The 72,089-nt window shown below is 39.5% G+C and overlaps 1 protein-coding gene and 1 pseudogene across 2 annotated transcripts; both read left to right on the plus strand.

Annotated features, from left to right (window-relative positions):
• Positions 1-8,913: 8,913 nt before the first annotated feature.
• Positions 8,914-33,967, plus strand: LOC116628633 (annotated as a pseudogene).
• A 10,156-nt stretch (positions 33,968-44,123) lies between these two features.
• On the plus strand, positions 44,124-45,901 carry LOC116628636 (spindlin-2). Of its 2 annotated transcripts, none has more exons than XM_032398992.1 (2): positions 44,124-44,396; positions 45,074-45,901. In XM_032398992.1, exon 2 carries the CDS (start codon positions 45,096-45,098, stop codon positions 45,870-45,872), a length of 777 nt encoding a protein of 258 aa, XP_032254883.1. In that variant the 5' UTR covers positions 44,124-44,396; positions 45,074-45,095; the 3' UTR covers positions 45,873-45,901. The 2 variants fall into 2 exon arrangements, with proteins under 2 accessions (XP_032254883.1, XP_032254884.1); XM_032398993.1 differs by having other exon boundaries at positions 44,124-44,349.
• Positions 45,902-72,089: the final 26,188 nt, after the last annotated feature.

Genomic DNA, 72,089 nt, shown 5'->3' on the forward strand with positions numbered 1-72,089 from the left:
ACTGATATGAGGAATTCTTAATCTCTGGAAACAAACTGAGGGTTGCTGGTGTGGTGGGGAGTGGGAGGGGTGGGGTGACTGGGTGATAGACATTGGGGAGGGTATGTGCTATGGTGAGCGCTGTGAATTGTGTAAGACTGATGAATCACAGACCTGTACCTCTGACACAAATAATACATTATATGTTAAAAAGTAAAAGAAGATTGTAGGAAGGGAAAAATGAAGGGGGGGAATCGGAGGGGGAGACGAACCATGAGAGACTATGGACTCTGAGAAACAAACTGAGGGTTCTAGAGAGGAAGGGGGTGGGGGGATGGATTAGCCTGGTGATGGGTATTAAAGAGGACATGTATTGAATGGAGCACTGGGTGTTATACACAAACAATGAATCACAGAACACTACATCAAAAACTAATGATGTGGGCGCCTGGGTGGCTCAGTTGTTAAGCGTCTGCCTTCAGCTCAGGTCATGATCCTGGGGTCCCGGTATCGAATCCCACATTGGGCTCCCTGCTCGGCGGGAGGCCTGCTTCTCCCTCTCCCACTCCCCCTGCTTGTGTTCCTGCTCTCGCTGTCTCTCTCTGTCAAATAAATAAAATCTTTTTTTTTTTTTTAAAGATTTTATTTATTTATTTGAGACAGAGAGAATGAGAGAGAGAGAGAGAGAGAGAGCACATGAGAGGGGGGAGGGTCAGAGGGAGAAGCAGGCTCCCTGCTGAGCAGGGAGCCCGATGCGGGACTCGATCCAGGGACTCCAGGATCATGACCTGAGCCGAAGGCAGTCGCTTAACCAACTGAGCCACCCAGGCGCCCCAAATAAATAAAATCTTTAAAAAAAAAAAAAAAACTAATGATGTAATGTATGGTGATTAACGTAACATAATAAAATAAAATTTTTAAAAAATCTTCAAAATATAAGGATGGGGGAATGTACCTCACCATCATAAAGGACATATATGAAAGAATCACAGATAATATGATCCTCAATGTGGAAATACTGAGAATTTTCCCCTTAAGGTCAGGAATACGACAAGGATGCCCACCTTCACCACTGTTTTTCAATGTAATACTGGAAGTCCTAGCCTCAACAATCAGACAACAAGAAGGAATAAAAGGCATTCAAATCGACAGAGAAGAAATCAAACTTTCACTCTTCGCAGAGGACATAATACTCTATGGAGAAAACCTGAAAGACTCCACTAAAAAATTGCTAGGACTGATACTGGAATTCACCAATGTCACAGGATATAAAATCAGTGCACAGAAGTCTGTTGCATTTCTATACACAAACAATGAAGCACCAGAAAGAAAAATGAAGGAATCAATCCCATTTACAATTACACCAAAAACCATAAGATACCTAGGAATAAACCTAACCAAAGAGGCTAAAGATCTGTACTCTGAAAACCGTAGAACACATATGAAAGAAAATGAGGAAGATACAAGAAATGGAAAAACATCCCATGCTCATGGAATGGAAGAACAAATGTTGTTAAAATATCTATACTCTGCAAAGCAATAGACACTTACAGTGCAAGCCCTATCAAACTAACACCAGTACTTTTCAAAGAGCTAGAATAAAGAAATCTAAAATTTATATGGAACAAGAAAAGATCACGAATAGCCAAAGTGATATTGAAAAAGAAAACCAAAGCTGGAGGCTTCACGATTCCAGAGATTAAGCTGTATTACACAGCTGTAATCATCAGGTCAGTATGCTACTGGCACAAAAACAGACACAGAGATCGATGGAATAGAATAGAGAACCCAGAAATGGACTCTCAACTCTTTGGTCAACTAATCTTGGAAGGTATGAAAGAATATATCCAATGGAAAAAGACAGTCTTACCATTTCACAAATGGTGCGGTGAAAACTGGACAGCCATATACAGAAAAACAAAACTGGATCACTTGCTTTAGCCATTTACTTAAATAAATTCAAAATGGATGAAAGACCTAACTATGAGACAGAAATCCATCAAAATGCTAGAGGAGAAAACAGTCAACAACCTCTTTTACCTTGGCCATTGCAAACATCTTGCTAGACACGTATGAAGAGGCAAGAGAGACAAAGGCAAAAATGAAATATTGGGACTTCATCAGGATAAAAACTCTTGCAAAGCAAAGGAAACAATCAACAAAATTAAAAGGCAACCTACAGAAAAGGAGAAGATAGTCATTAGTGATGTATCAGAAAAAGGGCTAGTATTCAAAATCTATAAAGAGCGTATTGAACTCAACAAGAAAAATAAACCCAAAAACTTCAGTCAAGAAATGGGCAGAAGATATGAACAGACATTTCTCCAAAGAAGACATACAAATGACTACCAGACAGATGAAAAAATGCTCAACATCACTCATTTCAGAAAAATACAAATCAAAACCAACATGAGATATCACATCACACTGGTTGGAATGGCTAAAATTAACAACTCAGGAAACTATAGATGTTGGAGAAGATACAGACAAAGGGGAACCCTCTTACACTGTTCGTGGTAAAGAAAATTGGTTCAGCCACTGTGCAAAATATTATGGAGATTCCTCAAAAATGTGAGAAGAGAACTACCCTAAGATCCAGCATTTGCACTACTAGGTTTTTACCCAAAGGATATAAAAATAGTGATTTGAAGAGGCATATGCACCACAATGTTTATAGTAACAGTGTTCAAAATAGTCAAAATATGGAAAGAGCCCAGATGTCCATGGACACATGAATGGATAAAGAAGATGTGGTGAGGAGGGATGCAAGATGGTGGAGGAGTAGGGGACACAGTTTCAACTAGTTCCCTGAATTTAGCTGGATATTTTTCAAACCATTTTGAACACCCACGAAATCACCCTGAGATGTAAGAATATATATCTGGATCTCTACAAGAAGGAAAACACTGCTTTTTGCAATGTAGTATGTGCAGTTGTGAATCTGTGGGGAGATATCAGAAGATAAACAGAAGGGGGAGGAAACCTCCATAAGCTGGCTCTTGGAAAGAAATATATCACTGGAATGCAAAATCAGAACCCTTAGAAATCTGCTCTAGTGAGACACATCCCACTCTGAATGGGGCTCTGGAAATGAAAAGGAAGAATTCTACGTAGGGCATTGTGGTCTTGGGATACAAGGAGCCACAGAGTGAAAGGGGGTGCCTGAATTGATAGAGTACCTGAGCAGTGGAGCCGGGAAGCAGGTTATGCTCAGTGAGCCCAAGAAGGAATGCTCAGCTTGGATGGCCATAAACTGCAAACCAGGCCAGTTGATCGTTGCTCTTTTCCTGAGCAGCCTGAAAAAGTCCAGAACCTGTGCCTGACCCAACAAAAACTCGCAGGGCCCTAGTGCCCTGGAAAGGACATTAGAGCAGCACACAGACTTGATTCAGGAGCTTCAGGTGCATGCGAGAGCCTGTGGCTGCTTGCGGTTTGAGAATCACAAAGGGCAGTGGCACTCCTGGGCCCCTGGGACTACCTCAAAGAGTTGCTTTGGGCCTGCACAACAGGAGGCTGCAGATTTTAGAGGGGCATACAGAAGTGGAGACTGTTTGTCTGGGAGGGCTTATTAAAGAGGGCAGAGTGTGATCTTTCCGCTCTGGGCTAGAGGTTTGGGTGTGCCCATTTTTGCTCTGATCCTCTGAGGAGGCGTCGAAAGCATCGAGGGAACAAAATCCACAAAGAATGCCAGTTTCCACTGAGCCCATCCTTTTGCCGGGGGGTGGGGCAACATCTCCCAAGCAGGTTTACCTGAGAAACAGTGTGGCAGGCCCCTCCCTCATAAGACAGTCTGGACAAACAGGTGGACAACAAGCGTATGGATTCCACAAGACTATAAAACTCCAACATCAGGGCAAAATAATGTATTGAGCTCCAGGTTTTGCCTCACGACGTATTTATTCTTCAGATAAAATTCTCCTTTACTTTTTTTTTCTTATGCTTTTTCTCTTTTTTACTTTTTACCATTTTCTCATTTCTACTAGGTGTTTATTATATCAACGTATATTTCATAGACGCTTTTTAACTTGTATATTTTCAAAATTATATTTTTTATCCTTTTATGCTTCATTTTAGTTCTTTTCTTACTCTCTTCAATTTTACTGTCTTCAATTTTTCTACATATATATAGATACAGATAGTTTTAAATTCATGGCAATTTTGAGATGCAGTGTCTTCTAACACAGAGACCAAAATACAGCCCAGAAGAATTGGAACAGCCTGCTTTGTCCACACTGAGAGATTATACTCCCTTTTCTCCTCACTCTTTTTTTTTCTCTTTTTTAAAATTTTTAAATTTTATTCTTGTGGTTCATTTTGGCTGTTTTTTGGTGGTGGCTTCCAAACACTCTGGATTTTGCTAGGGTGTATCCTGCTTGGGTCATGGCTGATATTGTGAACTCTGTTCATTAGCTCAACCATGCCTAGACAGAATGACTAAGAGAAGGAACCCTCAAAAATAAAAAGAACCAGGGACGCCTGGGTGGCTCAGTCAGTTAGGTGTCTGTCTTTAGATCGGGTCATGGTCCCAGGGTCCTGGGATCTAGCCCCAAATCAGGCTCCCCACTCAACGGGGAGCCTGCTTCCCCCTTTCCCACTCCCACAAAATACAGCATCCTTTCCTGATTAAAACTCTTCATAAGGATAGAGGGAACACGCCTCAACATCATAAAAACCATCTATGAAAAGCCCACAGAGAATATCATTCTCATTGGGGAAAAACTAAGAGCTTCTCCCTTAAGGTCAGGAACACAGCAAGGATGCCCACTCTCACCACTATTGTTCAACATAGGGATAGAAGTCCTAGTCTCAGCAATCAGACGACAACAAGAAATAAAAGGCATCCAAATTGGCAATGAAGAAGTCAAACTCTCTCTCTTTGCAGATGACATGATACCTTATGTGGAAAACCCAAAAGGCTCCACCCCCAAATGGCTAGAACTCATACAGGAATTCAACAACATGGTAGGATACAAAATCAGTGCACAGAAATTAGTTGCTTTTCCATACAGTAAAAATGTGACTGAATAAAGGGAAATTAAAGAATATATCCCATTTACAATAGCTCCAAAAACGATAAGATACCTAGGAATAAACCTAACCAAAGAGGTACAGTATCTATCCTCCAAAAACTACAGAACACTTATGAAAGAATTGGAGGAAGACACAAAGAGATGGAAAAACATTCCATGCTCATGGATTGGAAGAATAAATATTGTGAAAATGTCTATGCTGCCCAGAGCAATCTATACATTCAGTGCAATTGATTCCTATCAAAACACCATTGACATTTTTCACAGAGCTGGAAAAAATAATCCTAAAATTTGTATAGAATCAGAAAAGATCTCGAATTTCCATGGGACTGTTGAAAAAGAAAATCAGAGCTGGAGACATCACAATGTCTGACTTCAAGGTATATTACAAAGTTTTGATCATGAAGACAGCAGGGTTTTGGCACAAAAACAGACACATAGACCAATGGAACAGAATGTACACACCAGAAATGGACTTTCAACACTATGGTCAACTAAACATTGACAAATCAGGAAATAATATCCAATGGAAAAAAGACAGTCCCTTCAATAAATGGTGTTGGAAAAATTGGACAGCCACATACAGAAGAATGAAACTAGACCACTCCCTTAACACAATACACAAAGATAAACTCAAAATGGATGAAAGACCTCAATGTGAGATAGGAATCCATCAAAATCCTAGATGGAACATAGACAGTAAACTCTTTGACATTGGAAAGAGCGATCTCTTTCAAGATATGTCTATATAGGCAAGCGAAACAAAAGCAAAAATGAACTTTGGGACTTCATCAAGATAAAAACCTTTTGCACAGCAAAGGAAACAGTCAATAATACTAAGAGGCAGCCCAAGGAATGAGAGAAGATATTTCCAAATGACATTACAGGTAAAGGACTGATATCCAAGATTTATAAAGAACTTCTCAAATTTAACACCCAAAAAACAATTAATACAGTCAAAAAATGGGCAGAAAACATGAACAGACACTTCTCCAAAGAAGACATACAAATGGCTTACAAACACATGAAAAATATTCAACATCACTAGCCATCAAGGAAATACACATGAAAACCACAATGAGGTACCACTTTTCACCAGTTAGAATGGCCAAAATTAACAAGACAGGAAACAAGTGTTGGCGAGGATGTGGAAAAACGGGAACTCTCCTACACTGTTGGTGGGAAGGCAAGCTGGTACAGCCACTCTGGAAACAGTATGGAAGTCCCTTAAAAAGTTAAAAATAGAGCTACGCTATGACCCAGTGCTTGTACTACTAGATATTTACCCCCAAAGATACAGACCTAGTGAAAAGAAGGGATGCATGTGCCAATATGTGCATAATAGCCACTGTGATAGAAGCTGTGTTGCCCTTCAAAAGATGAATGGATAAGGACAATGTTCTTTATATATACAATGGAATATTACTCAGCCATCAGAAAGGATGAATACCCATTATTTGCATTTTCATGGATGGAACTGGAGGGGATTATGCTAACTGAAATAAGTCAAGCAGAGAAAGACAATTCTCATATGGTGTCATTCACATGTGGAACATAAGGAATAGCATGGAGGACCACAGGGGAAGGGAAGGAAAACTGAAGGGGAGATGTCAGAGAGGGAGACAAACTGAGAGAGACTCTGGACTCCAGGAAACAATCTGAGGGTTTCAGAGGGGAGAGGGTGGGGGATGCATTAGCTGGGTGATGGGTATTAAGGAGGGGACTGTTGTGATGAGCACGGGGTGTTATATGCAACCAATGAATCACTGAATACTACATAAAAACGAATGATGTACTATACAGTGGATAACTGACCACAATACTTAGGTAACTGTTTTTGTTTGTTTGTTTCATTGTTTGTTTGTTTCTTTCTTTTTAATTTTATTATGTTATGTTAGTCACCATATAATATATCATTAGTTTTTGATGTGGTGATCCACGATCCATTGTTTTCCGATAACACCCAGTACTCCATGAAGTACGTGCCCTCCTTAATACCCATCTCCAGGTTAACCCCCCCCCCCACATCCGCTCTAAAATCCTGTTTGTTTCTCAGGGTCCATAATCTCTAATGGTTCATTTCTCCCTCCGATTTCCCCTCCATTGATTTTTCCCTTCCTTTTCCTAATGTCCTCCATGCTATTCCTTATGTTCCACAAATAAGTGAAACCATTTGATAATTGACTTTCATTGTATATATGGACCACATCTTCTTTATCCATTCATCTGTTGAAGGGCATCTCTGCTCTTTCCTTTTATTTATTTTTTTATTTTTTCTTTAATTTTATTTTTTTTATTTTATTATGTTATGTTAGTCACCATACAATACATCATTAGTTTTGATGTAGTGATCCACGATCCATTGTTTTCATGTAACGTCCAGTACTCATGCAATACATGCCCACATTAACACCCATCACCGGGCTAACCAATCCCCCCACCCCACCCCTCAAAAACCCTGTTTGTTTCTCAGAATCCATAGTTTCTCATGGTTCATCTCTCCCTCGGATTTCCCTCCCTTCATTTTTCCCTTCCTTCTCCTAATGTCCTCCATGCTATTCCTTATGTTCGACAAATAAGTGAAACCGTATGATAATTGACTTTCTCTGCTTGACTTATTTCACTAAGCATAATCTCTTTCAGTCCCATCCATGTTGATGTAAAAGTTGGGTATTCATCTTTTCTGATGGCTGAGTAATAGTCCATTGTATATATGGACCACATCTTCTTTATCCATTCATCTGTTGAAGGGCATCTCGGCTCTTCCCACAGTTTGGCTATTGCAGACATTGCTGCTATGAACATTGGGATGCATATGGCTCTTCTTTTCACTACATCTGTGTCTTTGGGGTAAATACCCAGGAGTGCAATTGCTGGGTCCTAGGGTATCTCTATTTTTAATTTTTTGAGAAACCTCCACACTGTTTCCCAAAGTGGCTGTATCAACTTGGATTCCCACCAACAGTGTAAGAGGGTTCCCCATTCTCCACAACCTCTCCAACATTTGTTGTTTCTTGCCTTGTCCATTTTCACCATTCTAACTGGTGTAAGGTGGTATCTGAATGTGGTTTGAATTTGAATGTCCCTGATGGCTAATGATGATGAACATTTTTTCATGTGTCTGTTAGCCATTTGTATGTCTTCTTCAGAGAAGTGTCTGTTCATCTCTTCTGCCCACTTTTTGACTTGATTATTTGCTTTTTGGGTGTTGAGTTTGAGAAGTTCTTTATAGATTTTGGATACCAGCCCTTTATCTGTAGTGTCATTTGCAAATATCTTCTACCATTCTGTGGCTTGCCTCTTTGTTTTGTTGACTGTTTCCTTTGCTGTGCAGAAGCTTTTGATCTTGATGAAGTCCCAGAAGTTCATTTTTGCTTTTGTTTCACTAGCTTTTGGAGACGTTTCTTGAAAGAAGTTGCTGTGGGCGATGTCCAAGAGGTTACTGCCTATGTTCTTCTCTAGCATGTTGATGGATTCCTGCTTTATATTGAGGTCTTCCATCCATTTTTAGTTTATCTTTCTATATGGTGTTAGAAAATGGTCGAGTTTCATTCTTCTGCATGTGGCTTTCCAATTTTCCCAGCACCATTTATTGAAGAGACTGTCTTTTTTTCCATTGCATGGTTTTTCCTGCTGTGTTGAAGATTATTTGGCCATAGAGTTGATGGTCCATATCTGGGTTCTCTATTCTGTTCCATTGGACTATATGTCTGTTTTTATGCCAGTACCATGCTGTCTTGGTGATCACTGCTTTGTGATATAGAAATGGGGCAACGTGATGCCCCCAGCTTTGTTTCTCTTTTTCAACATTTCCTTGGCGATTCGGGGTCTTTTCTGATTCCATACAAACGTTAGGATTGTTTGTTCCAGCACTTTGAAAAATGTCATTGAAACTTTGATCGACATGGCGTTGAAGGTATAGATTGCTTTGGGCAGCATAGACATTTTAACAAAGTTTATTCTTCCAATCCATGAGCATGGAAAGTTTTCCATCTTTTTGTGTCTTCTTCCATTTCTTTCATGAGTGTTCTGTAGGTCCTAGAGTATAGATCCTTTACCTCTTTGGTTAGGTTTATTCCGAGGTATTTTATGGTTTTTGGTGCTATTATAAATGGAATCAATTCTCAAATTTTTCTTTCCACAGTTGCGTTGTTAGTGCATAAGAAAGCAACTGATTTCTGTGCATGGATTTTGTATCCTGCCACAACACTGAATTGCTGTATGAGTACTAGTAATTTGGGGGTGCAGTCTTTTGGGTTTTCCACATAAAGTATCCAGTCATCTGCAAAAAGAGAGATTTTGACTTCTTTGCCAGTTTGAATAAGTTTTATTTCTTTTTCTTGTCTGACTGCTGTTGCTAGGACTTCTAGTACTATGTGGCATAATAATGGTGAGAGTGGACATCTTTGACGTATTCCTGATCTTAAGGGAAATGCTCTCAGCTTTTCCCCATTGAAGATGATATTCACTGTGGGTTTTTCATAGATGGATTTTATGAACTTGAGGAATATCCCTCTATCCCTATACTCTGAAGATTTTTAATGAGAAAAGAATGATGTATTTTGTCAAATGCTTTTTCTGCATCAATTGAGAGGACCATATGGTTCTTCTCTCTCCTCCTATTTATGTGTTCTATCACATTGATGGATTTACGAATGTTGAACCACCCTTGCCTCCCGGGGATAAATCCCACTTGGTCATGAGGGATGATCCTTTGAATGTATTGTTGGATCCTATTAGCTCGGATTTTGTTGAGGATTTTGGAATCCATATTCATCAGGGATATTGGTCTGAAATTCTCCTTTTTGATGGGGTCTTTACCTGGTTTGGGGATTAAGGTAATGCTGGACTCATAGAATGAGGCTGGAAGCTTTCCTTCTGTTTCTATATTTTGAAACAGCTTCAGGAAAATAGGTATTATTTCTTCTTTGAATGTTTGGTAGAATTCCCCAGGGAATCCATCACGCTCTGTACTCTTGTTTTTTGGGAGGTTGTGGATCACTGCTTCAATCTTGTTACTGGTTATTGGCCTATTCAGGTTGTCAATTTCTTCCTGTTTCAGTCTTGGCAGCTTACAGGTTTCCAGGAAGGCCTCCATTTCATCCAGCTTACTCAGTTTATTGGCATACAGTTGTTGATAATAATTTCTAATAATTGTTTCTATTTCCTTGGTGTTAGTCATGATCTCCCCCTTTTCATTCATAATTTCATTAATTTGGGTCCTTTCTCTTTTCTTTTGGATAAGTCTGGCCAGTGGTTTATCCATTTTATTAATTCTTTCGGTGAACCACCTTCGAGTTTAGTTGATCTGATCTATTGTGTTTCTGGTTTCTAATTCATTGATCTCTGCTCTAATTTTAATTATTTATCTTCTAATGTGTGGCTTAGGCATTGTTTGTTGCTTTTTCTCTAGTGCTTTAAGGTGTGAAGTTAGTTGGTGAATTCGGGATCTTTCTATTTTTTTGAGTGAGGCTTTGATGGCTATGTATTTCCCCTTAGGACTGCCTTTGCAGTATCCCATAGGTCTGGAACAATGAGTTTTTATTCTCATTGATTTCCATGAATTGTTTTAGTTCTTCTCTGATTTCCTGTTTGACCCAAACATTCTTGAGCAGAGTGGTCCTTAGCTTTCAAGTGTTTAAAATTCTTCCAAATTTTTTCTTGTGATGAGTTCCACTTTTAAAACATTATGGTTTGAGAATATTCAGGGAATAATCTCAATATTTTGGTATCTGTTGAGACCTGATTTGTGGCCCAGTACGTGGTCTATTCTGGAGAAAGTTCCATGTGCCCTGGAGAAGAATGAGTATTCTGTTGTTTTAAGGTGTAATGTTCCACACACATCTAAAAGAGGTCCTACTGGTCCAGTGTGTCATTCAAAGCTCTTGTTTCTTTATTGATTTTCTGCTTAGATGATCTGTCTACCACTGAGAGTGGAGTATTGAGGTCTCCTACACTTAACGTATTACTATCAATATGACTCTTTATTTTGGTGAACAGTTGGCTTATGTAGTTGGCTGCTCCCATGTTGGGGGTGTAGATATTTACCATTGTTAGAACTTCTTGTTGGATAGACCCTTTAAGAATGATATCATGTCCTTCTCTGTCTCTAACTACAGTCCTTAGCTTAAAATCTAATTTGTCTGATATAAGAATTGCTACCACAGCTTACTTTTGAGGTCCGTTGGCATGGAAGATGGATCTCCATCCCTTCACTTTCAGTCTGGATGTATCTTTAGGTTCAAAATGGGTCTCTTGTAGACAGCATATGGATGGGTCCTGTCTTTTTATCCAATCTGCAACCTTCTGCTGTTTTATGGGAGCATTTAGGCCATTCACATTGAGATTGATTTTTGAGAGATATGAATTTATTGTCATCATGTTGCCTGTGAAGACCTTGTTTTTATACATTGTCCCTGTAAATTTCTTTTCTATATCACTCTTGGGGTCTTTCTCCTTTTATAAAACCCCCCTTAATATTTCTTCCCAGGTAGACTTAGTGGTCACATATTCTTTTAGTTTCTGCCAGTCTTGGAAGCTCTGCATTTCTCCATCCATTCTAAATGACAGCCTTGCCAGATAAAGTATAATTGGCTTCATGGTCTTCTCGTTTAGTTCGCTGAATATGTCTTGCCAGGCCTTTCTGGTTTGCCAGGTCTCTGTGGATAAGTCTGACGTTATTCTTTTGTTCCTCCCTCTGCACATAAAGAATCTCTTCCCCCTAACTACCCTTAAGATCGTTTCCTTGGTTCCAAGATTTGCAAGTTTTACTATTACATGCTGGGGCATTGGCCTGTTCTCCTTGATCTTGGGAGGGGTCCTCTCTGCCTCTAGGACACAAATATTTGTATCATTCCCCAGATTAGGGAAGTTCTCAGCTATGATTTCCTCAAATATACTTTCTAGACATGTCTCTCTCTCCACCCCTTCAGGGATCCCAATAATTCTGACATTGGAACGTTTCATGGTGTTACTTATTTCTCTGATTCCATTTTCATGGATTTTGAGTTGATTTTCCTTGGCCTCCTCTTTTTCCTTCGTTTCTATCATTTGGTCTTCTAGATTACTAATTCGTTATTCTCCCTCGCTTGCCCTGTTAGATTATCTGGATTAGATTGGATCTCATTGATAACATTTCTAAGTTTTGCCAGTTCAGCTTTCATTTCTGCCCCTAGAGACTCTATGTTTCCATTAATCGATTTCTCCATTCTAGCTATTGTCTCCCCAACTGCTATCCTGAATTCTATTTTCAATATCTTGGTTATATCTGTATCCATTTGTAAATCTGTGGCAGAAGTCACAGTCTCTGTGTCTGTCCTGTTTTGGGGGTTCCTCCTCCTAGTCATTCTGTTGAAGGGGAGTTGAGGGAATGTATAGAGTCAAAATTATTGACCACAACCCAAACATCATGCCCTGTTTTATAGGGACCTTAGGGTTGCTGGCCTCTTGCTTTCCTAACCTGTTTTCTAAGGGAGGGTCCTGCCGCCTGTTACTCAGGCAATCCTCTTTGGGTAGAGTTGCCTTGCCCCTGTGGCGGTGGATGGGCTCAGTAAAAACCATTTTTATGGGGCTTTTGTTCTCTGGCGGTTTTCCCTGGTGGCTTTCTGTGTCTCTTCTGAGACTCAGAGCAGAAGAGACCATTTCCAACCCTCTGCCTCAGAGCAGAAAAATTGCAGCCTGTTCCTCAGTGAGCTCTCCAAACCACACTATCTCAGTTTGTGTCTATGCTGCTATAAACTGCAGTCTCCTGGGTTGCGTGCCCCTCAGCAGCAGTTCCAGTCCTTCCCTCCATGTCGGGGCATGTCTCTGCCTTTTGTGCTTCTAAAACCACCGGCTGCCCACAGTTGGCATGCACGGCCCCACCGCTCTGGGTTTCCATCCAGGGACCTGACCTAAAGTCCTTTCCCCATCACTACTGGTCTGCGAGTCTGTGCTCCGTCCCCAGTGAAGGAGGCTATCACTCACTGGCAGTTGAGATTCCCCACGGCTCAGCTCCCTCCTCTGCCATTTATCTTCCAATATCTGCCCACAGAATCAAGGCTTCCTGCTTCATACCTCGAAACCAACCACCTGCAATATTCTGTTTGTAGAAATCCAGATATCTTTTTATATCTCAGGCTGATTTCATGGGTGTTCAGAGTGGTCTGGTAGATATCCAGCTCAATTGCCAGGACTGGTTGAAACAGGGTCCCTACTCCTCTGCCATTTTTTCCCCTCCTACAAAGGCTGTCCTAATGGGGAAATACATAGCCATCTAAGCCTCACTCAAAAAAAAAAAAATAGAAAAATCCCAAATACACTAATTAACTTTACACCATAAGAAACTGGAGAGAGAAGAACAAATAAAGCCTAAGCCACGCACGAGAGGGGAAATAATTAAGATTAGAGCAGAGCTAATGATTTAAAAACCAGAAATACAGTAAAGCAGATCAAGGAAACTAGAGGCAAGTTCTTTGAAAAAATTAGTAAGATCGATAAACCACTGGCCAGACTTATCCAAAAGAAAAGGGAAAGGACCCCTATTAATAATATTTTGAATGAAAGGGGAGAGATCACAACTAACACCACAGAAATAGAAAGAATTATTAGAAATTATTATCAACAACTATATGACAATGAATTAAGAACCTGGAAGAAATGGGTGCCTTCCTGGAAACCTATAACCTCAAAGACTGAAACAGGAACAAATTGACAACCTGAATAGACTAATAACCAGTAACGAGATTGAAGCACTGATCCAAAACCTCCCAAAAAACAAGAGTCTGGAGCCTGATGGATTCCCTGGGAATTCTACCAAACATTCAAAGAAGAAATAATACCTATTCTCTGGAAGCTATTTCAAAAAATAGAAACAGAGGGAAAGCTTCCAGACTCATTGTATGAAGCTAGCATTACCTTGATCCCCAAACCAGGCAAAGACCCCATCAAAAAGTAGAATTTCAGATCCATATCACTGATGAATATGGATTCTAAAATTCTCAACAAAATCATAGCTAATAGGATCCAACAATACATTCAAAGGATCATCCCTCACGACCAAGTGGGATTTATCCCCAAGATGCAAGGTTGGTTGAACATTCGCAAATCAATCAATGTGATAGATAGCCCAGTGATGGGTATTAAGGAGGGTATGTACTGCATGGACATTGGTTGTTATTCGAAAACAATGAATCTTGGATCACTACATCAATAAGGAAGGATGTATTGTATGGTGACTAACATAACATAATAAAAAATTAAAATTAAATGTATTATTCCCACAATCATGTTGGATTTATTCCTGAACTGAAGCGGTCATACAGTGTTTGTAAATCATTCAACAGGATACACCACATTAATAAAAAAAAAAAATGATAAGAACCATGTGATCCTATCAATAGATGCAAATTTAAAAAAAGCATTTGACAAAATACAGCCTCCATTCTTCATTAAAAAAAAACCCTAAACAAAATAGGTATAGATATAAAATACCTCATCATCATAAATGCCATATATGAAAGACTCACAGCTAATATCATCCTCAATGGGGAAAAACTTTTCCTCTAAGATCAGGGTTAAGATAGTGATATCCACCCTCTTCATTATTATTAACATAGTACTGCAAGACCTAGCCTCAATAATCAGAAAACATAAAGGAATAAAAGACATCCAAACTGGCAAGAAAAGAAGTCAAACTTTTTCAGTATTTGCAGATGACATGATACTGTATGTAGAAAACCCAAACGGGGACACCTGGGTGGCTCAGTCGGTTAAGCGTCTGCCTGCGGCTCAGGTCGTGATCCCAGGGTCCTGGGATCAAGTCCCACATTGGGCTCCCTGCTCAGTGGGGAGCCTGCTTCTCCCGCCCCCACTCCCCCTGCTTGTGTTTCCTTTCTCACTGTGTCTCTCTCTGTCAAATAAATAAATAAAATATTTAAAAAATAAAAATAAAAAATAAAATAAAATAAAATTTGTATGGAGCCACAAATATCCTAAATAGCCAAGACAATTCTGAAAAAGAAAAGCAAAGCTGGAGGCATCACAATTCCAGACTTCAAGCTATACTACAAAGCTTTAGACATCAAAACAGTATGGTACAGGCACAAAAACAGACACATAGATCAATGGAATAGAATAAAAAACCCAGAAATGAACCCAGAACTATATGGTCAACTAATCTCCAATAAAGTAGGAAAGAATAATTAATAATTAATTGAAAAAAGACAGTTTCTTCAACAAATGCTGTTCTGTTAATAGGACAGCAACATGTAGTAGAATGAAAGTGGACCACTTTCTTACACCACACAGAAAATAATGGATGAAACACCTAAAGTGAAACAGGAAACCATCAAAATCCTAGAGGAGAACACAGGCAGCAACCACTTTGATCTCAGCCATAAAAACTTACTAGACACATCTTTGGAGGCAAGGGAAACAAAAGCAAAAATGAAGTATTTAGACTTCATCAAGATAAAAATCTTGTGCTCAGTGAAGGAAATAATCAACAAAACTAAAAGGCAGCCTGTGAAATGAGAGAAGATAGTTACAAATGATGTATCAGATAAAGGGCTAGTATCCAAAATTTTTAAAGAACTTATCAAACTCAATACACAAATAAACAAATAATCCAGTTAAGAAATGTGCAGAAGACATTTTTCCAAAGAAGGCAATCAGATGGCTAACAGACAATTGAAAAGATGCTCAACATCACTCATCATCAGGAAAATATAAATCTAACCACAATGATATACACCTCACACCTTTCAGAATAGCTAAAATTAACAACAGAAGAAACAACAGATGTTGGCAAGGGTGTGGAGAAAATGGAACCCACTTACATTGTTGGTAAGAAAGCAAACTGGTGCAGCCATTCTGAAAAACAATATGGATGTTCCTCAAAAAGTAAAAAATAGAACTCCCCTATGACTCAGCAATTACATTAGTAGGTATTTACCCAAAGGATAAATAATACTGATTTGAATAATACTGATTTGAAGGGGCACATGCAAATCAATATTTATAGCAGTATTATCAATAATAGCCTAATTATGGAGAGAGTCCAGTGTGCATTAGATGAATGGATAAAGAGCATGTGGTACATATATGCAATGAAATATTATTCAGCCATCAAAAGGAATGAAATCTTGCCATTTGTTATAACATGGATGGACCTAGAGCATATTATGCTAAACAAAGTAAGTCAGTCAGAGAAAGACAAATACCATATGGTTTCACTCATATGTGGAATTTAAGAAGGAAAACAGATGGATATATGGGAAGGGGAAAAAAGAGATAGGGATGGGAACCATAAGAGACTCTAGTTTGTATTTCACTTGGGTTGTGGTTGATATTTTGGTTTACCTTTCTCATTCATCCATTCTTCTCTGGGCATAATGACTATAAGGAAGACTTCACAACAAAAGAAAGAAAGAGAGGTAATACTCTTTGACACAGATCTACTCAATATGGATATAAGTAAAATATCACAGCGGGAATTCAGGATAATGATTATAAATTTACTAGCTTGGTTTGAAAAAAAGCATAAAAGACACTAGAGAATCTCTTAGTGAAGAAAAAAAATCTAATCAGTCCAAAATTAAAAATGCTTTAACTGAGCTGCAGTCTAAATTGGATGCTCTAAGAGCTAGGGTAAATGAGGCAGAAGAGAAAGTGACATAGAAGACAAGATGATGGAAAGGAAGGAAGCTGAGGAAAAGAGAAAAACAACTAATGGACCATGAAGGGAGGCTTTCAGAAATCTGTGATACCATAAAGATAAACAATATTAGAATTATTGGGGTGCCAGAGGGAGAAGAAAGAGAGATGACAGAAGATATATTTGGTTTTTTTTTTTTTTTAAGGTTGTATTTATTTGCGAGAGAGAGAATGAGAGGGAGGAGCGGACTCCCTGCTGAGCAGGGAGCCCGATGCGGGACTCGATCCCAGGACCCCAGGATCATGACCTGAGCCGAAGGCAGTCGCCCAACCAACTGAGCCACCCAGGCGCCCATATATTTGGGTTTTTTTTTATATTATGTTATGTTAGTCACCATACAGTACATCATTAGTTTTTGATGTAGTGTTCCATGATTCACTGTTTGTGTATACCATCCAGTGCTCCATGCAATATGTGCCTTCCTTAATATTTGACCAAATCATAACTGAGAGCTTCCTTAATCTGGGGAAGAAAACAGGCATACAAGTCTAAAGATAGAGAGGACACCTCTCAAAATCAATAAAAATAGATTGACCCTCCAACGTATAATAATGAAGCTTGGAAATTTCAGAGATTAAGAGAAAATCCTGAAGGCAGCTCGAGACAAGAGGTTCTTACAGATGTAGGAATATAAGATTGGCAACAGACCTATCCACAAAGATCTGGAAGGTCAGAAATGGCTTCCATGATATATTCAGGGTACTAAATGAGAAAAACATACAGCCAAGAATACTTTATCCAGCAAGACTGTCAATCAGAAGGGAAGGAGAGATTATGAGCTTCCAAGAAAAACAGAAACTACAAGAATCTGTGACACTAAATTAGCCCTGCAAGAAATATTAAAGGGGATCCTCTAAGAGGAGAGACCAAAAGTAACATAGACCAGAAAGAAACAGACCATCTACAAAAACATGAACTTTACAGGTAATAGAATGGAATTAAATTAATATCTTCCGTTTTTTTTTTTTAAAGATTTTATTTATTTGACAGAGAGAGACCCACAGCGAGAGAGGGAACACAAGCGGGGTAGTGGGAGAGGGAGAAGCAGGCTTCCCGCGGAGCAGAGAGCCCGATGTGGGGCTCGATCCCAGGACCCTGAGATCATGATCTGAGCCGAAGGCAGACGCTTAACGACTGAGCCACCCAGGCGCCCAAATTCATATCTTTCAATAGTTATTCTGAATGAAAATTGGCTAAATGCTCCAATCAAAAGAACACAGGGTATCAGAGTAGATAAAAAAGCAAGACCCATCATATGCTGTCTACAAGAGATGCATTTTAGACCTAAAGACACATCCAGATTGAAAGTGAGGAGGTGGAGAACCATTTATCATGCCAACAGACCTCAAAAGAAAGCTGGGGTAGCAATCCTCATATCAGACAAATTAGATTTTAACCAAAAACTGTAGTAAGGGATGAAGAGGGACACTATATCATACTTAAAGAGTCTATCCAAAAAGAAGATATAAAACTTATAAGTATTTATGCTCCTAACATATGAGCAGCCAATTATATAAACCAATTAACAACCAAATTAAAGAAACACAATTATAATAATACAATATTAATAGGGGACATCAACACCCCACTCATATCTAAGACCATCTAGACCATCTAAGCAGAAGATCAACAAGGAAACAAAGGCCTTGAATGACACACTGGACCAGATGGACTTCACAGATACATACAAAGCATTCCATCCTTTTTTTTTTTTTTAAATTCATTATGCTATGTTAGTCACCATACAATACATTATTGGTTTTTGATGTGGTGATCCATGATCTATTGTTTTCGTATAACACCCAGTGTTCCATGCAGTACGTGCCCACCTTAATACCCATCACCGGGCTAACCAATACCCCCTCCTCCCTCCCCTCTAAAACCCTGTTTGTTTCTCAGAGTCCAGAGTTTTTCTCATGGTTCATCTCTCCCTCCAATTCCCGCTCCCCATTTTTCCCTTCCATCTCCTAATGTCCTCCATGTTATTCCTTATGTTCCACAAATAAGTGAAACCATATGATAATTGACTTTCTCTGCTTGACTTATTTCACTTAGCATAATCTCCTCCAGTCCCAACCATGTTGATGTAAAAGTTGGGTATTCATCTTTTTTGATGGCTGAGTAATATTCCATTGTATATACAGACCACCTCTTCTTTATCCATTCATCTGTTGAAGGGCATCTCAGCTCTTTCCACAGTTTGGCTATTGCGGACATTGCTGCTATGAACATTGGGGTGCATATGGCCCTTCTTTTCACTACATCTGTATCTTTGGGGTAAATACCCAGGAGTGCAATTGCTGGGTCATAGGGTAGCTCTATTTTTAAATTTTTGAGGAACCTCCACACTGTTTTCCAAAGTGGCTCTACCAACTTGCATTCCCACCAACAGTGTAAGAGGGTTCCCCTTTCTCCACAACCTCTCCAACATTTGTTGTTTCTTTCCCTGTCCATTTTCACCATTCTAACTGGTGTAAGATGGTATCTCAATGTGGTTGTAATTTGGATTTCCCTGATGGCTAATGATGATGAACCTTTTTTCATGTGTCTATTAGCCATTTGTATGTCTTCTTCAGAGAAGTGTCTGTTCATACCTTCTGCCCACTTTTTGACTTGATTATTTGTTTTTTGGGTGTTGAGTTTGAGAAGTTCTTTATAGATCTTGGATACCAGCCCTTTATCTGTAGTGTCATTGCAAATATCTTCTCCCATTCTGTGGGTTGCCTCTTTGTTTTGTTGACTGTTTCCTTTGCTGTGCAGAAGATTTGGATCTTGATGAAGTCCCAGAAGTTCATTTTTGCTTTTGTTTCACAAGCTTTTGGAGATGTATCTTGAAAGAAGTTGCTGTGGCCAATGTCAAAGAGGTTACTGCCTATGTTCTCCTCTAGGATTTGGATGGATTCCTGTCTCACACTGAGGTCTTTCACCCACTTTGAGTTTATCTTTGTGAATGGTGTTAGAGAATGGTCGAGTTTCATTCTTCTGCATGTGGCTGTCCAGTTTTCCCAGCACCATTTATTGAAGAGACTCTTTTTCCCATTGCATGTTTTTTCCTGCTTTGTCAAAGATTATTTGACCATAGAGTTGAGGGTCCATACCTGGGTTCTTTATTCTGTTCCATTGGTCTGTATGTCTGTTTTTGTGCCAGTACCATGCTGTCTTGGTGATCACAGCTTTGTGGTCTGTATGTCTGTTTTTGTGCCAGTACCATGCTGTCTTGGTGATCACAGCTTTGTAATATAGCTTGAGATCGGGCAACGTCATGCCCCCAGCTTTGTTTTTCTTTTTCAACATTTCCTTGGTGATTCGGGGTCCTTACTGATTCCATACAAATTTTACGATTGTTTGGTCCAGCACTTTGAAAAATGTCATTGGAATTTTGATCGGGATGGCATTGAAGGTAGAGATTGCTCTGGGTAGCATAGACATTTTAACAATGTTTCTTCTTCCAATCCATGAGCATGGAATATTTTTCCATCTTTTTGTGTCTTCTTCCATTTCTTTCATGAGTGTTCTGTAGTTCCTAGAGTATAGATCCTTTACATCTTTGGTTAGGTTTATTCTGAGGTATCTTATGGTTTTTGGTGCCATTTTAAATGGAATCATTTCTCTAATTTCGCTTTCTACAGTTGCATTGTTAGTGAATAAGAAAGCAACTGATTTCTGTGCATTGATTTTGTATCCTGCCACATTACTGTATTGCTGGATGAGTTCTAGTAATTTCGGGGTGGAGTCTTTTGGGTTTTCCACATAAAGCATCTTGTCGTCTGCGAAAAGAGAGAGTTTGACATCTTCTTTCCCAAATTGAATACACTTTATTTCTTTTTGTTGCTGATTGCTGTTGCTAGGAATTCTCAAACTATGTTGAACAATAGTGGTAAGAGTGAGCATCCTTGACGTGATCCTGTTCTTAAGGGAAAGGCTCTCAGCTTTTCCCCATTGAGGATGATATTCGCTGTGGGTTTTTCATAGATGGATTTTATGAACTTGACGAATGTTCCCTCTATCCCTATACTCTGGAGAGTTTTAATCAGGAAAGGACATTGTATTTTGTCAAATGCTTTTTCTGCATCAGTTGAGAGGACCATATGGATCTTCTCCCTCCTCTTATTAATGTGTTCTGTCACTTTGATTGATTTTCAAATGTTGAACCACCCTTGCATCCGGGGATAAATCCCACTTGGTCATGGTGGATGATCCTTTGAATGTATTGTTGGATCCTATTAGCTAGGATTTTGTTGAGGATTTTGGAATCCATATTCATCAGGGATATCGGTCTGAAATTCTCCTTTTGGATGGGGTCTTTGCCTGGTATGAGGATTAAGGTAATGTTGGCCTTATAAAATGAGTTTAGAAGTTTTCCTTCTTTTTCTATTTTTTGAAACAGCTTCAGTAGAATAGGTATTATTTCTTCTTTGAATGTTTGGTAGAATTCTCCAGGGAATCCATCAGGCCCTGGACTCTTGTTTTTTGGGAGGTTTTTGATCACTGCTTCAACCTCGTTACTGGTTATTGGCCTATTCAGGTTGTCAATTTCTTCCTGTTTCAGTCTTGGCAGCTTATAAGTTTCCAGGAAGGCCTCCATTTCATCCAGATTGCTCAGTTTATTGGCATACAGTTGTTGATAATAATTTCTAATAATTGTTTCTATTTCCTTGGTGTTAGTCATGATCTCTCCCCTTTCATTCATAATTTTATTAATTTGGGTCCTTTTCTTTTCTTTCGGATAAGTCTGGCCAGTGGTTTATCGATCTTATTAATTCTTTCAAAGAACCAACTTCTAGTTTCGTTGATCTGATCTACCATGTTTCTGATTTCTAATTCATTGATTTCTGCTCTAATTTTAATTATATCTCTTCTAGTGCGTGGCTTAGGCGTTGTTTGTTCCTTTTTCTCCAGTTCTTTAAGGTGTAGAGTTAGTTGGTGAATTTGGGAGTTTTCTATTTTTTTGAGTGAGGCTTGGATGGCTATGGATTTCCCCCTTAGGACCGCCTTTGGAGTATCCCATAGGTTTTGGACCAATGTGTTTTCATTCTCATTGATTTCCATGAATTCTTTAAGTTCTTCTTTGGTTTCCTGGTTGACCCAAAAATTCCTGAGCAGAGTGGTCTTTAGCTTCCAAGTGTTTGAATTTCAGCCCAATTTTTTCTTGTGATTGAATTCCAGTTTTAAAGCATTGTGGTCTGAGAATATGCAGGGAATAATCTCAATCTTTTGGTATCGGTTGAGACCTGATTTGTGACCCAGTATGTGGTCTGCTCTGGAGAAAGTTCCATGTGCGCTCGAGAAGAATGAGTATTCTGTTGTTTGAGGGTGGAATGTTCTGTAAATATCTATGAGGTCCATGTGGTCCAATGTATCATTCAAAGCTCTTGTTGCCTTGCTGATTTTCTCCTTAGATGATCTGTCCATTGCTGAGAGTGGAGTATTGAGGTCTCCTACAATTAACGTATTGTTCTCAATATGACTCTTTGTTTTGGTTAACAGTTGGCTTATATAGATGGCTGCTCCCATGTTGGGGGCATAGATATTTACAATTATTAGATCCTCTTGTTGGATAGACCCTTTAAGAATGATATAGTGTCCTTCTGTGTCTCTTATTACAGAGTTTAGTTTAAAATCTAATTTGTCTGATATAAGAATTGCTACCCCAGCTTTCTTTTGAGGTCTGCTGGCATGGAAGATGGATCTCCATCCCTTCCCTTTCAGTCTGGATGTATCTTTAGGTTCAAAATGAGTCTCTTGTAGACAGCATATGGATGGGTCCTGTCTTTTTATCCAATCTGTAACCCTGTGCCGTTTTATGGGAGTGTTTAGGCCATTCACGTTGAGAGTGATTTTGGAAGATATGAATTAATTGTCATCATGTTGCCTGTGAAGACTTTGTTTTTATAGATTGTCCCTGTAAATTTCTGTTGTAGATCACTCTTGGGGTCTTTCTCCTTTTATAGAACCCTCCTTAATATTTCTTGCAGGGCCAGCTTAGTGGTCACATATTCTTTTACCGTCTGCTGGTCGTGGAAGCTCTGCATCTCTCCATCCATTCTAAATGAAAGCCTTGCCGGATAAAGTATTCTTGGCTGCATGTTCTTCTCATCTAGTACCCTGAATATGTCTTGCCAGGCCTTTCTGGCTTGCCAGGTCTGTGTGGATAGGTCTGACGTTATTCTGATGTTCCTCCCTCTGTACGTAAGGACTCTCTTCCCCCTAACTGCCCTTAAGATGGTTTCCTTCGTTCTAAGATTTGCAAGTTTTACTATTACATGCCAGGGTGTTGGCCTGTTTTCCTTGATCTTGGGAGGGGTCCTCTTTGCCTCTAGGACTCGAATGTTTGTTTCATTCCCCAGATTAGGGAAGTTCTCAGCTACGATTTGCTCAAATACATCTTCTAATCCTCTCTCTCTCTCCACTCCCTCCGGAATTCCAAATATTCTGACATTGGAACGCTTCATGGTGTCACTTATTTCTCTGATTCTATTTTCATGGATTCTGAGTTGTTTTTCCCTGGCCTCCTCTTTGCCCTTTTTATCTATTATATTGCCTTCCAGGTCGCTTATTTGTTCTTCTGCCTCAGTTACCCTAGCTGTTAGATTATCTAGATTGGATTGGATCTCATTGAGAGCATTTTTAAGTTCTGCCAGTTCAGCTTTCATTTCTCCCCTTAGAGACTCTATGTTGCCATTAATTGATTTCTCCATTCTAGCCATTGTCTTCACAATTGTTAGCTTGAATTCCGTCTCCGACATCTTGTTTATATCTGCATCCATTTGTAAATCTGCAGCATAAGTCATAATCTCTGAGTCTTTTCTATTTTGGGGGCTCCTCCTAGTCATTCTGTGGATGGGTGTTTGAGGGAATGTATAGAGTCCAAATTATTGACCAGAACCCAAGCAAGATGCACCTGTTTTCTTGGGACCTTAGGGTTGCTGGCCTCTTGTTTTCCCAGCCTGTCTTCTGGGGGAGGGACCTGCCATGCTGTTACTCAGGTAACCCTGTTTGGGTGGAATTGCCCTGCGGGGGCATGGGGTGGGGGATGGACTCAATCAGTATCAGTTTTGGGGGCTTTTGTTGTCTGGTGGCTTTCCCTGGTGGCTTTCCGCGTCTCTTCCACGAGTCAGAGCAGAAGAGACCATTTCCAACCCTCTGCCTCAGAGCAGAGAGATCGCAGTCTGTTCTTTAGTTAGCTCTCCAGGCCACACCATCTCCGTTTCTGTCCACGCTGCTATAAACTGCAGCGTCCTGGGTTGTGGGCCCCTCCCCAGCGCTCCCAGTCCTGCCTCCAGGTCAGGGCATCTCTCTACCCTTTGTGCTTCTAAAACCGCCAGCCGCTCCCAGTTCACGCGTGAGTGACACCGCCACTCCAGGATTCTGACCCGGGGGTTGCAGTTCGCAGGTGCCACCCCACCGCTCCGGGTTTCCCTCTGTGGGCTGCAGTTCGCCTGCTCTGCCCCGCCGCTCCGGGTTTCCGCCCCCGGGGCTGCAGTTCGCAGGCGCAATCCCGCTGCTCCGGGTTTGTGTCCCGGGGGCTGCAATTCGCCAGTGCGACCCCGCCGCTCCAGGTTTCTGCCCCAGGGGTGCCCTAGATTCCTTTCCCACCACTACCGGTCTGTGAGTCTGTGTCTGTCCACAGTACGCGAGGCTGTCGCTCATCAGCAGTGTTGGATCCCCACGGCCAGGCACCCTCCCGCTGCTGTTTATCCTCCGATATCTGCCCGCAGAATCATGGCTCCCCACTTCGTACCTGAAACCTAACCACCTGCAATATTCTGTTTGTAGAGATCCAGATCTTCTTACATCTCAGGCTGGTTTCATGGGTGCTCAGAGTGGTCTGGTGGCTATCCAGCTCAATTCCGGGGACCAGTTGAAATAGGGTCCCCTACTCCTCCACCACCTTTCCCCCTCTCCAGAGCATTCCATCCTAAAGCAACAGAATACACATTCTCCTCAAGGGCACATGGAACATTCTCCAAAATAGATCACATACTGGGTCATAAATGAGGTCTTGACCAATAGCAAAAGACTGAGATTATTCCCTGCATATTTTTGGATGACAATGCTTTGAAATCTGAACCCATTCACAGGAGGACTTTTGGAAGGAAGTCAAACACTTGGAGGCTAAAGAGCATCCTACTAAAGAAAGAATGGGTGAACCAGGAAATTAAAGAATTAAAACAATTCATAGAAAAGAATGAAAATGAAAACACAGCTGTTCAAAGCCTTTGGGATACAGCAAAGGCATCTTAAGAGGGAAGTACATAGCAATACAACCCTTTCTCAAAAAATTAGAGAAGTCTCAAATACACAGGTAAACATATACCTAAAGGAGCTGGAGAAAGAAGAGCAAATAAAGCCTAATCTGAATAGAAAAGAAATTACAAATACTAGAGCAGTAATCAATGAAATAAAAACCAGTAGAACAGTAGAACAGATCAATGAAACTAGAAGTTGGTTCTTTGAAAAAATTTAATAAGATCAATAAATCTGTAGTCAGAATTATCAAAAAGAAAAGAGAAAGGACCCAAATTAATAAAATCATGAATAAAAGTGGAGACATCACGACCAACACCAAGGAAATAAAAACAATCTTAAAAAGATATTATGAGCAACTACATGCCAACAAATTATTCAATCTGGAAGAAATTGATGCATTCCTGGAAATTTATAAACTACCAAAACTGAAACAGGAAGAAATAAAAAACCTGAGTTGACCCATAACCTGCAAGGAAATTGAAGTATTAATCAAAAATCCCCCAACACACAAGAGTCCAGGGTCCGATAGCTTCCCAGGGGAATTGTACCAAACATTTAAATAAGAACTAATATCTATTCTTCTGAAGCTGTTTCAGAAAATAGAAATGGAAGGAAAACTTCCAAGCTTGTTCTATGAGGCCAGAATTACCTTGATACCAAAAACAGACAAAGACCCCAATCAAAAACAATAACAGACCTATATCCCTGATGAATATGGATGCCAAAATTCTAACAAAGATACTAGCCAAGAGGATCCAAGAGTACATTAAAGGGATTGTTCTCCATGACCAACTGGGATTTATTCCTGGCAGGCAAGGGTGGTTCAACATTCACAAATCAATCAATGTGATACAATACATGAATAAAAGAAAGGATAAGAACCATAGGATCTTCTCAACTGATGCAGAAAAAGCATTTGACAAAATACACCATCCTTTCTTGATTAAAACTCTCCACAATGTAGGGACAAAAGGAACATACTTCAGTATCATAAAAGCCATCTAAAAAATGCCCACAGTGAATATCATTCTCAATGGGGAAAAGCAGATTTTTTCCCCTAAGGCCAAGACCATGACAGGGATACCCACTCTCACCACTGTTGTTCAGCAGAGTACTAGAAGTCCTAGCCTCAGTAATCAGAAAACCAAAAGTAAAAGGCATTCAAATTGGCAAAGAAGAAGTCAAACTCTCACTCTTCGCAGCTGACATGATACTTTATGTGAAAACCCAATAGACCCCACCTCCAAAATTGCTAGAACTCATACAGTAATTCAGCAACGTGGCAGAATATAAAATCAATGAAGAGAAATGAGTTGCATTTCTATACACTAGCAATGAAACAGAAGAAAGAGAAATTAAGGAATTGATCCTATTTACAATTGCACCAAAAACCATAAGATACCTAGGAATAAACTTAACCAAAGAGATAAAGGATCTGTACTCTGAACACTACAGAACACTTATGAAAGAAGTGGAGAAAGACACAAAGAAATTGAGTAACATTCCATGCTCATTGATGGGAAGAATAAATATTGTTAAAATGTCTATGCTACCCAGAGCAATCTCCACATTCAACGCAATACCTAGCAAAATACCATCAACATTTTTCACAGAACTGGAACAAATAATCTTAAAATTTGTATAGAACCAGAAAAGACCCCGAATACCCAGTAGAATGTTGAAAGAGAAAACCAGAGCTGTTGAAATCACAATTCCAGATTTCAAGCTATATTACAAAGTTGTAATCATCAAGAAAGTATGGTATTGGCACAAAAACAGACACATAGATCAATGGAACAGAATGGAAAACCCAGAAATGGACCTTAAACTCTATGGTCAACTATTCTTTGACAAAGCAGGAAAGAATATCCAATGGAAAAAGGACAGTCTCTTCAATAAATAGTGCTGGAAAATTGGACAGCCACATGTAGAAGAATGAATCTGGACCATTTCCTTACACCATACACAAAGATAAACTCAAAATGGATGAAAGACCTAAATGTGAGAGAGGAATCCATCAAAATCCTAGAGGAGAAAACAGGCAGCAATCTGTTCGACCTCGGCCACTGCAACTTCTTGCAAGACACGTCTCTAAAGGCAAGGGAAACAAAAGCAAAAATGAACTATTGGGACTGCATTAAGATAAAAAAGCTTCTGTACAGCAAAGGAAAACAGTAAAGAAAACTAAAAGGCAACCTACAGAATGGGAGATATTTTCAAATGACATAGCAGATAAAGGGCTAGTATCCACAATCTATAAAAAACTTATTAAACTCAACACCCCAAAAACATCCAGTCAACAAATGGGCAGAAGACATGAACAGACATTTCTCCAAAGAAGGCATACAAAAGGCAAACAGACACATGATAAAATGCTCCATATCACTTGGCATCAGGGAAATACAAATGAAAACCACATAGAGATACCACATTACACCAGTCAGAATGGCTAAAATTAACAAGACAGGAAACAAGAAATGTTGGCGAGAATGCAGAGAAAGGGGAAGAGTCTTACACTGTTTTAGGAATGCAGGCTGGTACAGCCACTCTGGAAAATGGTATGTAGGTTCCTCAAGAAGTTAAAAATAGAGCTACCCTATGACCCAGCAATTGTACTACTAGGTATTTACCCCAACGATACAAATGTTACAAATGTTGAGATCTGAAGAGCACCTGCACCCCAATGTTCATAGCAGCAATGTCCACAATAGCCAAACTGTGGAAAGAGCCAAGGTGTCCATCAATAGATGAATGGATAAGGAAGATGTGGTATATATATATACAATGGGATATTACTCAGCCCCCAGAAAGGATGAATACACTGCATTTACATTGATGTGGATGGAACTGGAGGTTATTATGCTGAGCAAAATAAGCCAAGCAGAGAAAGACAATTATCATATGGTTTCACTCATATGTGGAACATAAGAAACAGGGCAGAGGATCATAGGGGAATGAATGGAAAACAGAATGGGAAGTCATCAAAGTTGGCAAAAAACCATGGGAGATTCTTAACTATAGGAAACAAAATGAGGGTTGCTAGAGGGGAGGTGGTTGGGAGGAGGGGGTATTTGGGTGATGGGCATTAAGGAGGGCATGTCATGTGATGAGCACTGGATGTTATAAGAAACTGAGAAATTTCTGAATACTACATCTAATGTAGAAACTAATGATGTACTGTAAATTGGCTAATTGAATTTAAATGAAATTTAAAAAAAGAAAGTGAAGATGATACAAATAAATGTAAAGATTTAATGTGTTCATGCATCAGAAGATTTAATATTGTTAGAAAGTCCATACTACACAAGGCTATCTACAGACTTGATGCAATGTTTACCAAAATTCTGATGTTGATTTTTCACAGAAATTTTTTAAAAATCCTAAAATTTATTTGGAACAACAAAATACCCTGTATAGCTATAGCTATGTGATGGAAGAACAGAGCTGGAGGCATCAAACTTATTGATTTCAAAATATATTACAAAGCTACAGTAAACATATCAGTATGCCCCTGACATAACAACAGACATATAAACCAATTGAACTGAATATAAAGCCCAGAATTTTAAAAAAAAGTTATTTATGAAAAGTGATATTTAACAACAGTTCTAAGAGCACACAATGAGGAAATGGTAGTCTCTTGAATAAATGCTGTTAGGAAAAGCAGATATCCACCTACAGAATAATAAAACTTGACACTAATCTCAAATTATATTAAAAAATCAACCAATTTCAAGCCTAAAGCATAATTATTCAACCCATAAAACTTCAGCAAAAAAATAAATAAATAAGGAAAAGCTTATTGACATTGGTTTAAGCAATGATTTTTTGGATATGCCATCAAAAGCACAGACAACAGAAGCAAAAGTAGGTAACTGTGATTTTATAAAACTAAAATGCTTCTACAAAATAAAGAAAACAATCAGCAGAGTTAAGAGACAACCTAAAGAATGAGAGAAAACATTCGCAAACAATACATCTGGTAAGTGGCTTATATTAAAAGTATTTAAGGAACTCAACTCCTTAGCATAAAATGTAAATATCTGGATTAAAAAAAAAAATAGGCAAATTATCCGGACAGACATTTCCCTAAAGAAGATATATGAATGGCCAACAGATATATGAAAGGGTGCTCAACATTTCTAATCATCTGGGAAATGCAAATCAAGACCACAATGAGATCTCTCACAGATCTTTGAATGGCTATTACCAAAAGACAAGACACTACAGCAGAGAACTACAAGAAGGCTTTAGGATCTAGGGTTACTTCCAGCTGACACCCAGTAAAAACAAAAACTCTTAGTCATAGAGCCTAAAGAATATTAGTTCTGCCAAATTCTAAATGAATTTGCAAGAACATTCTTCCTCAGCCAAGCACTAAGGTGACAAAAGAGAAAAGAGCCTAACACCGTGGATTTTATGAGATATTACATGTGTCTTATTGTAAGCCGTTAATTTGTGATAATGTGTTATGCAGCAATACAAAGCTAATACAAGTACCAAAACTGACTCAAGAATAAATAGAAAACAAATAGATCTGTTCCTACTGAAGTAATTTAATTTATAATCAACAACTCTCCCACAAAGAAAATAGCAACAAATGGTTTCCCTGGCAAGCTTACCACATTTTTAATTTTTTTTTTATTTTAAGATTTAAAAATTTTTTATTTTATTTATTTAAGAGAGTGTGAGCCAGTGAGAGAGACAGAGAGCACAGGCAAGGGGAAGGAGCAGAGGGATAAGCAGACTCCCCATCGAGCAGGGACCCCAAGGTGTGACTCTATCCCAGAACCCTGGGATCATAACCCAAGTGGAAGGCAGACACCTAACCAACTGAGCCACCCAGGAGCCCCATGTTTACCACATTTATAAGGTACCAGTCTATACAATGGTCTAGAAAATTGATTGAAAAACCCACTTGAGGCCAGCTTTACCATGATACCATAAGCAAACAAAAACATTAAAAGAAAACTACAAAAATTTTTCATTAACATAGATTCAGCTATTTAAAAATATTAACAAATTGAACTCACCAACACTTAAAATGAAGATAGTTTATCCCCAAAATACCAAGAGTGAGTTAACATTCAAAAGTCAAATAATTTAATTTACCATAGTAGAATACAGTTTTAATCTCAATAAATATAAATACTACAAATTGTTGACAAACTAAAAATAGAAGATAACATTCTCAACTTGATAAAGTAAATCTAAAAAACCCTACTAAAATAAATATGTCCATAATGGGGAAGGAGTGAAAAATTTCCCCCCAGATCAGAAATAGAGTAAGCATGTCCCCATCACTATTTCCATTCAGCATTGTACTGGATTTCTTATATAATGCAATTAGGCAAGAAAAATAAATAAAAGACATAAACATTTGAAGGAAATAAGTAAAATTAAATTTATTCAGAGATAACATGGCTGTTTACATGGAAAATCCCAAAGAATCTATACAAAAGTGAGAGGGGGGAAAGATGGCGGAGGAGTAGGGGACCCTATTTCACTGGTCCCCGGAATTGAGCTGGATATCTACCAGACCACTCTGAGCACCCACGAAACTAGCCTGAGATGTAAGAAGATCTGGATCTCTACAAACAGAATATCGCAGGTGGTTGGTTTTGAGGTACGAATTGGAGAGCCGTGATTCTGTGGGCAGATATTGGAAGATAAACGGCAGCGGGAGGGTGCCTGACCGTGGGGATCCTACACCGCCGGTGAGTAACAGCCTCACGTGCTGTGGAGGGGCACAGACTGGAAGACCAGCAGCGTCAGAGAAAGGACTTTAGGGCAGCCCCCAGAACTGAAACCCAGAGCGGTGGGGTTGCGCGCACACGAACTGCAGCCCCCAGACGGAAACCCGGACAGGCGGAGTCGCGCACACGCGTACTGCACCCGCCGGGGCGGAAACCCAGAGCGCCAGGGTCTCGCCGGTGAACTGCAGGTCCCGGGGTGGAAACTCGGAGAGCCGGGGTCGCGCGCACGCGAACTGCGGCTCCCGAGTCGGAAACCGAAGCGGTGGAGTCCCGCGCGAACTGGGAGCGGCTCCGGTTTTAGAAGCACAAAGGGCAGAGATGCGCCCCGACCTGGAGGCAGGACTGTGAGCACTGTGGAGGGGCGCACAACCCAGGACGCTGCAGTTTAAAACAGCACCGACAGAAACGGATATGGTGTGGCCTGGAGGGCTCACTGAAGAACAGACTGCAGTCTCTCTGCTCTGAGGCAGAGGGTTGGAAACGGTCTCTTCTGCTCTGACTCGCGGAAGAGATGTGGAAAGCCACCAGGGAAAGGCACCAGAGAACAAAAGCCCCAAAAATCAACCACCTGGGATATTCTGGTTGTAGAGATCCAGATATATCTTCTTACTGATTCTTACTTGGCTGATTTTGTGGGTGTTCCGAGTGGTCTGGTAGATATCCAGCTCAATTCAGGGGACCGGTTGGAATAGGGTCCCCTACTCCCCCACCATCTTTTCCTCCCCTTTTTTCCCAATGCCTGCTTTTCATGGCCTATGTGCTAAGAATTGTGTTTACAATTTTAAGTCATTAAAAAGAAAATTTCAAAACACATGAAAATTAATATGAGATTCTGTGTCCATAAATAAATGAAGTTTTATTGGAACACAGTTATACTTACTTTTTTATTCATGGTTTATGGTTGCTTTTGTGCAACAGTGACAGTTGAGTAGTTGTTTCAGAGACTGTACCCTGCAATGCCTAAAATATTTACCATCCAACCCCTTACAAAGTAAGTTTGTCAGCCTATGGTCTATAGTACAGATTAGTGTGACTAGTGTTCTAATGTATAAATGTGTTGGGGTATTTATTTAAAACTCTTTCAGAGGCTCTTGTTTTAGAATCTTAAGAGAAAAGAACTCAGATCTCTGTAAAAGCTAAACAAACTTGCTCCAGTGTTAGCAAGGAAAATTATCTTTAGTTTCAAATTATGTTGCAGTATAATAAAAAAGGTCCATATAGTGTGAAAAAAGAAAAGGAGCTGGCTGACACCAATGTCTTCCCTCACCCCCCAGGATAAACACAGAGCCACTCGTGGGAAGCACGAAGCCCAACAGTACCTACAATGACTGCCTAAATTGCATACACTAAGTCACAGCCCCTTGCACTCTGGTGGGCCTACCCTTTTCAGTCTAGCTTACCTCAGTCCCAAAGCAAAGGGCTCCTGCTCCAGAAGACCAGGACAAAACCCTGCCCACACCACGTCAACCAACCAGAGTTCTCCAGACCTCAGTTCCAGTGGAGCTGGTGTCAAGTTTCATTACACAGGAAAACCAGAACCCACCTGGATAAAAGTTTCCACATTCAGGCCAGGAACCAAATACTACCCACAGTAAGCAAGAATATGTATGCAAACTATTGGCCTGATGGATACAAGCCAAAACACAACAGCAGAGTTCACAGCACACACCACAGACACTCCCTGAAGTGCCAGAACCTAGGCACTACATGACCTCTTGTTCATAAGGCCTTTACTTTCAGGGTCAAGAGACATAACTGAGTTTCACCAGAGGGAGGGGGATTTTGTTTTAGGGCTTCCATTTTTCTCTAGTGAATTAAGTTAGAGAAAACTCATTTCAAAAAAGCACAAGCACCAAAAGAAAAAAGATTAGAATTCCTCAGAATTTGGGTGCCTGGGTGTCTCAGTTGGTTAAAGTGTCTGCCTTCTGCTCAGGTCATGATACCAGGGTCCTGGGATTTAGTCCCATGGTGGGCTCCATGCTCAGTAGGGAGTCTGCTTCTCCTTCTCTCTCTGCCCACCCCCCACCCTGCTCATGCTCTCTCCCTCTCAAATAAATAAAATCTTTAAAAAAAATTCCTCAGAATTTAAAAATTTTGTGCTTCAAAATATCCTATCAAGAAAGAAAAAAAAAAAGAGGGAACATTTGTAAATCATGTATCTGATAAGGGATTTATAGAGAATTTATAGAATACTTGCAACCCAATAAGAAAAAGAAAAATATAGGTGCAAGAAATGACAGCGCATCAGGGTGGGGCACAGTTTTGGCTCCCCTTTCCCCCTTGCTGGGCATGAGGTGTTTATGGGGCACCCGCTGCTGCTGCTGCTACTGCCACCACCACCACAACTGGTTGCTATCTCTATAGCAAGGAGGAGGAGTACTAGTTCAGCGACACAACTACAAAAATAAAGGATAAAGTATTTTATGAAACAAATCTTCAATCGAGTATAACATTTTGATGCTTGGCATCTAGATTCCTTGTGCCCTCACTGTGCCAGCAGCACCTGTAGATCATAGCCAAAGAATTTGTGTAGTTTGGGCTTGCCAACTGGATGAAGAGATGAAGAAAATTCATCCAATTATTTGAAAATATAATTACGTTGCTATGGACACAGAGTTTCCAGGTGTGGTTGCAAGACCTATTGGAGAATTCAGGAGCAATACCAGCTATCAATACCAAATATTGTGATGCAATGTAGACTTGTTAAAGATAATTCAACTGGGACTGACATTTATGAATGAGCAAAAAGAATATCCTCCAAGAACTTCAACTTGGCAGTTTCATTTTAAATTTAATTTGCCAGAGGACATGTATGCCCAGAACTCTATAGAGCTACTAACAATATCTGGCATCCAGTTTAAAAAAACATGAGGAGGAAGGAATTGAGACCCAGTACTTTGCAGAACTTCTTATGACATTGGGAGTGGTCCTGTGCAAAGGAGTCAAATGGTTATCATTTCACAGTGATTATGACTTTGGCTATTTAATCAAAATCCTGACAAATTCTAACTTGCCTGAAGAAGAACATGACTTCTTTGAGATCCTTTGATTATTTTTTCCTGTCATTTAAAAGTGAATTACTTCAGGAAGAGCTGCAAAAATCTCAAAGGTGGTTTACAAGAAGTTGGTGAACAGTTAGAGCTAAAACCAGTAAAACCACAACATCAAGCAGGATCTAATTCATTGCTCACAAGAATGACCTTTTTCAACATGAGAGAAGTATGACAACATCAGTGCCTTTTTCTCAATTGGTTCTCAGGTTGAGAACATTAAAAATCTTATGGCAAAAAAAGAAAGGAAAACATAACTAAAAATGAGCATATTATCTGAATAGACATTTCTCCAAAGATGATATACAAATAGTCATTAAGTGCAGGAAAAGATACTCAACATCATTAGTCATTAAGGAAATGCAAATCAAAACCACAATAAGATGCTACTTTATATCTATGAGGATGGCTATAATAAAAAGGCTAAATAATGACAAGTTTTAGTGAAGATGTAGAGAAATTGGAACCCTCACACACTCCTGATGGGAACGAAAAATAGTTCAGCCTCTTTAGAAAACAGTCTGGCAGTTCCTTAAAATGTAAAACACTAGGGGAGGGGGGAAAGATGGCGGAGGAGTAGGGGACCCTATTTCAACTGGTCCCTGGAACTGAGCTGGATAACTACCAGACCACTCTGAGCACAGACGAAACCAGCCTGAGATGTAAGAAGATCTGGATCTCTACAAACAGAATATCGCAGGCGGTTGGTTTTGAGGTACGAAGTGGAGAGCCGTGATCCTGTGGGCAGATATCGGAGGATAAACGGCAGCGGTAGGGTGCCTGGCTGGGGGGATCCTACACCGCCGGTGAGTGACAGCCTCGCGCGCTGCGGACGGGCACAGACTCGCAGACTGGAAGCATCGGGAAAGGACTTTAGGGCAGCCCCCGGGGTGGAAAACCAGACCGACAGGGTCACGCGCACGGGAACCGCAGGCCCCCTGGACAGAAACCAGAGCGACGGTCGCGTGCACGCGAACTGCAGCCTCCCAGATGGAAACCCGGTGCGCCAGGGTCCCGCCAGTGAACTGCAACCTCCGGGGTGGAAACCCCGAGGGGCGGAGTCGCGCCCACGTGAGCTGCAGTCCCCGGGACAAGACCCCAAGCGGCGGAGTCTCGCGCCTGCGCGCGAACTGGGAGCGGCTGGTGGTTTTAGAAGCACAAAGGGCAGACAGGTGCCCTGACCTGGAGGCAGGACTGGGGGGCACTGCGGAGGGGCGCACAAACGAGGACGCTGCAGTTTATAGCAGCACAGACAGAAATGGAGACAGTGTGGCCTGGAGAGCTCACTGAAGAACAGACTGCAGTCTCTCTGCTCTAAGGCAGAGGGTTGGAAACGGTATCTTCTTCTCTGCCTCGCAGAAGAGACACGGACAGCCACCAGGGAAAGGCACCAGAGAACAAAAGCCGCAAAGACTGATTCCCACTGAGCCCAACCCCCACCACAGGGGCGCAGGACAACTCCGCCCAAACAGGGTTGCCTGAGTAACAGCGCGGCAGGACCCTCCCGCAGAAGACAGGCTGGGAAAACAAGAGGCCAGCAACCCTAAGGTCCCAAGAAAACAGGTGCATCTTGCTTGGGTTCTGGTCAATAATTTGGACTCTAAACATTCCCTCAAACACCCATCAACAGAATGACTAGAGGGAGGAGCCCCCAAAACAGAAAAGACTCAGAGATTATGACTTATGCTGCAGATTTACAAATGGATGCAGATATAACCAAGATGTCAGAGATGGAATTCAGGCTAGCAATTGTGAAGACAATGGCTAGAATGGAGAAATCAATTAATGGCAACATAGAGTCCCTAAGGGCAGAAATAAAAGGGGAATTGGCAGAACTGAAAAATGCTATCGATGAGATCCAATCCAATCTAGATAATCTAACAGCTAGGGTAACTGAGACAGAACAGAGAATAAGCGATCTGGAAGACAGTATAATAGATAAAAAGGGAAAAGAGGAGGCCAGGGAAAAACAACTCAGAATCCATGAAAATAGAATCAGAGAAATAAGTGACACCATGAGGCGTTCCAATGTCAGAATCATTGGAATCCCAGAGGGAATGGAGAGAGAGAGAGGACTAGAGATGTATTTGAACAAATTGTAGCTGAGAAATTCCCTAATCTGGAGAATGAAACACACATTCAAGTCCTAGAGGCAGAGAGGACCCCCCTAAGATCAAGAAAAACAGGCCAACACCCCGGCATGTAATAGTAAAACTTGCAAATCTTAGAACGAAGGAAACCATCTTAAGGGCAGTTAGGAGGAAGAGAGTCCTTACGTACAGAGGGAGGAACATCAGAATAACGTCAGACCTATCCACAGAGACCTGGCAAGCCAGAAAGGCCTGGCAAGACATATTCAGGGTACTAAATGAGAAGAACATGCAGCCAAGAATACTTTATCTGGCAAGGCTTTCATTTAGAATGGATGGAGAGATGCAGAGCTTCCACGACCAGCAGACGGTAAAAGAATATGTGACCACTAAGCCGGCCCTGCAAGAAATATTAAGGAGGGTTCTATAAAAGGAGAAAGACCCCATGAGTGATCTACAACAGAAATTTACAGGGGCAATCTATAAAAACAACATCTTCACAGGCAACATGATGACAATTAATTGATATATTTCAATAATCACTCTCAACGTGAATGGCCTAAACGCTCCCATAAAATGGCACAGGGTTGCAGATTGGATAAAAAGATAGGACCCATCCATATGCTGTCTACAAGAGACTCATTTTGAACCTAAAGATCCATCCAGACTGAAAGTGAAGGGATCGAGATCTATCTTCCATGCTAACGGACCTCAAAAGAAAGCTGGGGTGGCAATTCTTATATCAGACAAATTAGAATTTAAACTAAAGTCTGTAATAAGAGACACAGAAGGACACTATATCATTCTTAAAGGGTCTATCCAACAAGAAGATCTAACAATTGTAAATATCTATGCCCCCAACATGGGAACAGCCATCTACATAAGCCAACTGTTAACCAAAACAAAGAGTCATATTGAGAACAATACGTTAATTGTAGGAGACCTCAATACTCCACTCTCAGCAATGGACAGATCATCTAAGCAGAAAATCAACAAGGAAACAAGAGCTTTGAATGATACACTGGACCAGATGGACCTCAAAGATATTTACAGAACATTCCACCCTAAAACAACAGAATACTCATTCTTCTCGAGTGCACATGGAACTTTCTCCAGAATAGACCATATACTGGGTCACAAATCAGGTCTCAACCGATACCAAAAGATTGAGATTATTCCCTGCATATTCTCAGACCATAATGCTCTAAAACTGGAACTCAATCACAAGAAAAAATTGGGCAGAAATTCAAACACTTGGAAGTTAAAGACCACTCTGCTCAAGAATGTTTGGGCCAACCAAGAAATCAAAGAAGAACTTAAACAACTCATGGAAATCAATGAGAATGAAAACACATCGGTCCAAAACCTATGGGATACTGCAAAGGCGGTCCTAAGGGGGAAATACATAGCCATCCAAGCCTCACTCAAAAAAATAGAAAAATCCCGAATTCACCAACTAACTCTACACCTTAAAGAACTAAAAAAAAGCAACAAACGACGCCTAAGCCACGCATTAGAAGAGAAATAATTAAAATTAGAGCAGAAATCAATGAATTAGAAACCAGAAACACAGTAGATCAGATCAATGAAACTAGAAGTTGGTTCTTTGAAAGAATTAATAAGATTGATAAACCACTGGCCAGACTTATCCAAAAAAAAAAAGGACCCAAATTAATAAAATTATGAATGAAAAGGGAGAGATCACGACCAACACCAAGGAAATAGAAACAATTATTAGAAATTATTATCAACAACTCTATGCCAATAAACTGAGCAATCTGGATGAAATGGAGGCCTTCCTGGAAACCTATAAGCTGCCAAGACTGAAACAGGAAGAAATTGACAACCTGAATAGGCCAATAACCAGTAACGAGATTGAAGCAGTGATCAAAAACCTCCCAAAAAACAAGAATCCAGGGCCTGATGGATTCCCTGGGGAATTCTACCACACATTCAAAGAAGAAATAATACCTATTCTCCTGAAGCTGTTTCAAAAAATAGAAACAGAAGGAAAACTTCCAAACTCATTCTATGAGGCCAGCATTACCTTAATCCCCAAACCAGGCAAGACCCCATCAAAAAGGAGAATTTCAGACCAATATCCCTGATGAATATGGATTCCAAAATCCTCAACAAAATCCTAGCTAATAGGATCCAACAGTTCTTTAAAAGGATCATCCACCACGACCAAGTGGGATTTATCCCCGGGATGCAAGGGTGGTTCAACATTGGCAAATCAATCAACGTGATAGAACACATTAATAAGAGGAGGGAGAAGAACCGTATGGTCCTCTCAGTTGATGCAGAAAAAGCATTTGACAAAATACAACATCCTTTCCTGATTAAAACTCTCCAGAGTATAGGGATAGAGGGAACATTCCTCAAGCTCATAAAATCCATCTATGAAAAACCCACAGCAAATATCATCCTCAATGGGGAAAAGCTGAGAGCCTTTCCCTTAAGATCAGGAACACATCAAGGGTGCCCACTCTCACCACTGTTGTTCAACATAGTACTAGAAGTCCTAGCAACAACAATCAGACAACAAAAAGAAATAAAAGGTATTCACATTGGCAAAGAAGTTAAACTCTGTCTTGTCACAGACGACATGATACTTTATGTGGAAAACCCAAAAGACTCCACCCCCAAATTACTAGAACTCATCCAGCAATTCAGTAATGTGGCAGGATACAAAATCAATACACAAAAATCAGTTGCTTTTTTATACACTAACAACGCAACTGTAGAAAGAGAAATTAAAGAAACGATTCCATTTACAATAGCACCAAAAACCATAAGATACCTCGGAATAAACCCAACCAAAGAGGTAAAGGATCTATACTCTAGGAACTACAAAACACTCATGAAAGAAATGGAAGAAGACACAAAAAGATGGAAAAATATTCCATGCTCATGGATCGGAAGAATAAACATTGTTAAAATGTCTATGCTACCCAGAGCAATCTCTACCTTCAATGCCATCCCGATCAAAATTCCAATGACATTTTTCAAAGTGCTGGAACAAACAATCCTAAAATTTGTATGGAATCAGAAAAAGTGGATGAAAGACCTCAATGTGAGACAGGATTCCATCAAAATCCTCGAGGAGAACATAGGCAGTAACCTCTTTGACATCGGCCACAGCAACTTCTTTCAAGATACATCTCCAAAAGCTAGTGAGACAAAAGCAAAAATGAACTTTTGGGACTTCATCAAGATCAAAAGCTTCTGCACAGCAAAGGAAACAGTCAACAAAACAAAGAGGCAACCCACAGAATGGGAGAAGATATTTGCAAATGACACTACAGATAAAGGGCTGGTATCCAAGATCTATGAAGAACTTCTCAAACTCAACACCCAAAAAACAAATAATCAAGTCAAAAAGTGGGCAGAAGAGATGAACAGACACTTCTCTGAAGAAGACATACAAATGGCTAACTGACACATGAAAAAATGTTCATCATCATTAGCCATCAGGGAAATCCAAATCAAAACCACACTGAGATACCACCTTACACCAGTTAGAATGGCAAAAATGGACAGGGAAAGAAACAACAAATGTTGGAGAGGTTGTGGAGAAAGGGGAACCCTCTTACACTGTTGGTGGGAATGCAAGTTGGTAGAGCCACTTTGGAAAACAGTGTGGAGGTTCCTCAAAAATTTAAAAATAGAGCTACCCTATGACCCAGCAATTGCACTCCTGGGTATTGACCCCAAAGACACAAATGTAGTGAAAAGAAGGGCCATATGCACCCCAATGTTCATAGCAGCAATATCCGCAATAGCCAAACTGTGGAAATAGCTGAGATGCCCTTCAACAGATGAATGGATAAAGAAGATGTGGTCCATAAAAAAATGGAATATTACTCAGCCATCAGAAAAGATGAATACCCAACTTTTACATCAACATGGTTGGGACTGGAGGAGATTATGCTAAGTGAAATAAGTTAAGCAGAGAAAGTCAATTATCATATGGTAACACTTATTTGTGGAACATAAGGGATAACATGGAGGACATTAGGAGAAGGAAGGGAAAAATGGGGGTGGGAATTGGAGGGAGAGATGAACCATGAGAGACTATGGACCTGAGAAACAAACAGGGTTTTAGAGGGGAGGGGGGAGGGGGGATTGGTTAGCCCAGTGATGGGTATTAAGGAGGGCACGTACTACATGGAGCACTGGGTGTTATACGAATACAATGGATCGTGGATCACTACATCAAAAACTAATGATGTATTGTATGGTGACTAACATAACATAATAAAATTAAAAACTACAAAAATAAAAATTAAAAAAAATAAAATGTTAAACACTAGGTTACTATATGACTTTCCTAGATGTATACTCAAGAGAAATGAAAACATTGTGTCTACATAAATACTTGTATGTGAATGTTCATAACAATGCTATTCACAATAGCCAAAAAGTAGAGACAACCCAAGAGTCCATCAACTGATGAATAAGTAAATAATATGGTATATCTGTAGAATGGATGTTTCTTTGGAAATAAAATTAGTGATACATGCTACAAAATGGATGAGCCTTGAAAAACATTTTGCTAAGTGAAGGAAGCCAGACACAAAATATCACATATTTTATGATTCATCTATATAAAATGACTATAATAGACAAATCTATAGAGAGAGAAAGTAAATTTGTGGTTGCCTATTCCTTTGGGTTCTGCTGAGAAATGGTCAGTGACTGCAAATGGGTGCAAAGTTTCTTTCTGGGGTAATGGAAATTTTCTTAAACTAAGTGTGGTTATGGTTGCCCAATCCTTTAAATACTAAAGCCACTGAATTACATAATTTTAAAAGGTGAATTTTATAGTATATGTATTATATCTCAATAAAGCTGTTATAAGAATCAATGAAATCAATTCTCCTTACAACCAAGGAAATAAAAAGTGTATTAGTATCTCAATTAATGGAGGAAAAGCATTTGACAAAATTCAACATATATTTGCAATAAAACCTTTCAGCAAACAACAAATAGAATGGCACTTCCTTAACATGATAAAAGACATCCATAAATAATCTATAACATCATATTTAATCATGAAAGACTGAATATTTAAAAATAGTAAGAATGACCTCTCTCACCACCACATTTCAGCATCATACTGGAAATACAAGCCAGGTTAATGGGAGGGAGGAAAAAAGGAAAGAAAAATCTAAAGTGCAAAGAGAGAGAGAAGTTGGGATAAGAAATAAAGACACTAATGATGGCAGAGATGAGGAAAATGATGATGATGTGAAGAAAAGCAGAGAGAAATCTGGGGCAAGAGGTGCTGCATGACAGCTCTTGTATTCCCCACTTTATTGCCTTGCTTCTTGCAGCAGGTCCTGGAATGACAGCTGGATCCTATAACTTTGTCTCATGGCAGTTCTGCTAAGTGACAGTGGTAAGAGGAAATAGCCCAAGAGAGGTCAAATTCTTATGGTAAACAGGGGTAGGTTGGGCCTCAATGGGGACCTTGTACCTCCTAAGTCAGGTGGTTTTGCCCTGAAGGAAGGAAAAGTTCCAACTTATCCATTGTCATCAGCTCCAACTGTAACTGAACATAGCTAGAAAGTGGCTAAAAATGGAGGTAACAACACAGGCAGAAGTGCGGCTTGACAATTTGACCTCTGAAATTCTGTCCAATCCCATGATTCTCATGTATATAATGTACGTTTCATAAAATGCTATCTTAAAACTCATAATTTTATTAAGTCTCCGTTTAAGGTGTTTTATACTCACATAAATAATAGCAATAAAATCAAAAGAGAAAAAAGGGAAATTGATTATAGAAGACTCCTCAAAAAGGCCTACATATTTGTAAGTAAAAAATAAAACTCTCAAAAAAAAAATCCCTCTCTGTTTACAGACCATATGATTGTCTATGTAGAAAATCCCACAGTATCTGCAAAAAAAACCTCCTAAAGCTAATAAATGAGTTCAACAATTTTGCAGGGTATAGAGCCAATATACAACAGCTGGTGACATTTCTATATACTAATACTAAACAATTGAATATAAGATTATTAAAAATTACATTCATATTAGCACCAAAAATGTGGTACTTAAGAATAAATCTAATAAAATATGTGCAGGATCTGTGTGCAGAAAAATATAAAACACTGATGAAAGAAATCAAAAGCCTAAGTAAATGGAGAGATATAACTTGATGATTAGTTAGAATACTAATAGTGTTGGGACATCAGTTCTTCCCAGTCTGATCTAGAGACTGAACAAAATCCATCAAGAGTTTTGTAGATATCAACAAGCTCATTCTAAAATATGTACATAAAGTCAGGGTAAAATAGAAGAGCCAAACAAGTATATTAAAGGAGCAGAGAAGAGAATAACATTGGAAAAGTCACACTATCAATTTCTAGACTTATTCTAAAGCTCTGTAATTGAGAGAGTCGGTTATTACAAAAAAAGGGGGGGGGGATTTATGTGAGATGATGAATGTGTTAATTGACTTGATTGCAGTAATTCTTTCACAAAATATACATATATTAAAATACCACATTGCATGCCTTTTAAAAATCATGTTATACAACCCAAATATGTATCATGTTTTTGTCAACCATGTATCAATAAAGCTGGGGAAAAAAAGAGGGTTTTGGTGAAAAGATAGACCACTTGTTCAGTGGAACAACATAGAAAGGGCCAAAATAGATGTACACAAATGTAGTCAACTGATTTTGGACAAAAGGGCAAAGGCAATTCAAAGAAGAAAGGATAGACTTTTTAGCAAATAGTATCAGAAAACTAGACAACTATTTGCAGAGAAACGAATTTCAATACAACCTCATACCTTAAACAAAAGTTAATTCAAAATGGGCCATAGACCTAAATGTAAAGTGTAAAATTCTAAAATTTACAGAAGAAAGCACTAGAGAAAATCTACATTGGTTTGGCAAAGAGCTTTAGACATAGAACCCACAGCAGAATCCATAAAATAAAAAAAATAATGGCACTTCATCACAATTAAAAACTTCTGCTTTGTGAAGAATACAGTTAAAGGTCTAAAAGTACAAGCCACAGAAAGGGAGAAAAATATTTACAAATCACATAGATGAAACCCTCAAAACTCTAGAATAAGAAAACATGGACCCAGGTTTTTTTTAAAGGCAAATATTCAGAAAAGACACTTTAACAAAGAAAATATACAGATGACAAATATGTTTATGAAAAGATGTTCAGCATCATTAATCATTAAGGAGATACAAATTAAGACCACAATGCAACTGGTTAGTGTACACCAATGAGTGTGGCTAATAAAAAATAAAATCGTGACAATACCAAATGCTGAGGAGGATCCAGAGCAAATCAATCTCTTGTACATGCTGGTACACTTTGCAAACTGATCCCAGATTTCTTTCTTTTTTAAAAAAGTTTTTTTTTTTTTAAAGATTTAATTTATTTATTTGACAGAGAAAAACACAGCAAGAGAGGGAACACAAGCGGGGGGGTGGGAGAGGGAGAAGCAGGCTTCCTGCTGAGCAGAGAGCCCTACACGGGGCTGGATCCCAGGACCCGGGGACCATGACCTGAGCAGAAGGCAGACGCTTAACGACTGAGCCACCCAGGCGCCCCCCAGATTTCTAAGAGATTAGAAAAAAGATGAAGGAAATAAAGAGTGCTAATATTTTGCTGCAAAACTTGGAGAATGAGAAGTGGATTTAAGGTGGATTGTTTTATTCAAATGAATTCTCTGAATTTTACACGATTTCCACACTGTGCATGCAATTCTTTTGTAATCAGTGGAAGAATTTAAAAAGAGAGGAAAAAAGAAAAATATCCTCAAGATGTAAAGTCTGGTAATGACCAGATACTAAAAATTATATAAATATTGGGTCAGGATGGCAGATTGAGGCGCGTTTCTCTCGTCCTACTTCAAATCCTTTTTAATGACAGGAAAGGCAGGTTTCGGTATATAAAGAATAACTCCAGAAGGGCACGGGGAAAAGAAAGGGCAGATTCTTGGAGGATGGAAAGCAGATGGGGCAAGGGCACTGAGGTGGGGGCTGTGGTGAGAAGACTGGGGGCCCTGAACTGAAGAGGGGGCGCCGGGGGCGGGGGATTGTGGGCCCAGAGGCTCCCTACTTTGGAAAGGGGCGGAGCTGGGAGCCAAGGAGAGCCTCCCAGGTCCAAGGCAGTGGTGGGTGTGAGTCTTGGGGATGGGGTGGGGGAGTGCGGTGTTTGGCAGGAAGGGGAGGCCTCTCTCCTGGCAGGAAGCTGCGCTACGGGAAGAGGGAGGAGACTGCGGCGGCGGCAGAGGCTGGTGGGAGCCAGATGTGGCAGAGCAGCTGCCGCCAACAGTGAGGCTGAGGGCCCGTGAGCCGAGTGCTGGGGACACCGCATCAATCCGCTTCACCTTCCTCACTGCCTTCCAATACACGCTTCCCGTCTACGGATCCTCCCGTCTCAGCTCGTGCAAGCACTCAGCTCATCGCCTGCTGATCCTCTTTCACCACTGGCTCACAGCGGAGGCAGCGCTGCAAGGTGTCCCATTTGGGCACGTGAGGGCCGCGATCCCCGGACTTGGGGAGGTGGGCCCTGGACTAGAAAACTGGAGGATGGGGGTTGGTGGGTGCCCGGCGGGAAAATTGGGGTCGGTGCTCCGATGAGTGATGAGGGAGACTAAGAAGGGTAATTTGGGAACTGTGGTATGTGTGTTGGGGGGAGCTGAAGAGCACCTGAATGATGTACAAAGGTAGCCAGGCATGAAAATACATTTGTTGTAGGCGCTCAACAGGAATATGGGGATGACCAGGAAGAAACATGAAGGAGAGATGAACACCAGGCATGGGGATGGGAGGCAAAAGGGATGAAGAATAGATGGCAATAGGAAGGAGACAAGGGGAGTGACAACATTAGTAGAAATGGAGTAATGGAGTGGGGGCTAAGAAATGGTAAATATTTGTGTTTGGGATGGGGGCTCTAGGATGGCAACAGAGGATCAGGCATTATGCAAAAGAGTCTACTCCCTCTATCTGGGGCCTCAAACCACTATAACCACCACAACCACCTCCTCTCTAATCCTGCAGCACAGCCAAAGAAGCCTGGAGGGAGGGCACTGAAGGCAAATATGCAATAGCATCTTGATATCCAGTATTCCTGCTGGACACATCTGAATAACTTGGGCAGAATGTACGTGGTGCCCGGGGAATTTGCAATACAGAGGGAAAAAAGCTCACACTATAATACACCAAATATTTCTCCCTAGCCTCTTTCCACCTCCTGCAGGTATGAAGACCCTTCACAAAAAGGCAGCTGCAGGGCAGCAAAGCAGGGAAACTGTTGATCATCACATCAGATCTGCAAATATGAGGAAGAAAAAGACCTGTCAAAAGAAACAGAGGGGCAGACCTTCATCCCAGCCTCGAAGGAACATAGTGGGCTGCAGAATTTCACATGGATGGAAGGAAGGTGATGAGCCCATCACCCAGTGGAAAGGAACCGTTCTGGATCAGGTGCCTATCAATCCCTCTCTTTATCTGGTCAAATATGATGGAATTGACTGTGTCTATGGACTGGAACTTCACAGAGATGAAAGGATTTTAAAGCTTAAAATCCTTCCTGATAAGGTGCCATTTTCTCGAGTCAGAGATGTGCACCTTGCAAATACCATAATTGGTAAAGCTGTGGAACATATGTTTGAGGGTGAGCATGGTTCTAAGGATGAATGGAGGGGAATGGTCTTAGCCCAAGCACCTATCATGAAAGCCTGGTTTTATATTACCTATGAGAAGGATCCTGTTTTATACATGTACCAGCTTCTAGATGATTACAGAGAAGGAGACCTCCGTATCATGCCAGAGTCCAGTGAGTCTCCTCCAGCAGAGAGGGAGCCAGAAGGAGTTATAGATGGCCTCATAGGTAAACATGTGGAATATACCAAAGAAGATGGCTCCAAAAGGACAGGCAAGGTCATTCACCAAGTCAAAGCCAAACCCTCTGTGTATTTCATCAAGTTTGATGATGATTTCCATATCTATGTCTATGATTTGGTGAAAAAGTCCTAACTGTTAGGGTAAACTTTGCCACATTTGTGGAGGCAAAAATATGTTTTGGATACACACAAAAATGTTACTTTTCAGTGCATTTAAACTTAAGGATCCCTTTTAACCCAAAATCTTAACCAGCATAACTGTTATTTGTTCTGAAAAATACAATTGTATATGGACATGACATACTGTGTAAGGAATTTGTCTTGTTGAAAAGATTGGGTGTGTTTGGTGGATGGAGCATGAAAGGAAGGGACAGCTGTAAATGCAGGCTATGGATAAACTTAGGCTACTATCATAATTAGTCATCTAAAAAAGGAATAAGAATTAGCTGGTCTGGTCTAGAGAGGGAGGAGGAGAAGGAACTAGAGATGGCCTCTGGGGGGAGGGAGAAGGGGAGGTGACTGCTTAGGAAGAGGTGGGGCAGAGCCAGAAATGGAGAGGCTCTCTGGAGGAGAGATGACCTAAGAGAGAGGCACCCAACTGGGAGGGGGTGGAGAATTAACAGAGAGAGAGTGAGATCTTGGGGCTTAGAGGAAAACAATACCTTGAGAAGAAAGGGAGACAAAGAAGCTTTGAAGAGGTCCAGAGCAAGGGGGAGAAAGAATTTGGTAGGAATCTGGAGAGGGGCTAAAGGATACTCAAAAGGAGGGTCTATGCATGAGTAAGGAGCCAGAAGGGGAGGAACACTGAGGAAGAAAGAATTCCACGGAGAAAGACTGATAGAGGAAGTGAGAACATAGAAAAGGAGGTATGGGGAGTGGGGCTCGTGAGAGATGGGGAGGCCCAGGAAAAAGTTGGACTTCTGGCAGTATCCACATTGTTCTCCCTGGCTCTGTGCAGAAAGGATGTGACAGCTGTCAAAGAACCAAATGGATTGGACTTCCAATACTATGTTGAATAGCAGTGGTGATAGTGGACATCCCTGCCGCGTTACTGACCTTAGGGGAAAAGCTCTCAGTTTTTCCTCATTGAGAATGATATTCGCTGTAGGTTTTTCATAGATGGCTTTTATGATATTGAGGTATGTACCCTCTATGCCTATACTCTGAAGAGTTTTGATCAAGAAAGGATGCTGTACTTTGTCAAATGCTTTTTCTGCATCTATTGAGAGGATCATATGATTCTTGTTCTTTCTTTCGTTAATGTATTGTATCACGTTGAGTTCCCTAAATGGCATTTTGACAAGGATGACTCAAAAGTTAAGCAGGAGCCAACTTTATACCTAAAAGGCTTTTCTTACTTCAGGGAGCTCATGCCACACCTGCCGAGTAGAACCCCAAGCCTTAGCCTAAACACACTGACCTGATACTCCATGAGCAGGGGGCTGTGAACAACCTCCTCACTTTTCCCAGAGGACCCAGGTGCAGTAAATCTTGGACCTGAAGTTCTTGGTTCATTCCCCTTATGCTGGATAAACGGTTCTTGTGGGGAATGGTTCAGCGGGGTGCTCAGGACTTAAGAGATGTGCCACCTTGGGATTGGAAAGTATTTTATCAAAAAAAAAAAAGGAACCTTGCTGAACACAGGTACAGGAGTCCCCTCACTGTTCTTTCTCCTACTGGACTGTGCCTTGCCTCCCTATAGAGGAGGGGCATCAGAGGATTGAGCCTAATGTTTCTCTCCAGCACATGGGGAGTACTTGACAGTCCATGCTTCTCTCAGCAGCTGCCTGAAACCACAGGTGGCTCCACCCAATGCTTCATTGAATAGAGGTCTGCTGCCTCCAGAAGCCCCATTCAGGCTATACCCCGACAAAGCTGGTGGCTACCGACCCTTCACAGGTACATCCTGGCCAGTCTTGCCCACGGAAGTTTGCGCAGTTCTGTTTCCAGGTGAGATGAATGGCATGGAGCAGTTGGGCTGGGAGTTGTGACTTTGTATAACTAACTCCTTCAACTGTATAATGCCACATAGAGGGGTGGTGGATTGTGGGGAGAGGGTGAAATAATCCCAATAAAGTCCCTCAGAAATACTGTGTCCTGACACATTGGGTCTGTGTTCTCTTTTTCTCCTCCCTCCTTGCCTTTCCCCAGTCCTGCTGTGGAAGTTTCCTTCAAAAGCCTCTCTCTGGTTTCCCTACCTCACACTTCACTAAAATATACCCCTGCCCTCGAAGAAGATTTAAGGTGACCCCACTGCCCAACCTTCCCTAACTCCATGCATAGGAGGGGGAGGGAGAGGCAGAGAGCTTCCAGAAGTCAAAAGGTGGTAATTCCATTTCATTCTTTCCACCCAACATAACCTGAAGCTGTTTGCTTCAAGAAATACAAAAAGCAAGCCCACCTCAGCATAGCAGGCATTAGTTTTCTTTCATACATCACAAAATTCAGTCTAGCAAAATACCTGCTGGCCACCCATTGGCCAATTTCAGCCAGCTATCATGTTTTGTTTGATCCTGATGTTTTCATTTGTTATTTTTAAATTAGCTACTGAGACGTGGGAGATTTCACATTAAAAAATCCATAATTCTGGCCTGCCTGAAAAAAAAAAAGCAATAAACTGAGGATTAGAGCCCATATTCCAACAAGGATACAAGCAGGTGGGTGTGAGGAAGGGCTCAGCCCATTTTAGATTCTGAATGCTCTCTCAGCTTGGCCATATGTCTAGTTGGCCTGCTTCACTCCAATAAAAATCCCAGTTGTCCCCTGGAGGCATTTGCCTTTACAGTTTTGGAGCTAGATCCATGGGAAACTGCCTAGCCCCTTTTGCCTTACTTTCTCCCCATTTGCCTTTGAATTCATTTGTTTTATCTTTGTCCTCCCAATACTTATTTTAGGTGGGCTCTCTGCCAGGCAGTCTTCTAGGGACAGGTACTGATGATACAGTAATGAACAAAAGAAATAAATAAAATAATCTTAACCTCATGAGACTTACATTTTAGTGTGGGAGACAGATAGTAGCCAAGATACAATAAGTAAAATACAAAGTATTTTCAAAGTGGTAAGTGTTAAGAAGAAAAAATAAATAAGGCAAGGAATGGAAAATAGGAACTTCAGGTTAAAAGCTGAAATTATACCAATAGGGAGTCCGGAGAAGGTCTCACTGAGAACATGACTTTGGAGTAAAGACCTGAAAGCAATTAGAGAACTGGCCCTGTGGCTATCTGGGTAAGGAACATTCCACATAAAACAACAGCAAGTGTTGAGGCTCCAGCCAGGAGTAATCTTGGCATGTTCAAGGAATACTGAGGATACCAGCATTGCTGAAACTGATTGAGCAAGGTAGAGAATATCAGAAAGTGAGTTCAGAGAAGTGATGTGGATCTGGGAGAAACAGATAGCTTAGAGACTTTAAGGTCCTAGAATGAAATTTGGCTTATACACTGAATGTGATGGGGAGCCATTTGAGTATTTTTAGCATAAGCACGACTTAATTTGTCTCATATTTGAATAGGATCACTCTGGCAACTCTGGAAAGTAATGTGTATGGGGTTCAAAGATGGAAAAAGGGAGTTCAAATATACTAACAAAACAGTGGAAAGCCCTAGAAATAAGTTTGCATATAGGAAACTTGAATCATAATAAATATGACATTTCACATGAATGATGAAAAGACATTTTATTCAATAAATGATGCTGCAACAATTTTTTTGTCATATGCCAAAAAATAAACCCCTAACACAGATAATACATTCCAAGTGGGAAAAAAAGGTAATACTTCAATTTGGAAAGTAACACTTATAAAACTTTAAAAATATAAAATAGAAGGGGCGCCTGGGTGGCTCAGTCATTAAGCTTCTCCCCTCAGCTCAGGTCATGATCCCAGGGTCCTGGGATCAAGCCCCACATCGGGCTCCCAGCTCAGCAGAAAGCCTGCTTCTCCCTCTCCCACTCCCCCTGCTTGTGTTCCTGCTCTCCCTATCTCTCTCTCTCTGTCAAATAAATAAATAAAATATTCTTAAGAAATTTAAAAAATTAAAAAAATAAAATACAAAATAGAAGTTGATATTTATATTTTTTCCTATGAAAATGCATAAGATTTCATTTCAAGACAAAAAACACCACAGGTATTAAAGGAAAAATCTAATAAATTTGATTATTTTAAAATAGACATGTTTTCATATTCCTACACATTTTATTCATTTTCATATTGCATATTTTAAAATATGCAAAATTTCAAAAACCATCATATGCAAAGTGGAATAAAATGAGATTAAGTTACAAACTTTGATAGTTAAAATGAATGAAATAACAAAAATACATTCAGTGATAAAAAAACAAACAGTCCATAGGAAATTTGGCAAAAAATATGAACAGGCAATTCACAAAGAGATCACATGATCAAAAAACATATATTATCTTAATCTGCTCCCCATTACCTTATTGTATCTTTTCTATAACATATGTCATCTTCTAACATACTATATAATTTACTTAGTTAATATATATATTGTTTTCCTACCAGAATGTAATCCTTGAAAGTGCATGATTTTCCTTGCTTTGTACTCACCAATGTATTTCAAGTTCCTATAAGAGTACCTGGAATATAGTAGGTGCTTAATATATATCTGTTGACTATATGAATCTCATCATCAAATACAAAAATGGTAATTAAAATAACATGTTTTCACACACATCAGATCAACAGCATATGTGAAGTTGGAAAATATGTATTGACCAGTTAAACAAGTGGCATATTCCATCCGCTGTAGGTGAGTGTTTAATCAGAGAGAAATTTGCTATTATCTAGTGATTTTCAAGATGGCATATTTCCAGCAATTTCACTCTTGTATATTGATGGAAGGCAATTTTGTATGTATCTCATATGTTTTTGCACATTTTGCAAGCAAGACACTGACTGTTCTTTTTTTTAAAGCTATCTTTTGGAAGATGTTTGAATGGGAAACTGCTTTGGAAGATAAAGACAGGATCTCTCTCTGAAGTAAAGAGCAAGTTTGCTTAGAATGTTTGGAAGTTAGAGAGTGATTCCCTCTGGAGCAAAGTACAGGAATGCTTTTTCCAATAAAATATTGTCTCCTTCAAGAACAAACAGAAAGGATGCTTCCTGCTCATTATAAAAGTCTGAAGTTTCCACACTGAGGTTTCCTCCATTGTAATGCAACCTACCTTATATGTAGTGTCATGTGACAAATTTGCATCACCCTATGGAAAGTGGGACTCAGTTTTCTAGGATAAAAATGCTGATATTCAGACAATTGCTATTACTGCAAATAATGAACTACCCTTTGTCTCTGACTCAGAAGTCTCATGTTTTCTTCAGGCACCCAAGAAACAGTGGCAGACTACATCATTAGCTCACAAATAATTTTATAATCTTCGCAGTTCTTGATACTTGTAGCAATGAGGATAGGATGCTGATAGAAGCATGGCTTTCTGTAAGAGGAAGAATGAAGACCTCACCAGATAATTAATGGAATTTGAAGGTAATTTATGTGAATTGGTGGTGAATTACAGACAAGCTATGAATAAATACTCTTCCCTCTTTAAATGAGGAGGAATTGGAGAAGTTGCAAGATGAGAGCTGGTGGTTCCCTGTCCACAATGAAGATCAAACTTTATATGCACCCATCTAAATATGCCGGAAAATTTTGGCAAACAGAGAAAATCAAACTTCTATGGCTCTGTTAGATAAGGATGCTCAAAACATGATTCTATAATCAAACAAAAAAAGCAGAATCAGTGAAATTTTGGGGGCAAATTCTGTGTACTCTGGGTGTTACCTCTAAATCTGAGTATATAGCAGGAACAGATGCTTGTATTTCCCTGCCCCATAAGGCCCAAATGAGATTCAGCCACATGCAGAGAAGTGTTAGTGGAACACATAAATCACTCTCCCACCAGTCTCCATGTCTCCTCCTGAGTGAATACAATCCCAGGAGGAAAAATGAAAATTATAAGTCAAAGACTTAAAAGAAGCACAGGTAATAAGTAAGAGGTTGAAAGATGTGTAAAAGTCCAAGATCTTTTCGCATGCAAGTAAAAATGTCTCCAATTATGTTCCTTATACTCCTTTGGGGTTGCCTAAACTCACTGACATTTGCCAAAATTGGATAGGTCAGAATTTAGTGCAAGTGCTTCTACACTTTGATTTCCAAAATTTTCACTACATACATGATGCCCTGATTATTGGCAATCAGAAGCCTCTATCTCAACAATTCAGGCTATGGTATCACACATTCCCTAGAAAGGGTAGCCAAGAAACCCCAACAAAATTCCAGAGCCTACTTACCAAGTAATGATTCTTAGTACTATGTAGGCAATATTTATAATACTCATATAACCAAACTCGAGTCTGTCTACATGATGTACAGCAAAGTCAGTCACTGAAACATCAGGTAGGCAGCAAGTAAAGAGTTTAATTGAGACAAACCAAATGAATAAGGCCTTAAATCTGCCTCCTGGAATGGGGAAAGAACAAGTTTTTGTTTGTTTGTTTGTTTGTTTGTTTGTTTGTTTTTTCATGATCATAGGCATTGAGATTGCACACATATTGATGAAAAGTGTGGGGAAATTTATGACTATTCATGAGGAAAGATGTAGCATGTGCATTGAGCAGACATATATGTAACATATATAACATGTTCAATTTGGGGTGGAGACTTACTATCAGAAGGAGGCAAAATTCACCCTTGAAGTCAGGAGGTTATCTTAAGACAAGAAGGTGGGGCTATGGGTATGCTCAGAGAGCTGTATAAACTGGACTGGGTCTTAGGATCCTTATCTAAGGAAAGAAATTCAGGGCCTTGCTTATTCATAGGCTGGAATCATATCATTTGATCTTGAGTCCAGGCTTCTGCAGAGACGGGGGTGGATTTGTTAGTAGGGTCTGAAAAGACATGATGGCTGATTAGAGAGAAATAGTTCTCTGAAAAACAAGCTGTAAGCTTTCTGCTAGTTTCAAACTTATTAACCATATGGGGCACAGTTTCAATTCCCTCCTGAGTTATGATCAATTCCCAGTCTTCAGAAATTGGAACGATGACTGCTGTGGCTACTTTCTTATCTCTGGTAAGGTAGGTTTTGGGTAAAGAGCAATTTTTGCAAATTTAGCTGTAACGTGCCTATGTGTAAGACTAAGTAGAAGTTTCTAATTTATATGTCACATCAGCAAGGAAATAAAAGCAACAAGGAGTGAGACATGCTAAGCATTTCCTTGTTACAATTTGTCTTTCAGGCAATCAAAGAAAACTTGTTTCTTCAACCCCTCTATAATGAAAAATGATGCCGAACACCTAAGTGAACATTTTGGACATTGAAAATGTTAATGATTGCTGGGGTATTCTGCTTTGTGCTTTATATCTAATATCTACAAATCACCATCTTTTGAATGGGGCCCCCAAAAACATCTGTTATAAAAACTGCCACACACGCTGTGCCATGCTCTCTAATTTTGGAGCCACACAGCAGTAATGAACCCTTTGAGCTATAAGTATCTGAGAGTGACTATCCATTGGACCCTCCAAAAAAGGTAAGCAATCTCTGTCTGGATGCGTAGTTACATTACTAAATTTTTTTTTAAAGATTTTTTTAATTTATTTATTCATTTGCGAGAGAGACAGAGAGAGAACAAGCAGAGGGAGAGGGAGAAGCAGGCTCCCTGCTGAGCAAGGAGCCCGATGCAGGACTCGATCCCAGGACCCTGGGATCATGACCTGAGCCGAAGGCAGACGCTTAACCATCTGAGCCACCCAGGCGCCCCTACATTACTAAAATTTTTAAGCATTCAAGACAATGCTGCTTTTTTGTAGATATGAGGGTATTCTAAAATCATAATAACATACATAGGGGGATGCCTGGGTGGCTCTGTCAGTTAAGCAGCTGCCTTCAGCTCAGGTCATGATCCCAGGGTCCTGGGGATCGGGTCCCACATTGGGCTCCTTGTTGAATGGGGAGCCTCCTTCTCCCTCTACCTGCTCCTTCCTCTGCCTGCTGCTCCCCATGTTTGTGCTCACTTGCTCTCTCTCTCTCTCTGACAAATAAATAAAATCTTTTAAAAAATAATAACGTACATAGGAACAAAAAATAATAAACTTGGTAGTAGAGGAAGATGGAAGTGGAGTAGGGGGACACCAGGCTTGTCTAACCCCACGAACACAAGATAACTATCAAACCATCCAAAACACACACACACAGAAATAGACGTGAAGACTGACAGAACAAACTCAACAACTAAATATAGAAAAGAGGCCACATTGAAGAAGGTAGGAAGTGAAGAGACGTGACTTAGGGGAGAAATTTATTGCAGGTGCAGCAGAAAAGAAAGAGCCCTGGTCATGGTAAGGGCAAGAGAGAAAGAGGAGCACACAGAGGAACACACAAGGAGAACATTTCCCCAAAGCCATTGGCTGAAAGGAGCTGAATTTCTTGAGTTCCTGCAACCAAGAGGGCTTAAAGCCTGGAGTTTCAAAGGTCAGCTTGCTTGGCTGGGATAGAGCCCCCAAGGCACAGCTCTGCTCCTGGAGGAAAAGCAGGCAAAGAACCGAGGGGCAGACTGCAGGAAAACAGTAGTCTGAAAAATGTTTGGGGAACACATGGTGGTGATTATTCGCTTTTCTCTGAGCTTGACCCTGAGAGGCAGCATTTGTTCCCCTGGAACAAAGGAGCTGAATGGTGCCATTTCCCTCACCCAAACCTAAGCATAAACACAAAGCCACCTGCAGAAACTCACCAAAGAAATAATGGCTTTGAATGACACACTAGACCAGATGGACTTAACAGATATATTCAGAGCATTTCATCCTAAAGCAGCAGAATACACATAATTCAAGTACACATGGAACATTCTCAAGAATAGATCACATAGCCCGGTGATATGTATTAAGGAGGGCATGTATTGCATGGAGCACTGGGTGTTATACGAAAACAATGGATCGTGGATCAGTACATCAAAAACTAATGAAGTATTGTATGGTGACTAACATAACATAATAAAATTAAAAAAAAAATAGATCACATACTAGGTCACAAATTAACCCTCAACAAGTACAAGAAAATCGATCAAACCATGCATATCATCAGACCACAATGGTATGAAACATAACTACAAGAAAAAATTTGGAAAGGTCACATATAAATGGAGGTTAAAGAACATCCTACAAAAAAAAAAAAAAATGAATAGGTTAACCAGGAAATTAAAGAAGATATTTTTAAAAATACATGGAAGCAAATGAAAATGAAAACACAACAGTCCAAAACCTTTGGGATACAGCAAAAGCAGTTCTAAGAGGGAGGTGTACTTCAATACAAGCCTATTTCAAGAAGCAAGAAAAGTCTCAAATACACAACCATACACCTAAAGGAGCTATAAAAGGAACAGCAAACGAAGCATAAAACCTGCAGAAGAAGGGAAAAAAAGATTAGAACAAAAATAAACGATATAAAAACAATCAAACAAAAAAAACAGGAGAAGAGATCAATGAAATTAAGAGTTGACTCTTTGAAAGAATTAATAAAATCAATAAACACCTAGCCACACTTGTCAAAAAGAGAAAGGACTCAAATAAATAAAATCACGAGTGAAAGAGGAGAGATAACAACCCACACTAAAGAAATACAAACAACTATAAAAGAATATTATGAAAAACTATATGCCCACAAACTGCGCACTCTGGAAGAAATGAACAAATTCTGGGGTGCCTGCTGGCTCTGTTGGTTGGGAATCTGCCTTCCACTCAGGTGATGATCTTGGGGTCCTGGGATCGAGCCCCATATCAGGCTCCCCACTCAGCGGAGAGTTTGCTTCTCCCTCTCCCTCTGCCTGCTCTTCTGCCTGTTTGTGTTCTCCCTCTCTCTCTGTCAAATAAATAAATAAAATCTTTAAAAAAAAAAGGAAATGAACAAATTCCTAGAAACCTAAAAACTACTAAAGCTGAAACAGGAAGTAACAGAAAACCTGAAAAGCCCATAACCAGCAAGGAAATTGTAGCAGTAATCAAAAATTTCCCAACAAACAGAAGTCCTAGACCAGATGGCTTCCCAGGGGAATTCTACCATACTTTTAAAGAAGAGTTAATACCTATTATTCTCAAACTGCTCCAAAAAAAAAAAAAAAAAAGAAAGAAAGAAATGGAAGGAAAACTTCCAAACTCATTGTATGAGGCCAGCATTACCTTGATTCCAAAACCAAAGACCCCCCCACCAAAGGAGAATTACAGGCCAATACCCCTGATGAAAATGGATGCAAAATTTCTAATGAAGATACAAGCAAATTGAATCCAATAGTACATTAAAAGAATTATTCACCACGGTCAAGTGGGAATTATTCCTGGGCTACAGAGGTGGTTCTATATTCGCAAAGCAATCAACATGATACACCACTACAATAAAAGGAAGGATAAGAAACATATGATCCTCTCAACAGATGCAGGAAAAGCATTTGGCAAAATACAGCATCCATTCTTGATAAAAACCCTCAACAAAGTAGGTATAGATGGAGGATACCTCAACATGGTAAAGGCCATATATGAAAGACACACAGCTAATATCATCTTCAATGTGGAAAAATTGAGAGCTTTTCCTCTACAATCAGGAATAAGACAGGGAAGTCCACTCTCACCATTACTATTTCACAGACTACTGGAAGTTTTAGTCTCAGCAATCAGTCAACAAAAAGAAATAAAAGGCATCCAAATAAGGAAGGAAAAAATCAAACTTTCATTATTTGCAGACAACATGATGATCTATTTAGGAAACCCGAAATACTCCACCAAAAAATTGCTACAACTAATACATGAATTTGGCAAAGTTGCAGGATATACAATGAATGTACAGAAATCTTTTGCATTTTTATACACTAATAATGAAACAACAGAAAGAGAAATCAAGGACTCCACCCCATTTACAGTTGCACTAAAAACAATTAGATACTTAAGAATAAACCTAACCAAAGATATAAAAAATCTGCACTCCAAAAACTATAGAACACTTATGAAAGAAATTGAACAGGACATAAAAAAATGGAAAAACTTTCCATGCCCATGGATTAGAAGAACAAACATTGTTAAAATGCCTATATTACCCAAAGCAATCTACACTTTTAATGCAATCCCTATAAAAAGAGCAACAGCATTATTCACAGAGCTAGCACAAACAATCCCAAAATTTTTATGGAACCACAAAAGACACCGAATAGCCAAAGCAATCCTGAAAAAGAAAAGCAAAGCTAGAGGCATCACAATTCTGGACTGTAAGATATACTACAAGGCTACAGTCATCAAGACAGTATGGCACTGGCACAAAAACAGAAACATAGATCAATGGAACAGAATAGAAAGCCCAGAAATGGACCCATAATTATATGGTCAACTAATCTTTAACAAAGCAGGAAAGAATATCCAATGGATAAAAGATAGTCTCTTCAACAAATGGTGTTGGGAAAACTAGACAGAAACATGCAGAAGAATGAAACTGGACCACTTTCTTACACAATATACAAAAATAAATTCAAAATAGATGAAAGACCTAAATGTGAGATAGGAAACCATCAAAATCTGAGAGGAGAACACAGGCAGCAACCTCTTAGACCTTGGCTGTCACAACTTCCTAGTAGACATGTCTCTGGAGGCAAAGGAAACAAAAGCAAAAATGAGCTATTGGGACTTCATAATATAAAAAGCTTCTGCACAGCAAAGGAAACAATCAACAAAACTAAAAGGCAGTCGATGGAATGGAGAAAATATTTGCAAATGGCATATCTGATAAAGGGTTAGTATCCAAAATCTATAAAGGACTTATCAAACGCAACATCCAAAACACAAGGCAGTTATGAAATGGGCAGAAGATATGAATAGACATTTTTCCAAAGAAGACATAGAGTTGACTATGAGGCAAATGAAAAGATGCTCAGCTTCATTTATTATTTAGGGAAATACAAATCAAAACTACAGTGAGATACCACCTCACACCTGTCAGAATGGCTAAAATGAAAAACACAGGAAACAGTAGATGTTGGCAAGGATATTGAGAAAGGTGAATCCTCTTACACTCTTGGTGGGAATGCAAACTTGTGAAGCCACCCTGGAAGATAGTATGGAGGCTCCTCAAAAAGTTAAAAATAGAACTATTCTCTGATCCAGCAATTGCACTACTAGGTATTTATCCAAAGGATACAAAAATACTGATTTGAAGGGGTACATATACCCTGATGTTCAGAGCAGCATTAACAATAGCTTAACTGTGGAAAGAGCCCAAATGTCCCTCGACTGGTGAATGGATAAAGACATGGTGTATATATACACAATGGATATTACTCAGCCATCAGACAATGAAATCTTGACATTTGTAATGACATGGATAGAGCTATAGTGTATTATGCTAAGCAAAATAATTCAGTCAGAGAAAGACAAACCATCCGATTTCACTCACATATGGAATTTAAGAAACAAAACAGATGAACATATGAGATTGGAAAAAATGAGAGAGGGAAACAAACCATAAGAGAACTTTAAAGATAGAAAACAAACTGAGGGCTGATGGAGGGAAGTGGGTGGGGCATGGGCTAATGGGTGATGGATGATGGGTATTAAGGAAGGCACTTGTTATGATGAGCACTGCATGTTATATGTAAGCGATGACTCCTTAAATTCCCCTGAAACTGGTATTATGCTATATGTTAACTAAAAAGAATTTAAATAAAAATTTGAAAAAAAATAAAATAATGGGCAGAAAACATGAACAGACACCTCTCTGAAGAAGACATATGAATGGTTAACAGACACATGAAAAAAATGTTCAACATCATTAGCCATCAGGGAAATTAAAGTCAAAACCACATTGAAATACCACCTTACACCAGTTAGAATAGCAAGAATTAACAAAACAGGAAACAACAACTGTTGGCGAAGATGTGGAGAAAGGGGAACCTTCTTACACTCTTGGTGGGAATGCAAGTTGGTACAGCCACTTTGGAAAACAATATGGAGATTCTTCAAAAATTTAAAAATAGAGCTACACTATGACCCAGCAATTGCACTACTGGGTATTTACCCCAAAGATACAGATGTGGTGAAAAGAAGGGGCACATGCACCCCAATGTTCAAAGCAGCAATTTCCATAATAGCCAAACGGTGGAAGGAGCCGAGATGCCCTTCAACAGAAGAATGGATAAAGAAGATGTGGTCCATATATACAATGGAATATTACTCAGCCATCAGAAAGGATGAATACTCACCATTTGCATGGACATGGATGGAACTGGTGGGGATTATCCTAAGTGAAATAAGTCAAGAAGAGAAAGACAATTATCATATGGTTTCACATATTTGTGGATCATAAGGAATAGCATGAAGGACATTAGGAGAAGGAAGGGGAAAATGAAGGGAAGGAAATCGGAGGGGGAGACAAACCTTGAGAGACTATGTACCCCAGGAATCAAACTGAGGGTTTCAGAGGGGAGAGGGGTGGGGGGGTGGGTTAGCCCCGTGATGGGTATTAAGGAAGGCATGTATTGCAATGAGCCCTGAGTGTAATACACAAACAATGAATCATGGAACACTACATCAAAAACTAATGAAGTACTGTATGGTGACTAACATAACAAAATAAATAAATTAATTAATTAATTAATTAATTAAATAAAATTTGAAAAAATAAAATAAAATATTTTTTTTTTAAAAAAGGCAGCTGTGGAAAGCAGCACAGCAACAACGCTGATTCCCTAACATGCTTACACTGGCCATGTACCCCACACACACACACCGCTTTGATCTGGCAGGATCTCCCTTCTAAGTGAAGTTTGCCTCACTCCAAGCACAGTGGGGTCCTCTCCCAATCCAGCACAAACCCCTGACCACACCACATCTTCCAACCAGAGAGTTCTACAGGATCTCAGTTCTGGTGAAAGTGGTGTCAGGACTCACAAGCAGGTTTCACAAGCAGAGCAGAGGACAGCTAGTTAGAACTGACCACATTCAGTCAGAGACCAAACAATGCCCAAAGCAGGCAAAAAGAGCCTATGGAGATGACTGGCCTGAAGGATAGAGTAGCCAAAAAAGAACAGCAGAGTGTGAGCAGCACACACTGGAGACACTCCTGGAAGCACCACAATCTGGGCACTACATTACCTCTTCTTCATAAGGCCATTACTTTCAGAACAGGAGACATAACTGCATTTTTTAACACAGAGAAGAAGGCAGAGACTTAGACAAAATGAAAAGATAAAAATAATTGGTCCAGATGAAAGAACAAGGTAAGTCAATGGCAAGAGATGAAAGTGAAACAAATATAAGTAACATTCCTGACAGGGAATGTAAAGCAACAATCATGAAGATATGCCCTGGGCTTGAGAAAAGAATAGATAAAATCAGTGAGAACCTTACCAGAGATATACAAGATTTAAAAAAGAATAAATCATAGATGAAGAGGACAATAAACAAGATCCGAAACAAACTTGATGCAAAGAATAGTTAATCTGCAAATGGGCATAAAAATAAAGCTAAAGTAGCAATAAATATATCAGAAAAATTAACCTATAAAACAATGCCTGTAATAAGAGATAAAGAAGTGCACTATATAATCATAAAGGGGACAATCCAACAAAAAGATCTAAGAATTGTAAATCTTTATGGACTAAACATGGGAGCACCCAAATATATGAAACAATTAATAACATACATAAAGGAACTCATTGTTAATAAAACAACAATAGTAGGGGAAGTTAACACCACACTTACATCAATGGACAGATCATCTAAACAGAAATGAACAAGGAAACAATGGCTTTGAATGACACACTGGACCAGATGGACGTCACATATGTATACATAATATTCCATCCTAAAGCAGAAGAATAAACATTATTTTTAAGTGCACATGGGACATTCTCCAGAATAGATCACATACTAGGTCAAAAATCAGGCCTCAACAAGTACAGAATGATTGAGATCATATCATACATATTTTATGACCACAATGTTATGAAACTTGAAGTGAACCACAATAAAAAAAATCTTGGAAAAACCGAAAATACATGGAGGTTAAACAACATGTTACTAAACAGTGAATGTGTCAACCAGGAAATCAAAGAAGAAATAATTTAAAAAACCACATGGAAACAAATGCTAATAAAAACACAATTGTCCAAAACTTTGGGATGCAGCAAAGAGTTCTTAAAAAAGAAGTATATAGCAAAAAAGGTTAACCTCAAGAAGGAAGAAAAATCTCAAAGAAAAAACCTAATCTTACACCTAAAGGAGCTAGAAAAGAAAAACAAATGAAGCCTAAAGGTGGCAGAAAGAAGGAAATAATAAAGATTAGAGCATAAATAAATGATGCAGAAACTAAGAAAACCATACAACAGATCAACAAAACCAGGAACTACTTCTTTGAAAAAATAAATAAAATTGAAAACCTCCTAGTGAAATATACCAAAAAGATAAATAACCCAAATTAATAAAATCACAAATAAGAGAGAGGACATATCAACCAACACCACAGAAATAAAAACGAATGTAATAGAGTATGCTGAAAAACTATATGCATACAAATTGGACAACCTGGAAGAAATGTATGAATTCCAAGAAACATAAAAATTACCAAAAATGAAACAGGAAAAAATAAAAAACTTGAAGAGACCAATAACCACCAAAGACATTCAATCAGTAATCAAAAATCTCCCAAAAACAGAAGATCAGGGCCAGATGGCTTCACAGGTGAATTCTACAAAAAAACTTAAACTACAGTTAACTCCTATAATTGTCAAACTATTCCAAAAAAATACAAAAGGAAGGAAAAGTACAAATGCATTCTATGAGGACAGCATTACCCTGATACTAAAACCAGATAAAGAATTCAGTAAGAAAGAAAACTACATGCCAATACCCTTGATGAACATGGATTCAAAAATTCTCGACTAAATACTGGCAAACCAAATCGAACATTATATTAGTCATTCAACACAATTAAGTGGGTTTATTCCTGGGATGCCAGAGTGGTTCAATATTGGCAAACTGAAAATCATGATATACCACATCTATGAAAGATAGGATAGGAACCATATGATCATTTCAATAGATGCAAAAAAAAGCAATTGACAAAAACAAACATCCATTTATGATAAAAAATCCTCAAAAAAATTAGAGATAAAGAGAACATACATAAACATAATAAAGGACATATCTGAAAAACCCACAGTTAAGACATCCTCAAAGGGGAAAAACTGAGAGCTTTTCCTCTATGTTCAAGAAGACAGGGATGTCCACTGCCACAACTCTTATTAAACATAGTGTTGGAAGTACTATCCATAGCAATCACACAACACAAAGAAATAAATGGCATCCAAATCAACAAGAAAGAATTCTACCTTTCATGTTTGCAGATGACAGGATACTCTATATAGAAAACCCTAAAAACTCCACCAAAAAAAATCTAAATGAATTCAATAATGTTGCATGATAAGAATATCAATGTACAGATGGGAGAGCAAGATGGCAGAGGAGTAGGAGAACTAAATTTCGTCTGGTCCCAGGAATTCAGCTAGATAAGGATCAAAACATTCTGAATACCTACGATCTCAACAGGACATCAAAGAAAAGAATAGCAGCAACTCTCTGAACAGAAAAGCGACCACTTTCTGGAAGGTAGGACGTGCGGAGAAGTGAATCCAAGGTGATATTCGGGAAGATAGACGGTGGGGGAGGGGGCCTCCGTCAGCAGCTACCGGCAAGTGATAGAGCAGTGGAGCACAAAATCGGAACATTTAGAAGTCTGCTCCACTGAGGGACGTTGCTCCAGTGACTAAGCCAGGGGTGGAACCCTCACTGGGACAGTGTGGTCTCAGGACTCTCGGGGTCACAGAAAGACGGGGTGTGCCTGAGTGCGGCAGAGCTCCCAGGTATCAGAGCACGGAACCGGCTGCAGAGACAGAGACGAGGAGTGGGCTCTCAGCTCGGGGTTGCCTTAAACTGTGATCCACGGCACAGTCGGGCCACTGCTCTTCCAACAGGGACCCAACAAGCGGCAGATCCAGGGAGACTGCCCTTCCTCCCCCGGGAGGAGCAGTGTGCTCTGACTCTGCTGGGTTTGGAAACTCCAAAGGGGGTTGTGTGCCAGAGATAGAAACACTCGGTAACAGGCCAGGTGAGCACGGAGTGCGGCCAGAGACCAGGGAGACAGGAGTGATTGACTGCTTTTCTCTGGGGGCTCACTGAGGAGTAGGGCCCCGAGTTCTTGGCTCCTTCCAGGCGGAGATTGGGAGGCTGCCATTTTCACTCTCCTCCTCCAAAGCTGTAGGGAAAGCTTACAGGGAACAAAAGCTCCCTAGAGCAAACCCGAGCAAATTAATCAGCCCAGCCCAGGCAAGTGTGGGGCAATTTCGCCTCCAGCAAAGACATTTGAGAATCACTGCAACAGGCCCCTCCCCCAGAAGTTCAGCAAGAACAGCCAGCCAAGACCAAGTTTACCAATCAATGAGAACAACAGAACTCCAGCACTAAGGGAATACTGCACGTAGAATTCGTGGCTTTTTCCCCATGATCCTTTAGTCTTTCACTATTAATTTTTTTAACTTTCTTTTTCTTTTTTCCTTTTTCAGCCAACCTTTTTTAAAAAATCTTTTTTATTTTTCATTTTTAGAGTCATATTCTATCCCTTCATAGTAGTTAACCTTATTTTTGAGAGATACATATACATTGCTCTCTCTTTAAAATTTTGGAACACAGTTTCTTCTAATAGACCAAAATATACCCTAAATCTCTAGTTTATGGCTTTGTTCTAGTCTCCTGCCAGATCACATTCTCGCCCCGCTTTTTTTTAAATCCTCTTTTTCTTTTTTCAACCAACTAGTTATCTTATCAATTTCTTTTATAAAATCTTTTATAATTTTCATCTTTACAATCATATTCCATCCCTTCATCATATTTACTCTTAATTTGTACATATATAAGTTTTACTTTCTTTAAAATTTTGGGAGGCACTTTGTTCTAACAAACCAAAATACGCCCAAAATCTAGTGTGTGGCACTGATCTATGCACCAGCCTGATCATATTTGATCATATTCTGGTTTGTTTGTTTGTTTTATCTTTTTCTTTTTCTTTTCTTTTTTCTTTCTTTCCTTTTCTTTTCCCCCGGTTTCAGGACTCTTCTGATTTGTTTAGTGTATAATTTTCTGGGGTCATTGTTACTCTGTTAGCATTTTGTGCTGTCATTCATCTATTTTCCTCTGGACAAAATGACAAGACGGAAAAAATCACCTCAAAAAAAAAAAAAAAAGAACAAGAGGCAGTACCGACTGCCAGGGATCTAATCAATACGGACATTAGTAAGATGTCGGAACTAGGGTTCAGAATAATGATTTTAAAGATACTAGCTGGGCTTGAAAAAAGCATGGAAGATATTAGAGAAACATTTTCTGGAGATATAAAAGAACTAAAATTGTCAAATCAAAAAGGCTATTAATGAGGTGCAATAAAAACTGGAAGCTCTAACTGCTAGGATAAATGAGGCAGAAGAGAGAATTAGCGATATAGAAGACCAAATGATGGAAAATAAAGAAGCTGAGAAAAAGAGAGATAAACAACTACTGGATCACGAGGGCAGAATTCAAGAGATAAGTTATATCATAAGACGAAACAATATTAGAATAATTGGGATCCCAGAAGAAGAAGAAAGAGAGAGAGGGGCAGAAGATATATTGGAGCAAATTATAGCGAGAACTTCCCTAATTTGGGGAAGGAAACAGGCATCAAAATCCAGGAGGCACAGAGAACCCCCTCAACATCAATAAAAATAGGTCAACACCCTATATCTACTAGTAAAACTTACGAGTCTCAGAGACAAAGAGAAAATCCTGAAAGCAGCTCGGGATAAGAAATCTGTAACCTACAATGGTAGAAACATTAGATTGGCAACAGACCTATCCACAGAGACCTGGCAGTCCAGAAAGGACTGGCATGATATATTCTGAGCACTAAATGAGAAAAATATGCAACCAAGAATACTATATCCAGCTAGGCTGTCATTGAAAATAGAAGGAGAGATAAAAAAACTTCCAGGACAAACAAAAACTAAAGGAATTTGCAAACACAAAACCAGCCCTACAAGAAATACTGAAAGGGGCCCCCTAAGCAAAGAGAGAGCCTAAAAGTAACGTAGACCAGAAAGGAACACAGACAATATACAGTAACAGTCACCTTACAGGCAATACAATGGCACTAAATTCATATCTTTCAATAGTTACCCTGAATGTAAATGGGCTAAATGCCCCAAACAAAACAAACGGGGTATCAGATTGGATAAAAAAACAAGACCCATCGAAATGCTGTCTGCAAGAGACTATTTTAGAACCAAAGACACCCCCAGTTTGAAAGTGAGGAGGTAGAAAACCATTTACCATGCTATTGGACACCAAAAGAAAGCTGGAGTGGCAATCCTTATATCAGACAAATTAGATTTTAAACCACAGACTATAATAAGAGATGAGGAAGGACACCACATCCTCCTTAAAGGGTCGATCTAACAGTTGTAAATATCTATGCCCCTAACATGGGAGCAGCCAATCATATAAGCCAAATAATAACAAAAGCAAAGAAACACATCAACAAGAATACAATAATAGTGGGGGACTTTAACAGCCCACTCACTGAAATGGGCAGATCATCTAAGCAAAAGATCAACAAGGAAATAAAGACTTTAAATGACACACTGGATCAAATGGACTTCACAGATCTATTCAGAACATTCCATCCCAAAGCAACAGAATGCACATTTTTCTCTAGTGCCCATAGAACATTCTCCAGAATCTATCACATCCTAGGTCACAAATCAGGTCTCAAACGGTACCAAAAGATTGGGATCATTCCCGGCATATTTTCAGACCACAATGCTTTGAAACTAGAGTCAATGACAAGAGGAAAGTTATTAAGAACTCAAATACATGGAGACTAAAGATCATCCTACTAAACAATGAATGGGTCGACCAGGAAATTAAAGAAGAATTTAAAAAATTCATGGAAAGAAATGAAAATGAAAACACAACTGTTCAAAATCTTTGGGATGCAGCAAAGGCAGTCCTAAGAGGAAAGGATATAGCAATACAAGCCTTTCGTAAGAAACAAGAAAGGTCTCAAATACACAACCTAACCCTACACCTAAAGGAGTTGGAGAAAGAACAGCAAATAAAGCCTAAACCCAGCAGGAGAAGAGAAATAATAAAGATCGGAGCAGAAATCAATGAAATAGAAACCAAAAGAACAGTAGAACAGATCAACGAAACTAGGAGCTGGTTCTTTGAAAGAATTAACAAGATAGATAACCCCCTGGTCAGACTTATCAAAAGGAAAAGAGAAAGGACTCAAATAAATAAAACCAGGAATGAAAGAAGAGAGATTACAACCAACACCAAAGAAATACAAACAATTATAAGAACGTATTATGAGCAACTCTATGCCAGCAAATTAGATAATCTGGAAGAAATGGATGCGTTCCTAGAGATGTATCAACCACCAAAACTGAACCAGGAAGAAATAGAAAACCTGAACAGACCTATAACCACTAAGGAAATTGAAGCAGTCATCAAAAATCTCCCAACAAACAAAAGCCCAGGGCCAGATGGCTTCCCAGGGGAATTCTACCAAACATTTCAAGAAGAATTAATACCTATTCTTCTGAAACTGTTCCAAAAAATAGAAATAGACTATGAGGCCACCATTACCTTGATCCCCAAACCAGACAAAGACCCCATCAAAAAGGAGAATGACAGACCAATATCCTTGATGAACATGGATGCAAAAATTCTCACCAAAACACTAGCCAATAGGATCCAACAGTACATTAAAAGGATTATTCACCACGACCAAGTGGGATTTATTCCTGGGCTGCAAGGTTGGTTCAACATCCGCAAATCAATCAATGTGATACAATACATTGATAGAAGAAAGAACAAGAGCCATATGATCCTCTCAATAGATGCAGAAAAAGCATTTAACAAAGTACACCATCCCTTCCTGATAAAAACTCTTCAGAGTATAGGCATAGAGGGTACATACCTCAATATCATAAAAGCCATCTATGAAATACCCATAGCGAACATCATTCTCAAAGGGGAAAAACTGAGAGCTTTCCCCCTAAGGTCAGGAACACGGCAGGTATGTCCACTATCATCACTGCTATTCAACATAGTACTAGAAGTCCTAGCCCCAGCAATCAGACAACAAAAAGAAATAAAAGGCATCCGAATTGGCAAAGAAGAAGCCAAACTCTCACTGTTTGCAGATGATATGATACTTTATGTGGAAAACCCAAAAGACTCCACAACAAAACTGCTAGAGCTCATACAGAAATTCAGTAAAGTGGCAGGATAGAAAATCAATGCACAGAAATCAGTGGCATTCCTATACAGCAACAACATGACAGAAGAAAGAGAAATTAAGGAGTCGATCCCATTAAAATTGCACCCAAAACCATAGGATACCTAGGAATAAATCTAACCAAAGAGGCAAAGAATCTGTACTCAGAAAACTATAAAACACTCATGAAAAAAATTGAGGAAGCCACAGAGAAATGGAAAAATGTTCTATGCTCATGGATTGGAAGAACAAATATTGTGAAGATGTCAATGCTACCTAGAGCAATCTACACATTTAATGCAATCCCTATCAAAATACCATCCACTTTTTCAAAGAAATGGAACAAATAATCCTAAAATTTTATGGAACCAGAAAAGACCCCAAATACCCAGAGGAATGTTGAAAACCAAAAGCAAAGCTGGTGTCATCACAATTCTGGATTCAAGCTCTATTACAAAGCTGTCATCATCAAGACAGTATGGTACTGGCACAAAAACAGACACATAGATCAATGTGTCTAGAGAGCCCAGAAATGGACCCTCAACTCTATGGTCAACTCAACTTTGACAAAGCAGGAAAGAATGTCCAATGGAAAAAAGACAGTCTCTTCAACAAATGGTGTTGGGAAAATTGGACAGCTATTTTCAGAAGAATGATACTGGACCATTTCCTTACACCACACACAAAAATAGGCTCAAAATGGTTGAAAGCCCTAAATGTGAGACAGGAGTCCATCAACATCCAGAGGAGAACACAAGCAATAACCTCTTCGACCTCAGCTGCAGCAACTTCTTCCTAGAAACATCACCAAAGGCAAGGGAAGCAAGGGCAAAAATGATCTATTGGGACCTCATCAAGATAAAAAGCTTTTGCACAGCAAAAGAAACAGCCAACAAAACCAAAAGACAACCGACAGAATGGGAGAAGACATTTCCAAATGACATATCAGATAAAGCGCTACTATCCAAAATCTATAAAGAGCTTATTAAACTCAACACCCAAAGAACATATGATCCAATCAAGAAATGGGCAGAAGACATGAACAGACATTTTTCCAAAGAAGACATCCAAACGGCCAACAGACACATGAAAAAGTGCTCAACATCGCTCGTCATCAGGGAAATCCAAATCAAAACCTCAATGAGATACCACCTCACACCAGTCAGAATGGCTAAAATTAACAAGTCAGGAGATGACAGATGTTGGTGGGGATGCGGAGAAAGGGGAGCCTTCCTACACTGTTGGTGGGAATGCAAGCTGGTGCAGCCACTCTGGAAATGAGTATGGAGGTTCCTCAAAAAGTTGAAACTAGAGCTACTATACGACCCAGCAATTACAGTACTGGGTATTTACCCCAAAGATACAAATGTAGGGATCCAAAGCAGTACGTGTACCCTGATGTTTATAGCAGCAATGTCCACAATAGCCAAACTATGGAAAGAGCCAAGATGTCCATCGACAGATGAATGGATAAAGAAGATGTGGTGTATATATACAATGGAATATTATGCAGCCATCAAAAGGAATGAAACCTTGCCATTTGCAAAGACGTGGATGGAACTGGAGGGTATTATGCTGAGCGAAATAAGTCAATCAGAGAAAGACATGTATCATATGATCTCACTGATATGAGGAATTCTTAATGTCAGGAAACAAACTGAGTGTTGCTGGAGTGGTGGGGGTTGGGAGGGATGGGTTGGCTGGGTGATAGACATTGGGAAGGGTATGTGCTAGGTGAGCGCTGTGAATTGTGTAAGACTGTTGAATCATATACCTGTACCTCTGAAACTAGTACATTATATGTTAAAAAAAAGAAGAAGAAGAAGAAGAAGATAGCAGGAAGGGAAAATTGAAGGGGCGGAAATGGGTGGGGGAGATGAACCATAAGAGACTATGTACTCTGAGAAACAAACAGGGTTTTAGAGGGGAGGGGGAGGGGAGATTGGTTAGCCTGGTGATGGGTATTAAGGAGGGCACGTACTGCATGGAGCACTGGGTGTTATACGAAAACAATGGGTCATGGATCACCACATCAAAAACTAATGATGTATTGTATGGTGAGTAACATAACATAATAAAATTTAAAAAAGTAGAAAACTCAGAAATGAACCAACAACTAATCTGAAAGAAAACATTAAAAATATCCAAGGGGAAAATGACAGTCTCCTCAACAAATGGTTTAGGGAAAAGTGGAGAGACTTATGCAAAACAATAAAACCATACCACTTTCTTACACCCCAAAAGAATAAATTCAAAATGGATTAAAGACCTATATGTGAGACCTGAAAGCATAATCCTGAGAAGAGAACACAGACAGTAACATCTTTAACATCAGCCATAGCAACTTATTTCTAAATATGTCTCCTGAGGCAAGGGGAAAAAAAGCAAAAATAAACTATTAGGACATCATCAAAATATAAATCTTCTGCACAGTGAAGGAAAAAATCAACAAAACTACAATGCAACCTATGGAATAGAAGAAGATATTTGCAAATGACATATCCTGATAAAGGGTTAGTACCCAAAATATATAAAGAACTTATAAAACTCAACACCCAAAAAAATAAACCAGTTAAAAAATGGGCAGAGGACATGAATATACATTTTTCCAAAGACATTCAGATGGCTAACAGACACATGAAAAGATGCTCAACAGCACTCATCATCTGGAAAATACAAATCAAAACTGCAATGAGATATCATCTCATACCAGTCAGAATGGCTAAAATCAGCAAAACAAGAAAAAACAGGTTAAAAAAAATAAAAAGGAACAACAAGTGTTGGCAAACAAGTAGAGAAGGGGGAAACCTCCTGCAGTGTTGGTGGGAATGCAAACAGATGCAGTCATTCTGGAAAGAGTGTGGAGATTCCTCAGAAAGTTAAAAATATAACTACCATGCAAGCTAGCAATTCCACTCCTAGGTAATTACACAAAGAATACAACAATATTAATTTGCAGGGATACATGCACCCCAATGTTAATATCATAATTATCTACAATACCCAAATTATGGAAAGAGCCCAAATGTCTATTGACTGATGAATGGATAAAGAAGATGCGGTATATATACACAATGAAATATTACTCAGCCATAAAAAAGAATAAAATCTTGCCATTTGCAATGACATGGATAGACTTAGTACTATGTTAAGTGAAGTAAGTCAGTCAGAGAAAGAGAAATACCATATTATTTCACTCATGTGGAATTTAAGAAATAAAACATAAGATCATAGGACTAAAAAAGAGATAGGCAAAAAAAGAAACAGCCTCCTAAGTATAGAGAACAAACACATGGTTCCCAGAGGGGAGATGGATGAACAGATGGGTTAAATAATTGATGGGCATTACAGAGTGCACTAGTTTTGATGAGCATCAGGTCTTTTATGTAAGTGTTGAATCACTAAATTGTACAACTGAAACTAATATTACATTCTATGTTAACTAAGTGAAATTTAAATAAAATTAAAAACAAACACGGGAAACAAAAGCAAAAATGAACTATTGGGACTTGAACAAGATTAAAATCTTCTTTGTAAGGCTCTCATAGCAAACCTTGTCCAAAGCATCAGAAGCCTTACTGATCAACTCCTAAAGGAAAATCTTGTTGGAATAGAAAGTATTTATAACAGGGGACATGAGTTCGAAATTTTTGCCTGGAAGCCAAGTCTCCACCTCCTCCAGTTCATGGTGCACTTCCTTGGACATCTTAAAAGAGAAGAGATGAAGCATTACAGACCACAGTGGGCATGGACGGTTTCCAGTTCAGACTCCCCAACAAGGCTGCATGGGGGTGACTCAAGCTGTATGTCTTCTTTGAAAAAATATCTATTCCTGTCTCTGACTACTTTTTAATTGGACTGTTTTTAGGGTATTGACTTTTATGTTCTTTATATTTTTTGATGCTAACACTTTATTGAATATGTCACTTGCAAATATATTCTCCAGTAGGTTGCCTTCTAGTTTTGTTGATTTTTTTCCTTCACTGTGCAGAAGTTTTTTATTTTGATATAGTGACAAAAGTTTATTTTTGCTTTTGTTTCCCTTGCCTCAGGAGACATATCTAGTAAGAAGTTACTATGGCTCATGTCAAAGATGTTACTGCCTGTGTTCTTTTCTAGGATTTTTATGCTTTCAGGTCTCACATTTAAGTGTTTGATCCATTTTGAATTTATTTTAGTGTTTGGTGTAAGAAAGTGGTCCAGTTTCATTCTTTTGCATAAGTGCTGTCCAGTTTCCCCAACATTTGTTAAAGAGACTGTCTTATTTTTCCACTGGATATTCTTTCCTGCTTTGTCAAAGATTAGTTGACCATAGAGTTGTGGGTTCATTTCTGGGGATTCGATTCTGTTGCATTGATCTATGTGCTATTATTGTGCCAGTACCATACTGTTTTGATTACAATAGCTTTCTAATATAACTTGATGATCAGAAGTGTAATGCCTCTAGCTTTTCTTTCCTTTGTCATGATTGCTTTGGCTTTTCAGGGTCTCTTGTGGTTTCATACAAATTTTAGAATTGTTTGTTCTAGCTCTGTGAAAAGTGCTGTTGGTATTTTCTTAGGGATTGCATTAAATGTGTAGGTTGCTGTGGGTAGTATTGACATTATAACAATATTTGTTCTCCCAATCCATGAGCATGGAATGTCTTCTCATTTATTTGTTTCAGCTTCAACTCCTTTCATCAGTGTTTTATAGTTTTCAGAGTACAGGTCCTTCACCCCTTTGGTTATGTTTATTCCTAGATATCTTATGCGTTTTGGTGCAATTACAAATGACTGACTTCTTTTTCTGCTGCTTGTGTATATAAATGCAACATAGTGGGGCGCCTGGGTGTCTCAGTCGTTAAGTGTCTGCCTTTGGCTCAGATCATGATCACAGGGTCTTGGGATCGAGCCTTGCATCAGGCTCCCTGTTCGGCGGGGAGCCTGCTTCTCCCTCTCCCACTCTCCCAGCTTGTGTTCCTTCTCTCGCTGTGTCGCTCTCTGTCAAATAA

This window comes from Phoca vitulina, unplaced genomic scaffold (assembly GCF_004348235.1).
Source record: "Phoca vitulina isolate PV1807 unplaced genomic scaffold, GSC_HSeal_1.0 scaffold124, whole genome shotgun sequence".
Classification (NCBI taxonomy): domain Eukaryota; kingdom Metazoa; phylum Chordata; class Mammalia; order Carnivora; family Phocidae; genus Phoca; species Phoca vitulina.

Bases quoted from the DNA above. Each gene is read 5' to 3' on its own strand.
- LOC116628636 (XM_032398992.1), top strand. From the start codon at position 45,096: ATGAAGACCCTTCACAAAAAGGCAGCTGCAGGGCAGCAAAGCAGGGAA.